At 47.4% G+C, this 63,441-nt stretch overlaps 3 protein-coding genes across 3 annotated transcripts; all 3 read left to right on the forward strand.

Annotated features, from left to right (window-relative positions):
* Positions 1-30,021: 30,021 nt before the first annotated feature.
* Positions 30,022-31,470, forward strand: LOC127310627 (uncharacterized). The gene has a single exon (XM_051341284.1). The coding sequence runs from the start codon at positions 30,022-30,024 to the stop codon at positions 31,468-31,470; it is 1,449 nt and encodes a 482-aa protein (XP_051197244.1).
* Positions 31,471-44,858: 13,388 nt separating this feature from the next.
* On the forward strand, positions 44,859-49,502 carry LOC127308431 (guanine nucleotide-binding protein subunit gamma 2). The gene is made up of 4 exons (XM_051339254.2): positions 44,859-45,303; positions 48,795-48,847; positions 48,928-48,972; positions 49,071-49,502. Exons 1-4 carry the CDS (start codon positions 45,088-45,090, stop codon positions 49,171-49,173), a joined length of 417 nt encoding a protein of 138 aa, XP_051195214.1. The 5' UTR covers positions 44,859-45,087; the 3' UTR covers positions 49,174-49,502.
* Positions 49,503-49,656: 154 nt separating this feature from the next.
* LOC127308430 (delta-aminolevulinic acid dehydratase, chloroplastic) lies at positions 49,657-54,150 on the forward strand. The gene is made up of 12 exons (XM_051339253.2): positions 49,657-49,959; positions 50,069-50,180; positions 50,282-50,355; positions 50,634-50,702; positions 50,787-50,870; positions 50,965-51,034; positions 51,686-51,741; positions 51,826-51,947; positions 52,063-52,134; positions 52,236-52,317; positions 52,414-52,491; positions 53,746-54,150. Exons 1-12 carry the CDS (start codon positions 49,702-49,704, stop codon positions 53,917-53,919), a joined length of 1,251 nt encoding a protein of 416 aa, XP_051195213.1. The 5' UTR covers positions 49,657-49,701; the 3' UTR covers positions 53,920-54,150.
* Positions 54,151-63,441: the final 9,291 nt, after the last annotated feature.

Genomic DNA, 63,441 nt, shown 5'->3' on the forward strand with positions numbered 1-63,441 from the left:
TGCGAGCCTGTAGAGGCTGCACTCTAATCCTAAGGAAGTAGGCTGTGATCTGGATACCCGACAATTCCTTGCCTCGGGTATTCTGAAGCTCGTGAATACGGGACATGAGGGCCTCTGTCGCCGTTTTTTCTTCTTCGGTAGCTTTAGCATCCCAGGAACGGCGGCGAAGAATCTTGGCGCTTCCGTCAAAAGGAATTATGTTGTGCTCGATAGAATTGGCACTTTCTTCGTGTATATAGAGTCATCTTTTGCGCCACCCTTGGACAGAATCAGGGAATTTGACGTCGAAGTATTCGACGTCAGAGCGGACGCAGATAACAACGCCGTCTATGTTGTAGGTGGCATTGTGGGAGCCATTGCGGCGGAGGCAGAAGATGCGCTTCCACAGAGCCCAGTTAGGAGGGACTCCGAGGAAGCACTCGCAAAGTGTGATGAAAATGGCGACATGGAGGATAGAGTTGGGGGTTAGCTGGTGCAGTTGAATCCCATAGACAATGAGAAGGCCGCGGAGGAAATCGTGGATTGGGGTGGAGAGACCGCGGATGAGATGGTCGACAAAACTAACCCGATATTGGATTGGCGGAGTAGGGTAGCTTTCTTCGCTGGGGAAGCGGATGGCGTCCTCCTTCTTCATCAAACCCAATCTCTTCAGCATGTTCACGTCTTGATTGGAGATTTTGGATCTCTCCCACTCAAGATCTTCAGCGGCCATCCTGGACTCGGGCGTGCTGTGGCGGGTAAGTCGTGCGCGCGGTGGCATCAATGGCAACGAAGGAGTGAAGTTGGTGCGCGGGTGAGCTCAGAGGAAGTTGGGCGCAATGGAAGTTTTTGCAGAGAGGAGCAGAGCTGCGGCGAAAGCGAAGGTGTGAACGGAGGTAGAAGAAGGGCTTATATAAGAATTTGGAGAAACAATTCACCGTTGGATGGAGAAATCGTGCGGTGGAAAATGAACTCCTAACGGAAGGGTAAAAAAGTATTTTTACTGGGATGGAATAGAACAGGCGCTACAGTACGTGCGCCAGAAAAAGCGGAGGACGTGTGTCCCCCACTTGCACGACGTGTCAATATGGTGTGAATATTGGACCCACAAGGCAGAGAGAGAATAGTACTCAAGATTTCCGGATGCAAAGATCGTGGCTATCGTCAGTTATGAGGTCACTTTGACCAAGGAAGGAAATCTCGATGGTAAAAATAAAAGAGGATTGGCGATAGGGAAAAATTATTGAATACTTCGGGAACCTTTGATCAAATACAAATTTTTGCCCAAATGCTCGGGGGCTACTTTGAAAAAAGTAAAATTCGAGTATGACAATATAGAAATTGCGGGAGCCTATGATCAAACGCAAGCATTTGTTCATAGCCTCGGGGGCTACTCCCATCGGGAGCGCTGTTCGCGCACCCGATAGATAAAAAAGCTCGAGAAAGAATGACAATATAGCGACACGATGCAATAAAGTGTTGAGCCTACAACCAAGCACTAGTCCTTGGCTGTAGCCTCGGGGGCTACTCCCATCGGGAACGCTGTTCGCGTGCCCGATGAAATTATAAAAAAGAGAGAGAAAAAAAGAAGAAACAGGGAGCATATTTCGAGTTATAAAAATAACTCGACATATACTCCCATCGGGAGAGCAATATAAAGTCATCCGTTGACTCAATAAAATGTGCTATTCCAACAGCCGAATAAGCACTCGACAATATATTCTCAGAACGCCAAAGTTGCGAACAATTTCTGAATGCCGCAAAACTTTGCGGAGGTAAGACCCCAGATCTGTTCTGTGCGGCGTGGCGCCATCTCTGACGTCGGTTTGCTACTTTTTTCCGTATCAACAGATACGAAGAAAAATCCTAACGGATGCGTTAGGTACCCGATAAATATGACTAGGACTCGACAGAATGGTAAGACCTTAAGCGGCACCTGTCGAAGTTTACACCAGTATCACGAGATCATGTCCAGGGACGTGATCTTGAAGTAGGTTTTTGCGGATTGCCACTAGAGCAGTTAACTAGTACCTGATCCGTCAGATGAACTAGCCCCAACTACCATTATCCCTGTACAATATAGAAATTCATATGCAAAGACATATGATAAAGTTCAGAGTTGTCGAATAAATATAAAAGTCGAGATTTTCCTTGACTCTACGATTCAAACAAAATCTCGGGGGCTACTGACATAGGCATCCCCAATGGGCCTGCCGAAGACGGTACCCGGGATTTATTCAAGACCCAAGATTCGAAGGATAAGAAGATTCGGAAGCCCAAGATGTTATTATGGAAAGATGGAGTTGTAATAGGAAGTGTAATTTGTAATCTTGCGGGACGGGTCAGAAACCCTCCCGGACTCTGTAAACTTGTACATCACGAATCCCTCGGCTCCGTCTCCTATATAAGGGGGAGTCGAGGGACAAAGAAAGAATCGAATAATTGTCTCTCAAACCCTAGCTTTTACATTGTCGAGTACTTTTCGGCTGAAACCTTCGAGATCTACTTGCCCTCTACATCCAAAGAAACCCTAGTCTACTACTTGTAGGCATTGACAAGTTAATCCCTTGTCAGCCACAGGCGTAACTTTTGCATCAATTTTATCAACACCCGCTTTGCGTCGCTTCAGTTTATCATGAACTTTCTCTACAACCTTGGTCATGTCAAGTTTCGAGTGGCAAATCAGAAGCATGATAAGAGCAAACCTGGCGCCAGCTATTAGCTGAGCTTTCACAAAACCATGGATTTTGTGTGAATCCTGAAATTTTTCCATCAGCTCAGGAAGGGTCTTAGGCTGAACATTTCGAGGAAACATGGAGTTGTAAATCATGGACAAGGTCTTGGTACAGAAGTCAAGGAATTCACGAACTTGGCAGGCTCGATCTTGAAATCTGACGATTTGTCGGGTGCGTTCAGGGGTAGCCCAAAAAAGAACGCCATGGTCAAGTGCAAGGTTAATAAGATAATTGGATCTTGTGTCAACCCATTGATCTTCAGCATCAGCGTCTAAAAAGGGACCTACTTGGTGGCAGCATACGAGTCAAAAATAGGAAACAGGAAAAGGAAAAGGGGAAGGACAGGATTGAGAAACATCCCCGCTATATCTTGACTTGCCTCAATCATGAAATCAAGCATGCAGTTCTCTCGAGAGGCAGCTTGCGCAGCCTCAGCAACTGCAGTTTCTTTCAGTACCATGGCTTCTTGAGCTTGTTGAATAGCAAGTTTTTCTTTTTCAGAAGACTTTCGAGATTGCTCCATTATTATGATATCATTGTTCTTCATCGACTGCAACTGTTGACGAAGTTCGTTCAAATCTTCGGTATGGGTAGTACTCGAAGAATTTTTGATAAACTCGCCAGCAGAGGATTTTTTCGAGCAAGGTACAGAAGGCAAGACAGTTGGCGGGGGCACCACGGTATAGTTGTCAAAAATCAACTGGAAAAGGAAAAAACTTCGGTATCAATAACTTCGGCAAGATAGTTTTTCATTAATAAATCTAGATATTTACAATAGCCATTACAAGGAGAGTTCCTAGTGAACAAGTGGTAAAGTTGTCGCCAAAACTATCATGGCGACAACATCAAAAGAAGGACAGCAAAACAAAAAAGAAGTGGTCTACTTGACCTCCGGCTTCGATGAACTTGGAGCTGGAGTTGGTTTGAATCCAAGGAAAGCAAGGATTTTCTTTGAGTTCGGCTTGGCAGCCTTGATCAAAGACACCCATGTCTTCGTCTCCATCTTTGGCACGTCGCCAACCTTGGCCCAGTCGACGTTTGGTTGACTGCTTGCAACCAAGGCAATGGTGCCTTCAACACCAACCTTCAAGCCTTCTTGTCGAAGATTGTGTCCAAGATCTTCTTCAACGTTGAAGCACTTGGCCAGTTCACCAAAAGTCTTGGGTTCTTCTTTCTTTGAGAAGAAATATGGAAACAGCTTCGCCAGGCCTGAGTCAGCATCCTCCATGCCTTGGCGTGCTTCATCTCCATGAATCTCGAGGAGGGAGAGCGCGTCGAGAAGGGGGTCACCTTCAGGAAATTCGAGTACGTAATCTTGACGCGTCCTCCCTGCTGGTGGCAAACATAGCTTGTCAAAAAAGGAACACCAAGAAAAGCACGGTACCCGAAGAACAAAGAGATAGTTAGAGTACTTACTAACAAAACGTCGAATCTGCGACTCTAAGCGAGAGACAATTTCTTTCTCTCGAGCAGTTTGCTGAGTGATGTGGTTACTCAGAGAGGTTTCCGCGTTGTGAAGTCTTTTTCGAAGATCTTCAACAACGGCGGCGCTGGATTCAGCCTTCTTGCGAGCCTTTTCTCTTTGCTCCAATTTTAGAGCAAGAGCGTCAGCACATTTGTTGGCTTCTGCAAGGTCGACTGGAAAAACAATCGACAGTAATAATTGTCATGACAAAAATTATGAGAAAGACCAGTCAATCAAGAGAAGAATAGCAAGATAGTACCTTTCAGCTTGTTCGAAAGATCACGGTACCCGACAAATTGGGTACCGAGACGGAAAAATTCCTTCATCAAAGGCTGAAGAAAGAGCCAAAGAAAGAAAATTCAAATACAGTGCGGAAAAAGTTCGAAAGCTGCAAGCAAAATAGAGGTACATAGAAGAACAAGGGGAAAACTTACGTCATTCAATGAAGGAGTCGTGAAACCACCAGTTAATTGGGTGGATTCTTCAACTGGCTCAACCCTGGCTCTCTTCGGTGAAGGGGCTCGGGGGCTTACAGCTGGAGCAGTAAGCTCAACACCTCGTTGAGGAGTCGAGGTTTCGTCTCCATCATGTTGAGCTTCCGACATAACCAAAGTACGAGACGTGCTCGTTCGAGCAGTCACGTCAATGGGGGGATTGTTCTCCTCTTCATCACTGCAAAAAATAGGTTACAGTATAAGAAGACAATATAGACAAAATTTCGGGAGCAAAAAAGTAACAGAAATTTCGTCAGGTTCAGTACCAACAAAAACTTCCCTTGAGCGAGAGGAAGTAGGCAAAATATCGGAAGGAGCAGGAGTTGGAGTATAGTTATCAAATATCAACTGAAATTAAAAAGAGGCGACATCAATCATCAAGCAAGATAGAATTCCATTGATTTTTCAGAATAATTACAAGACATTACAGTGGAGCTAGTGGGATAAGTGTCGCCAAAAGCTAATTTGGTGACAGCATCAAAAGGAATAAAGAAAAAGAAAAAAAAAAGGGGAAGAAAGACAAGGTGGTCTACTTGACCTCCGGCTTAGATGAACTTGGAGCTGGAGTCGGTTTGAATCCAAGAAAGGCAAGGATCTTCTTCGAGTTGGCCTTGGCGGCCTTGATCAAAGACACCCATGTCTTCGTCTCCATTTTCGGCACATTGCCAACCTTGGCCCAGTCAACGTTTTGCTGGCTGCTAGCAACCAAAGCAATAGTACCTTCGACACCAACCTTCAAGCCTTCTTGTCGAACATTGTGCCCAAGATCCTCTTCAACATTGAAGCACTTGGCCAGCTCGCCGAATGTCTTTGGCTCCTCTTTCTTCGAGAAGAAGTACGGGAATAGCTTCGCCAGGCCTGAGTCAGCATCTTCCATGCCTTGGCGTGCTTCATCTCCGTGAATCTCGAGGAGGGAGAGCGCGTCGAGAAGGGGGTCATTTTCAGGAAGCTCAAGTTCATAAGGCTGACGCGTCCTCCCTGTTGGTGGAAAAGATAGCTTGTCAAAAAAGGAACTCCAAGAAAAGCGTGACACCCAATGAACAAAGAGAGGTCAAAGTACTTACTAACAAAACGGCGACTCTGCGACGATAAGCGAGAGATAATTTCTTTTTCTCGAGCAGTTTGTTGGGTGATGTGGTCACTCAGAGAGGTTTCCGCGTGGTGAAGTCTTTTTCGAAGATCTTCAACAACAGCGGCGCTGGATTCAGCCTTCTTGCGAGCCTTTTCGCTCTGCTCTAATTTTAGAGCAAGAGCATCAGCACGTTTGTTGGCTTCTGCAAGGTCAGCTGGAAAACAGTCGACAATAACAAGTGTCGTGTTAATAATCATGATACAGAAGATACAATCAGGAGAAAAATAGCAAGATAGTAACTTTCAGCGAGTTCGAAAGATCACAGTACCCGATGAATTGGGTACCAAGGCGGAAAAATTCTTTCATCAAAGGCTGAGGAGAGAACTAGATAAAGAAAAATCAAATATAGTGCAAACAAAAAAAAAGGGGTCGGAAAGCTGCAAGCCAAAATAGAGGTGCGTAGAAAAAAAAAGGAAAAAAAACTTACGTCATTTAATGAAGAAGTCGTGAAACCACCACTTAATTGGGTGGGTTCTTCGACTGGCTCAACCCTTGCTCTCTTCGACGAAGGGGCTCGGGGGCTTGCAGCTGGAGCAGTAAGCTCGATACCTTGTTGAGGTGTCGAAGTTTCATCTCCATCAGGTTGAGCTTCCGAGACAACCAAAGTGCGAGACGTGCTCGTTCGAGCAGTCACGTCAATGGCGGGATTATCTTCCTCTTCATCACTGCAATAAGCAAGTTACAGTATAAAGAGACAATATAGTAAAAACTTCGAGATTGAATAGTAAAAGGAAACTTACGAGCTGATAAGGGCAGCTTCATAAGGATTTAAAGTTGTCCCTTCTTCAGGGGGAGCAACTTCTTCAGCAGCTTTGGAGGTGCCAGTGTCGATAACTTCAAGCCTTTTTCTTTTGTTTCGCGGGGAAGCAGCAGAAGGAAGGGATTGTGTTGACTCGCTGGCGTCAGATTCAACTTTTTCAGAGGAAACTGCAGATTTACGAGAACCTGCAGCTTCACTCTCAGGGAGAGAAGTACCCTGGTTGTCTTCAGTGACAACAGTCTGTTCTTCGACTTCTCCATCTTCAGGAAGAGGAGGAAGGGAAGCTAGAATTGGATGGTTGTACAGAAAAATAGCGACAACAAAATTTACAGAGGTGTCAATAAAAATTCAGCAGTCGACAAAAACAGGAAAAGTTCAGGGAAAGACAAAAAGTCGAGAAGACAATATACCTGGGGGAGAGGATTGTTGGCGCTGTATGGTTCCACGCGGCAAGAGGATGGAATAGGATCCTTCTTACTGAGCGAGGAAATTCTTCGAATAAGCTTCTCCAAGTCCTTCACAGAGAGATCCTTGGAGAGCCTATTGGCATCGTTTGCACCAGCGTAAGTCCAAAGGGGATTTTTGCGAGCCTGTAGAGGCTGCACTCTAATCCTAAGGAAGTAGGCTGTGATCTGGATACCTGACAATTCCTTGCCTCGGGTATTCTGAAGCTCGTGAATACGGGACATGAGGGCCTCTGTCGCCGTTTTTTCTTCTTCGGTAGCTTCAGCATCCCAGGAACGGCGGCGAAGAATCTTGGCGCTTCCGTCAAAGGGAATTATGTTGTGCTCGATAGAATTGGCACTTTCTTCGTGTATATAGAGCCATCTTTTGCGCCACCCTTGGACAGAATCAGGGAATTTGACGTCGAAGTATTCGACGTCAGAGCGGACGCAGATAACAACGCCACCTATGTTGTAGGTGGCATTGTGGGAGCCATTGCGGCGGAGGCAGAAGATGCGCTTCCACAGAGCCCAGTTAGGAGGTACTCCGAGGAAGCACTCGCAAAGTGTGATGAAAATGGCGACATGGAGGATAGATTTGGGGGTTAGCTGGTGCAGTTGAATCCCATAGACAATGAGAAGGCCGCGGAGGAAATCGTGGATTGGGGTGGAGAGACCGCGGATGAGATGGTCGACAAAACTAACCCGATATTGGATTGGCGGAGTAGGGTAGCTTTCTTCGCTGGGGAAGCGGATGGCGTCCTCCTTCTTCATCAAACCCAATCTCTTCAGCATGTTCACGTCTTGATTGGAGATTTTGGATCTCTCCCACTCAAGATCTTCAGCGGCCATCCTGGACTCGGGCGTGCTGTGGCGGGTAAGTCGTGCGCGCGGTGGCATCAATGGCAACGAAGGAGTGAAGTTGGTGCGCGGGTGAGCTCAGAGGAAGTTGGGCGCAATGGAAGTTTTTGCAGAGAGGAGCAGAGCTGCGGCGAAAGCGAAGGTGTGAACGGAGGTAGAAGAAGGGCTTATATAAGAATTTGGAGAAACAATTCACCGTTGGATGGAGAAACCGTGCGGTGGAAAATGAACTCCTAACGGAAGGGTAAAAAAGTATTTTTACTGGGATGGAATAGAACAGGCGCTACAAGATGCGTGCGCTTTAAAAGCGGAGGACGTGTGTCCCCCACTTGCACGACGTGTCAATATGGTGTGAATATTGGACCCACAAGGCAGAGAGAGAATAGTACTCAAGATTTCCGGATGCAAAGATCGTGGCTATCGTCAGTTATGAGGTCACTTTGACCAAGGAAGGAAATCTCGACGGTAAAAATAAAAGAGGATTGGCAACAGGGAAAAATTATTGAATACTTCGGGAACCTTTGATCAAATACAAGTTTTTATCCAAATGCTCGGGGGCTACTTTGAAAAAAGTAAAATTCGAGTATGACAATATAGAAATTGCGGGAGCCTATGATCAAACGCAAGCATTTGTTCATAGCCTCGGGGGCTACTCCCATCGGGAGCGCTGTTCGCGCACCCGATAGATAAAAAAGCTCGAGAAAGAAAGAGAATATAGCGACACGATGCAATAAAGTGTTGAGCCTACAACCAAGCACTAGTCCTTGGCTGTAGCCTCGGGGGCTACTCCCATCGGGAACGCTGTTCGCGTGCCCGATGAAATTATAAAAAAGAGAGAGAGAAAAAGAAGAAACAGGGAGCATATTTCGAGTTATAAAAATAACTCGACATATACTCCCATCGGGAGAGCAATATAAAGTCATCCGTTGACTCAATAAAATGTGCTATTCCAACAGCCGAATAAGCACTCGACAATATATTCTCAGAACGCCAAAGTTGCGAACAATTTCTGAATGCCGCAAAACTTTGCGGAGGTAAGACCCCAGATCCGTTCTGTGCGGCGTGGCGCCGTCTCTGACGTCGGTTTGCTACTTTTTTTCGTATCAACAGATACGAAGAAAAATCCTAACGGATGCGTTAGGTACCCGATAAATATGACTGGGACTCGACAGAATGGTAAGACCTTAAGCGGCACCTGTCGAAGTTTACACCAGCATCACGAGATCATGTCCAGGGACGTGATCTTGAAGTAGGTTTTTGCGGATTGCCACTAGAGCAGTTAACTAGTACCTGATCCGTCAGATGAACTAGCCCCAACTACCATTATCCCTGTACAATATAGAAATTCATATGCAAAGACATATGATAAAGTTCAGAGTTGTCGAATAAATATAAAAGTCGAGATTTTCCTTGACTCTACGATTCAAACAAAATCTCGGGGGCTACTGACATAGGCATCCCCAATGGGCCTGCCGAAGACGGTACCCGGGATTTATTCAAGGCCCAAGATTCGAAGGATAAGAAGATTCGGAAGCCCAAGATGTTATTATGGAAAGATAGAGTTGTAATAGGAAGTGTAATTTGTAATCTTGCGGGACGGGTCAGAAACCCTCCCGGACTCTGTAAACTTGTACATCACGAATCCCTCGGCTCCATCTCCTATATAAGGGGGAGTCGAGGGACAAAGAAAGAATCGAATAATTGTCTCTCAAACCCTAGCTTTTACATTGTCGAGTACTTTTCGGCTGAAACCTTCGAGATCTACTTGCCCTCTACATCCAACGAAACCCTAGTCTACTACTTGTAGGCATTGACAAGTTAATCCCTTGTCAGCCAAAGGCGTAACTTTTGGATCAATTTTATCAACACCCGCTTTGCGTCGCTTCAGTTTATCATGAACTTTCTCTACAACCTTGGTCATGTCAAGTTTCGAGTGGCAAATCTGAAGCATGATAAGAGCAAACCTGGCGCCAGCTATTAGCTGAGCTTTCACAAAACCATGGATTTTGTGTGAATCCTGAAAATTTTCCATCAGCTCGGGAAGGGTCTTAGGCTGAACATTTCGAGGAAACATGGAGTTGTAAATCATGGACAAGGTCTTGGTACAGAAGTCAAGGAATTCACGAACTTGGCAGGCTCGATCTTGAAATCTGACGATTTGTCGGGTGCGTTCAGGGGTAGCCCAAAAAAGAACGCCATGGTCAAGTGCAAGGTTAATAAGATAATTGGATCTTGTGTCAACCCGTTGATCTTTAGCATCAGCGTCTAAAAAGGGACCTACTTGGTGGCAGCATACGAGTCAAAAATAGGAAACAGGAAAAGGAAAAGGGGAAGGACAGGATTGAGAAACATCCCCGCTATATCTTGACTTGCCTCAATCATCAAATCAAGCATGCAGTTCTCTCGAGAGGCAGCTTGCGCAGCCTCAGCAACTGCAGTTTCTTTCAGTACCATGGCTTCTTGAGCTTGTTGAATAGCAAGTTTTTCTTTTTCAGAAGACTTTCGAGATTGCTCCATTATTATGATATCCTGTTTCTTCATCGACTGCAACTGTTGACGAAGTTCGTTCAAATCTTCGGTATGGGTAGTACTCGAAGAATTTTTGATAAACTCGCCAGCAGAGGATTTTTTCGAGCAAGGTACAGAAGGCAAGACAGTTGGCGGGGGCACCACGGTATAGTTGTCAAAAATCAACTGGAAAAGGAAAAAACTTCGGTATCAATAACTTCGGCAAGATAGTTTTTCATTAATAAATCTAGATATTTACAATAGCCATTACAAGGAGAGTTCCTAGTGAACAAGTGGTAAAGTTGTCGCCAAAACTATCATGGCGACAACATCAAAAGAAGGACAGCAAAACAAAAAAGAAGTGGTCTACTTGACCTCCGGCTTCGACGAACTTGGAGCTGGAGTTGGTTTGAATCCAAGGAAAGCAAGGATTTTCTTTGAGTTCGGCTTGGCAGCCTTGATCAAAGACACCCATGTCTTCGTCTCCATCTTCGGCACGTCGCCAACCTTGGCCCAGTCGACGTTTTGTTGACTGCTAGCAACCAAGGCAATGGTGCCTTCAACACCAACCTTCAAGCCTTCTTGTCGAAGATTGTGTCCAAGATCTTCTTCAACGTTGAAGCACTTGGCCAGTTCACCAAAAGTCTTGGGTTCTTCTTTCTTTGAGAAGAAATATGGAAACAGCTTCGCCAGGCCTGAGTCAGCATCCTCCATGCCTTGGCGTGCTTCATCTCCATGAATCTCGAGGAGGGAGAGCGCGTCGAGAAGGGGGTCACCTTCAGGAAATTCGAGTACGTAATCTTGACGCGTCCTCCCTGCTGGTGGCAAACATAGCTTGTCAAAAAAGGAACACCAAGAAAAGCACGGTACCCGAAGAACAAAGATATAGTTAGAGTACTTACTAACAAAACGTCGAATCTGCGACTCTAAGCGAGAGACAATTTCTTTCTCTCGAGCAGTTTGCTGAGTGATGTGGTTACTCAGAGAGGTTTCCGCGTTGTGAAGTCTTTTTCGAAGATCTTCAACAACGGCGGCGCTGGATTCAGCCTTCTTGCGAGCCTTTTCTCTTTGCTCCAATTTTAGAGCAAGAGCGTCAGCACATTTGTTGGCTTCTGCAAGGTCGACTGGAAAAACAATCGACAGTAATAATTGTCATGACAAAAATTATGAGAAAGACCAGTCAATCAAGAGAAGAATAGCAAGATAGTACCTTTCAGCTTGTTCGAAAGATCACGGTACCCGACAAATTGGGTACCGAGACGGAAAAATTCCTTCATCAAAGGCTGAAGAAAGAGCCAAAGAAAGAAAATTCAAATACAGTGCGGAAAAAGTTCGAAAGCTGCAAGCAAAATAGAGGTACATAGAAGAACAAGGGGAAAACTTACGTCATTCAATGAAGGAGTCGTGAAACCACCAGTTAATTGGGTGGATTCTTCAACTGGCTCAACCCTGGCTCTCTTCGGTGAAGGGGCTCGGGGGCTTACAGCTGGAGCAGTAAGCTCAACACCTCGTTGAGGAGTCGAGGTTTCGTCTCCATCATGTTGAGCTTCCGACATAACCAAAGTACGAGACGTGCTCGTTCGAGCAGTCACGTCAATGGGGGGATTGTTCTCCTCTTCATCACTGCAAAAAATAGGTTACAGTATAAGAAGACAATATAGACAAAATTTCGGGAGCAAAAAAGTAACAGAAATACTTACGAGCTGGTAAGGGCAGCTTCATAAGGGTTTAAAGTTGTCCTTTCTTCAGTAGGAGCAACTTCTTTGGCATGCGATGTGCCGGCTTTGGACGTGCTAGTATCGACAACCTCAAGCCTCTTTCTTTTGTTTCCTGGGGAAACAACAGAAGGAAGGGATTGTGTCGACTCGCTGGCGTCAGATTCAACTTCTTTTTCAGAAGAAGCCGCGGATTTGCGAGAACCTGCGACTTCACTCTCAGGGAGAGAAGTACCCTGGTTGTCGTCAGTGACAACAGCCTGTTCTTCAACTTCTCCGTCTTCGGGAAGAGGAGGAAGAGAAGCTAGGATCGGATGGTCCTACAGGAAAATAGCGACAAGGAAATATGCAGGGATGTCAGTAAAAAAAGCAGCAGTCGATAAAATAGCAAAAGTTCGGGAAGACAAAAAAGTCGAAAGGACAAAGTACAAGAAAAATACCTGGGGGAGAGGATTGGTGGCACTGTATGGCTCCACGCGGCAAGAGGATGGAATAGGATCCTTCTTGCTGAGCGATAAAATTCTTCGAATAAGCTTCTCCAAGTCCTTTACAGAAAGATCTTTGGAGAGCCTATTAGCATCTTTTTCGCCAGCGTAAGTCCAAAGGGGATTTTTGCGAGCCTGCAGAGGCTGCACTCTAATCCTAAGGAAATAGGCTGTGATCTGGATACCCGACAGTTCCTTGCCTCGGGTATTCTGAAGCTCACGGATACGGGACATGAGGGCCTCTGTCGCTGTTTTCTCTTCTTCGGTAGCTTCAGCATCCCAGGAACGGCGGCGAAGAATCTTGGCGCTTCCATCAAAAGGAGCTATGTTGTGCTCAACGGAGTTGGCACTTTCTTCGTGCACATAGAGCCATCTTTTGCGCCACCCTTGGACGGAGTCAGGGAATTTGACGTCAAAATACTCGACGTCGGAGCGGACACAGATAACAACGCCGCCTATGTTGTAAGCGGCGTTGTGGGAGCCATTGCGGCGGAGGCAGAAGATGCGCTTCCACAGAGCCCAGTTAGGAGGGACTCCGAGGAAGCACTCGCAGAGGGTGATGAAAATGGCGACATGGAGGATGGAGTTGGGGGTCAGCTGGTGCAGCTGAACCCCATAGACAAAGAGAAGGCTGCGGAGGAAATCATGGATAGGGGTGGAGAGACCGCGGATGAGGTGGTCGACAAAACTAACCCGATACTCGATTGGCGGAGTGGGGTAGCTTTCTTCGCTGGGGAAGCGGATGTCGCTCTCCTTCTTCATCAATCCCAGCTTCTTCAGCATGTTCACGTCCTGGTTGGAGATTTTGGATCTCTCCCACTCAAGATCTTCAGCGGCCATCTTGGATTCGGGCGTGCTGTGGCGAGTAAGTCGCGCGCGTGGTGGCATCAATGGCGATGAAGGAGCGAAGCTTGTGCATGGGCGAGCTCAGAAAGCACTGGGCGCAATGGAGGTTTTTTTGCAGAGGGGAGCAGAGGTGCGGCGTGAGCGAAGGTGTGAACGGAGGTAGAAGAAGGACTTATATAGGGATTTGGCGAAGCAATGCACCGTTGGATGGAGAAATCGTACGATGGAAAGTGAACTCGTAACTGAAGGGTAAAAAGGTATTTTTACTGGGATGGAACAGAACTGGCGGTACAGTACGTCGCCAGGAAAAGCGGAGGACGTGTGTCCCCCAGTTGCACGATGTGTCAACATGACAGGAAATTTGGACCCACAAGACAGAGAGAGAGTAGCACTCGTGCTTTCCGGATGCAAAGATCGTGGCTATCGTCAGTAATGAGGTCACTTTGACCAAGGAGAAAATATCGACAGTAAAAAAAGAGAAGATTGGCGGCAGGAAAAATTATTTCGGGAGCCTTTGATCAAATACAAGTTTTTGCCCAAATGCTCGGGGGCTACTTTAGAAAAAAGTAAAATTCGAGTATGACAATATAGAAATTGCGGGAGCCTATGATCAAACGCAAGCATTTGTTCATAGCCTCGGGGGCTACTCCCATCGGGACCGCTGTTCGCGCACCCGATAGAGATATGAAAAGCTCGAGAAAAAATGACAATATAGCGGCATAAAGTGTGGAGCCTACAACCAATTCCAAGTCCTTGGATGTAGCCTCGGGGGCTACTCCCATCGGGAACGCTGTTCGCGTGCCCGATGAAATAATACAAGAAGTGAGCATATTTCGAGCTACCCAAATAACTCGACATATACTCCCATCGGGAAGTCAATATAAGTCATCCGTGACTCAATAAAATGTGCTATTCCAACAGCCGAAAAAGCACTCGACAATATATTCTCAGAGCGCTAAAAGTCGCGAATAATCTCTGAATGCCGTAAAACTTTAGGAAGGTAAGACCCCAGATCCATTCTGAGCGGCGTGGCACCGTCTCTGACGTCGGACTGCTACTTTTTTCCATATCAACAGATACGAAGAAAAATCCTAACGGACGCGTTAGGTACCCGATAAAATATGACTGGGACTCGACAGAATGGTAAGACCTTAAGCGGCACCTGTCGAAGTTTACACCAGTATCCCGAGATCATGTCCAGGGACGTGATCTTAAAGTAGGTTTTTCCGGATTGCCACTAGAGCAGTTAACTAGTACCTAATCCGTCAGATGAACTAGCCCCAACTACCAATATCCCTGTGCAATATAGAATTGCGTATCTAAAGATATGTGATGAGCTTGGCAAAAATATAAATTTGGAGATTTTCCCTGATTCTTCGATTCAAGCAAAATCTCAGGGGCTACTGACATAGGCATCCCCAATGGGCCTGCCGAAGATAGTACCCGGGGTTTACTGAAGGCCCATGTATCGAAGAATATGAAGTTCGGAAGCCCAAAATAGTGTTAAGGAATGATAGAGTTGTATTAGGAAGCATAGACTTGTAATCTTGCGGGACGGGTCAGAAACCCTCCCGGACTCTGTAAACTTGTGTATCACGAATTCCTCGGCTCCGCCTCCTATATAAGGGGGAGTCGAGGGACAAAGAGGGAATTGATTCATTGTCACACGAAACCCTAGTTTTCATAATCGTCGAGTACTTTTCGGCTGAAACCTTCGAGATCTACTTGCCCTCTACTTCCAACTAAACCCTAGTCTACAATCTGTAGGCATTGATAAGTTAATCCCTTGTCACCTGCCGAGTCTTGACATTCTCTTCCTCCTGGTCGCTGTCGACGTCGCTGCCAGACATCTGATCCATATCAAACGGAAAGTATGAGTGACAAAGCTAGGAAAAACAGAGGCATCCTCAGTTAGATTGAACACAATTATATATCTACAGGGACGGAGTAAGCGAACCAAAGCTCATGCACAATAGATTTTGTACATAGCAATGGTTTGCTGAACCCGCTTTGTACAAATTTGTGCCCAACGATTCATCATAGGCAGAGAAAAAAAATTCCAGATCTGAATAAATTAACCGAACGGCCGAACCCCAAATCTTAACTGATTGAGATCACATGATTACTTGCATAAATTAACCGAACGGCCGAACCTCAAATCTTAACCCCAAATCTTAACTGATTGAGATCCCATGATTACTTGCATAAATCAAGAAGGGATCGAATCAAAATGGAATAAAATCGGCGCAAATATTAATCCAATACTCATCCTACCGACAGATCGGCAAGTAATCATGGAACCAGCAAAAATAGGGTTGAAAAAGCAAGGGAAGGGGAACAACAAAGGAGCAAACCGTAGTTACCTCGTTCCAAGGGTCTTCCATGCAGGTGTCATAGGGGTTCGGCAGACAGTCGTACGGCACCACCTCGTAGGGGTCCCATCCCGGCGAGATCTGACCTCCACCGGCGGCAGCCTCCGATGCACCGGCGGGAGCCGCCAATGCACCGGCGGCGGAGATGGCCGTAGAGGGGATGGCACCGAAGACGGAGGCACCGTGGTTAGCAGGGACGGCGTCGAGGACGGAGGACAGATTCACATTCTCCTTGTCCATCGCCGACAGAGGAGAGGGAGCGTGGAGAGGGAGAGAGTTTTTTTCTTTGGAGAAGATGATGAGACGTGAGAGGCGGCATTGCGTGAGGGAGTGAGAGTGACAGTGAGATAGTGGGAGGAGGCGAACAGGGAGAGGCGTCTATAAAGGCTAGGGGTCGTAAATGCCACCCGTGTCCTACGCGTGCACGGTTGCACGTCTGCACGTCTTCGACTTCTGCACCACGACAAGCGTCCACGATTGCACGTTGCACCACGACCCGCACCCTACGCGTCAACAATTGCACGTCTTCCACCTGCACCGCAACACGCGTCCTCGATTTTAACCCTCGAAATTTAGATATACTCGGGTATACCCTCGAGTCTTATACTAGCATTTTTTGTGTGCTCAGATTTCCCTTGAGTACTAATATTGGCTAGTGCAATATACTAAGTTTTACCCCCAAGTGGCTGGTCAACAGAGAGTCAAAAAATGGGATTAAGCTAACTAAGTGAGTCATTTCATGCGCAAAAAATCCAAAAAAGATTAAACCATATTGGCACTTACTCATGGAGTCTTTTTACGCGACTTGCCACGTTGGGAACCATACCAATCATACATAAATCAAGTTTACCACAAATTTCAACTTCTCAAATTGCCTAGTAGCTATGAAGGTGCATGGCTTTCCACAATAAGCCCTTCCCAAAACCGTTTTTCCCAAAACATACTTTGTCTGAATGAGGCCATAATTTTCACACTCATGTATATTTGTATTGCAAATAGTTTGAGCTAGGTCAAGATGGGTTTCATTGTACAAAACACGCATTTCCGTTTTTTAAATCTCATATTTGAATCCCTTAGTCTGTTTAGTACTCATGTGCCCTTGGTTTCTTGATACTACTCAGTTTTGCCCTCTCCCTTCACAAATTCTCACAGGGGATGGCCAACCTTGCCCTGATTGGTCTAGCCCTTGTCACGCAGATCGTGCCTGTCGACCGTTGATCGTATAATCTAACGGGCAGGATAACCCCTTTCTCTCTCTGATCGGGGCCACCACCCTCTCTCTCTGTCTGCGGCTAGCGGACCGTTGATTGGTTCGTTGCATGGAAAACAAAAAATTTCCTACCGCAAAGATGAATAAATCCAAGATCTAATCTATGGAAAAGCCAAGATCTAATCTACAAGATCGGAGCAACGAGATGGAGATGAGACTAACCCTCGAAGATTCCAAAGCCTACGAGATTAATCTCGTTGTTGGTGTAGACGATCGTCCCCGGTGCTGCAATCCGGCAGCACTTCCGTACTCGGTCGCGCGTACGGTGTTGATGAAGCCCTTCCTCTCCCCGTTCCAGCGGGCAGCGGAGGTTGTGGTAGATGTCCTCCAAAATCCAGCAGCACGACGGCGTGGTGGTGATGATGGAGGAAGAAAAGTTGCAGGGCTTCGCCTAAGCCGGAGCAGCGTATGGTGGAGGAGAGAGGCGGCCAGAGGAGGAGGCAATGGGGTGTGGTGGCCGGCCACCCCCTCCCCTCTTTATATAGGGGGCCAGGTCGGTGGGGTGGCCCCCCATCCCATCTAGGGTTAGGGGGGCGGCGGCCAAAGGGGGGAAGAGGGCTTTCCCCTCCCCCAAGTTGATCCCCCCCCTAGGGAAACCCTAGGGGTTGGCCGGCCTGGGCCTTGGGGCATGGTGCGCCTGGCCCATTAGGTCTGGGCAACACCCCCTCGGCCCATGTTGGCCTCCCTAGGTCGTGGGCCCCATGGTGGACCCCTCCGGAACCTTCTAGAACCTTCCGGTCTATCACCGGAAAAATTCCGAACATTTCCGAAACCTTGAAAATCAACTTCCCTTGTATGAATCTTATTCTCCGGACCATTCCGGACCTCCTCGTGATGTCCTGGATCCCATCCGAGACTCCGAACAAACTTCGGTCTCAATCTCACATTTCAAATCTACTTATGCGACATTGAACCTTAAGCGCGTCACCCTACGGTTCGCGAACTATGCAGACATGGTTGAGACTCCTCTCCGAGCAATAACCAATAGCGGGATCTGGAGATCCATAATGGCTCCCACATATTCAAAGATAACTTAGTGATCGATTGAACCATTTACATACGATGCCGATTCCCTTTGTCACGTGATACTTTACTTGTCCGAGGTTCGATCATCGATATCTCCATACCTTGTTCAACCTCGTTACCGACAAGTACTCTTTAGTCGTACCGTGGTATGTCATCTCTTGTGATCTTAATCACATGCTTGCAAGCTATTCAGATGATGTGCCACCGAGAGGGCCCAGAGTGTATCTATCCGTCATCAGGATGGACAAATCCCACTATTGATCCATATGCCTCAACTCACACTTTCCGAATACTTAATCCCATCTTTATGACCACCCATTTACGCAATGGCGTTTGATGTAATCAAAGTACCCTTCCGATGTAAGTGATTTACATGATCTCATGGTCGAAGGACTTAGGTAACTATGTATCGAAAGCTTATAGCAAATGAACTTAATGACTTGATCTTATGCTACGCTTATTTGGGTGTGTGTCCATTATATCATTCAACTAATGACATAACCTTGTTATTAATAACATCCAATGTTCACGATCACGAAACCATGATCATCCATTAATCAACAAGCTAGTTATACAAGAGGCTTACTAGGGACTTCTTGTTGTTTACATAACACACATGTATCAATGTTTTGGTTAATACAATTATAGCATGGTATGCAAACATTTATCATAAACACAAAGATATTATAATAACCACTTTATTATTGTCTCTTGGGCATATCTCCAACAGTCTCCCACTTGCACTAGAGTCAATAATCTAGATTACATTGTAAGGTACCTAACACCCATGGCATTCTGGTGTTGGTCATGCTTTGCCCTAGGGAGAGCTTTAGTCAACGGATCTGCCACATTCAGATCTGTGTGCACTTTGCAAATCTCTACTTCACCATCTTCGATGTACTCGCGAATCGAATGGAAACGCAGCTTGATATGCTTCAGCTTCTTGTGTGACCTTGGTTCCATTGCATTGGCGATGGCACCCGTGTTGTCACAATAGATGACTAACGGGTCCAATGCACTAGGAACCACACCAAGCTCAACAATGAACCTCTTCATCCATACCGCTTCCGATGAAGCCTCCGAAGCCGCGATGTATTCAGATTCAGTTGAAGACTTCGCCACCGTGCACTGCTTGGAACTCATCCAGCTTACTGCAGCTCCATTCAGTATAAACACGTACCCCTGCATCGAGACTTAGAGTCATCAGGATCAGTGTTCCAACTTGCATCGGTGTAACTGGTTACAACGAGCTCTTGGTCACCGCCATAACAAAGAAACATATCCTTAGTCCTTTTCAAGTACTTCAGGATATTCTTGACTGCTGTCCAGTGTTCCATTCCTGGATCACTCTAATATCTGCTGGTCAAGCTAACAGCATGTGCGATATCCGGTCTAGTACACATCATGGCATACATGATAGAGCCTACTGATGAGGCATAGGGGATCTTGCTCATCCTCTCTCTATCTTCTGCCGTAGCCGGACCTTGAGTCTTACTCAAGACTTTACCTGGCAACATAGGCAAGAACCCTTTCTTGCTTTCATCCATTCTAAACTTCTTTAGAATCTTGTCCAGGTATGTACTCTGCGAAAGCCCTATTAGGCGTCTTGATCTATCTCTATAAATCTTGATGCCTAAAATGTATGCTGCTTCACCAAGGTCTTTCATTGAAAAACTCTTATTCAAATAACCTTTAACACTGCTTAATAATTCTATATCATTCCCAATCAATAATATGTCATCTACATATAATATCAGGAACGCTACAGAGCTCCCACTCACTTTCTTGTAAATACAGGCCTCACCATGAGTCCGTATAAAACCGAAGTCTTTGATCACCCTATCAAAGCGTAGGTTCCAACTCCGGGATGCTTGCTTCAGTCCATAAATGGAAAGCTGAAGTTTGCATACCTTGTCAGCATTTTTAGGATCGACAAAACCTTTGGGTTGTACCATATACAACTCTTCCTCAATATCACCATTAAGGAACGCCGTTTTGACATCCATCTGCCAAATTTCATAATCGAAAAATGCAGCTATTGCTAACAAAATCCTCACAGACTTTAGCTTCGCTACAGGTGAGAAAGTCTCATCGTAGTCAACTCCTTGAATTTGTCGGAAACCCTTTGCGACAAGTCGAGCTTTATAGACGATAATATTACCATCAGCATCTGTTTTTCTCTTGAAGATCCATTTATTCTCAACAGCCTTGCGGCTATCAGGCTAGTCTACCAAAGTCCATACTTTGTTATCATACATGGATCCCATTTAGGATTTCATGGCTTCTTGCCATTTGTTGGAATCTGGGTCACCATTGCTTCTTCATACGTCGCAGGGTCCTCGTCATTGTTGTCCACAATCATGACATTTAGACAGGGATCATACCAATCAGGAGTGGTACGCTCCCTCGTCGATCTGCGAGGTTCAGTAGCTTCCTCGTTCGAAGTTTCATGATCATCATCATTTGATTCCTCTCCTATCGGCGCAGGCTGTACAGGAACATCTTCCGGTACTGCGCTACTTTGATCAACGAGAGAAGGTTCATTAACCTCGTCGAGTTCTACTTTCCTTCCAGTCACTTCTTTCGTGAGAAACTCCTTCTCAAGAAAGGATCCGTTCTTGGCAACAAAGATTTTGCCTTCGGATCTGTGATAGAAAGTGTACCCAATTGTTTCATTAGGGTATCCTATGAAGACGCATTTCTCCTCTTTGGGTTCTAGCTTGTCAGGTTGTAACTTCTTTACATAAGCTTCGCAACCCCAAACTTTAAGGAACGACAGCTTAGGTTTCTTCCCAAACCATAATTCATACGGTGTCGATTCAACGGATTTAGATGGTGTCCTATTTAAAGTGAATGCGGCTGTCTCTAATGCATAACCCCAAAATGATAATGGCAAATCGGTAAGAGACATCATAGAACGAACCATATCTAAGAGAGTTTGATTACGACGTTCAGACACACCATTGCGCTGTGGTGTTCCCGGCGGTGTCAACTGTGAAAGTATTCCGCATTTCTTTAAATGCATGCCAAACTCATAACTCAGATATTCGCCTCCGCGATCAGAACGCAGAAACTTAATCTTCTTGTTACGTTGATTTTCTACTTCACTTTGGAATTCTTAAACTTCTCAAAAGTTTCAGACTTATGTTTCATAAAGTAAATATACCCATATCTACTCAGATCATCCGTGAAGGTTAGAACATAACGATAACCACCGCGCGATGCTACACTCATTGGTCCACACACATCGGTATGTATGATTTCCAATAAGTCCGTTTCTCGCTCCATTGTACCAGAAAATGGAGTCTTAGTCATTTTTCCCATTAGACATGCTTCGCATCTATCAAGTGACTCAAAGTCAAGTGACTCAAGAAGTCCATCGGAATGGAGTTTCTTCATGCGCTTCACTCCAATATGACCAAGACGACAGTGCCACATATAAGTAGAATTATCATTCAATTTAATTCGCTTAGCATCAATGTTATGAACATGTGTATCACTACTATCGAGATTCAACAAGAATAAACCATTCATCTTAGGTGCATGGCCATAAAAGACATTACTCATATAAATCGAACAACCATTATTCTCTGACTTAAACGAATAACCGTCTTGCATTAAACAAGATCCAGATATAATGTTCATGCTCAACGCATGTACCAAATAACAATTATTGAGGTTTAAAACTAATCCCGAAGGTAGATGTAGAGGGAGCGTGCCGACGGCGATCACATCGACCTTGGATCCATTTCCAACGCGCATCGTCACCTCGTCCCTCGCCAGGCTTCGTCTATTCCGCAGTTCTGTTTCGAGTTACAAATGTGAGCAACCGAACCAATATCAAATACCTAGGCACTGGTACGAGAACCAGTAAGATAGACATCTATAACATGTATATCAAATATACCTTTCTTTTTGATGAGTCCACTCTTCAGATCAGCCAAGTATTTGGAGCAATTACGCTTCCAGTGCCCCTTCTCCTTGCAGTAATAGCACACAGTATCAGGCTTAGGGCCAGCCTTAGGCTTCTCCGGAGGCGCAACAACTTTCTTGCTGCCCTTCTTGAAGTTGCCCTTGTTGTTAGGCTTGCCCTGCTTCTTGAAACTGGTGGTCTTGTTGACCATCAACACTTGGTTCTCTTTCTTTATTTCAACCTCAGCAGATTTCAGCATGGAGAAGAGTTCATGTAACTCCTTGTTCATGTTCTGCATGTTGTAGTTCATCACGAAGTTCTTGTAACTAGGTGGCAGTGATTGGAGGACACGATTAATCCCCAGCTTGTTAGGAATCACTATCCCCAAGTCACTGAGTTTCTTCGCATGCCCGGACATAGCGAGCATGTGCTCACTGACGGAGCTGCCCTCTTCCATCATGCAACTGAAGAAGTGTTTTGATGCTTCATAGCATTCCACGGCCGCATGAGTTTCAAAAATAGTTTTCAACTCTTTCATCAGCTCATACGGGTCGTGGTGCTCAAAACGCTTTTGAAGATCGGCTTCCAGACTGCACAGGATGGCACACTGAACTTGAGAGTACCGAATTTTCCGAGTCTGGTAAACATTCTTTACTTCATCGGATTCAGTTTCTGCAGGTGGGGCACCTAGCGGTGCATCGAGCACAAATTGCAGGTTTCCACCAGCGAGGAAAATCCTCACATGACGGAACCAGTCAGTGAAGTTGCTACCGTTGCTCTTAAGCTTTTTTTTCTCTAGGAACTGGTTAAAACTGATGGAGGGGGACACCATGATCTACAACATATTTGCAAAGAGTTTAGACTATGTTTATGATAAAATGAGTTCAATTTTAATTCTTAAATTAACTAGGTGAACTCCCACTCAAAACAACATCCCTCGCATTGTCTTAGTGATCACACGAACCAAATCCACTACACCAAATCCGATCTTCACGATAAAAGATGTAGCTTCAAAGGCGAACACTCAAAGTGTTCATCATATCATTCATATGACTCAAGCTCTACCTTTTGGTATCCCGTGTTCCGAGACCATGTCTGTACATGCTAGGCTCGTCAAGGCAACCTTAGTATCCGCGTGTGCAAAAACTGGCTTGCACCCGTTGTATGCACATGTAGAATCTATCACACCCGATCATCACGTGGTGCTTCGAAACGACAAGTCTTAGCAACGGTGCATACTAAGGATGAACACTTTATTATCTTGATATTTTAGTGAGAGGGATCATCTTATAATGCTACCGTCGCGATCTAAGCAAAACAAGATGCATAAAGGATTAACATCACATGCAATTCATAATGTGTGATATGATATGGCCTTTCTTCTTGTGCTTTTGATCACCATCTCCAAAGCACGGACATGATCTCCATCATCACCAGCATGGCGTCAAGGTCAGTGGCGCCGCTTCATGGTTGTCCATCACTTATAGCTACTATAACAACTACTTGAAATGAAGCTATTACATGATGAATAGACACGCAGGTCTTTAACAAAAATTAAAGACAACCATTAGGCTCCTGCCGGTTGCCATAATACAATAGTGAACATCTCATACATCAAATATAATCATCATCACATGGCCATATCACATCACCAAAACCCTGCAAAAACAAGTTAGACGCCTCTAATTTGGTTTGCATATTTTACGTGGTTTAGGGTTTTCGAGTGAGATCCAATCTACCTACGAACATGAACCACAATGGTGATACTAGTGTTGTCAATAGAAAGAGAAAATTAGATCTTCACTATGGTGGGAGAGACAGACACCCGCAAAGCCACTTATGCAATACAAGTTGCATGTCAAGCGTGGAGCAAGTCTCATGAGAAGCGGTCATGTAAAGTTAGCCTGGGCCGCTTCATCCCACCATCCCGCAAAATGCAAAGTGCACTAACTAAAAACAACAAAAGCATCAACGCCCACAAAACCATTGTGTTCTACTCGTGCAACAGATCTATGCATAGACTAGGCTCTGATACCACTGATTGGTTCGTTGCATGGAAAACAAAAAATTTCCTACCGCAAAGACGAATAAATCCAAGATCTAATCTATGGAAAAGCCAAGATCTAATCTACAAGATCGTAGCAACGAGATGGAGATGAGACTAACCCTCGAAGATTCCAAAGCCTACGAGATTAATCTCGTTGTTGGTGTAGACGATCGTCCCCGGTGCTGCAATCCGGCAGCACTTCCGTACTCGGTCGCGTGTACGGTGTCGATGAAGCCCTTCCTCTCCCCGTTCCAGCGGGCAGCGGAGGTTGTGGTAGATCTCCTCCAAAATCCAGCAGCACGACGGCGTGGTGGTGATGATGGAGGAAGAAAAGCTGCAGGGCTTCGCCTAAGCCGGAGCAGCGTATGGTGGAGGAGAGAGGCGGCCAGAGGAGGAGGCAATGGGGTGTGGTGGCCGGCCACCCCCTCCCCTCTTTATATAGGGGGCCAGGTCGGTGGGGTGGCCCCCCATCCCATCTAGGGTTAGGGGGCGGCGGCCAAAGGGGGGAAGAGGGCTTTCCCCTCCCCCAAGTTGATCCCCCCTAGGGAAACCCTAGGGGTTGGCCGGCCTGGGCCTTGGGGCATGGTGCGCCTGGCCCATTAGGGCTGGGCAGCACCCCCTCGGCCCATGTTGGCCTCCCTAGGTCGTGGGCCCCATGGTGGACCCCTCCGGAACCTTCTAGAACCTTCCGGTCTATCACCGGAAAAATTCCGAACTTTTCCGAAACCTAGAAAATCAACTTCCCTTATATGAATCTTATTCTCCGGACCATTCCGGACCTCCTCGTGATGTCCTGGATCCCATCCGAGACTCCGAACAAACTTCGGTCTCAATCTCACATTTCAAATCTACTTATGCGACATCGAACCTTAAGCGCGTCACCCTACGGTTCGCGAACTATGCAGACATGGTCGAGACTCCTCTCCGAACAATAACCAATAGCGGGATCTGGAGATCCATAATGGCTCCCACATATTCAAAGATAACTTAGTGATCGATTGAACCATTTACATACGATACCGATTCCCTTTGTCACACGATACTTTACTTGTCCGAGGTTCGATCATCGGTATCTCCATACCTTGTTCAACCTCGTTACCGACAAGTACTCTTTACTCGTACCGTGGTATGTCATCTCTTGTGATCTTAATCACATGCTTGCAAGCTATTCAGATGATGTGCCACCGAGAGGGCCCAGAGTGTATCTATCCGTCATCAGGATGGACAAATCCCACTATTGATCCATATGCCTCAACTCACACTTTCCGAATACGTAATCCCATCTTTATGACCACCCATTTACGCAATGGCGTTTGATGTAATCAAAGTACCCTTCCGATGTAAGTGATTTACATGATCTCATGGTCGAAGGACTTAGGTAACTATGTATCGAAAGCTTATAGCAAATGAACTTAGTGACTTGATCTTATGCTACGCTTATTTGGGTGTGTGTCCATTATATCATTCAACTAATGACATAACCTTGTTATTAATAACATCCAATGTTCATGATCACGAAACCATGATCATCCATTAATCAACAAGCTAGTTATACAAGAGGCTTACTAGGGACTTCTTGTTGTTTACATAACACACATGTATCAATGTTTCGGTTAATACAATTATAGCATGGTATGCAAACATTTATCATAAACACAAAGATATTATAATAACCACTTTATTATTGCCTCTTGGGCATATCTCCAACATTTTGCCCTCTCCCTTCACAAATTCTCACAGGGGACGGCCAACCTTGCCCTGATTGGTCTAGCCCTTGTCACGCAGATCGTGCCTGTCGACCGTTGATCGTATAATCTAACGGGCAGGATAACCCCTTTCTCTCTCTGATCGGGGCCACCACCCTCTCTCTCTGTCGGCGGCTAGCTTCCACCCTCTATCTATATTATTTTTTACGCACTAAAAGTTATAAACTCTTGTAGGCATTCCTTTTCTTTTAGGGAATATATTTTTGGTAATTTGAAACGGCCCAAAAGTGGTATAATTTTGGTATAAACATGAGACATACATATTTGTGGGATTTCGGTGAATGCATTATTAGTCACCCCTCTAACAATTATCAACTATCTTTAGCATTCCTATATGCCCTAACACGTTTTTTTGTGTGGTAATTTCGGTGAATGCACACAGTAAACTTTGAAAACAACTACAAGTACATGTAACTGAATAATGGATTTGTAACAAGGGATCCCTTGTAACAACTTCTACCGCCTGATGAGCAATGATAAGAATACGATCGCAATTATACAACAAATAAACAACCAGCCATCAGATTAGCTTGCTTCTTCAACTCGATCAGCTGCCTTAACTGGTTGTTCATTTTCTTCAGTTCTCCCTTCACTTTCACCAGTTCTGCATTGGGAGCATTAGGCATAGTCGGAAGGGCCCTAATCGGAACGGCTCCTCTCTCTGCCGCATTCTCTACAGCATGTCCCCCTCCCAAATTGCGCTCCCCAATAGCGTCAATTGATTCCTGCAATTGAAGCCTTTGAACGTACACATCGATCCACTCGAAATGCCTGCATTTCTTCAGGATCTCAAAACAACAACGTGGACCCTAAATCCCAAATTCGAGGGAATAATAAGAAAATCGAGAGAAAATAGAGCAATTGGAGCGAGATCTAACCTTATCCCCATCTCTATATGGCAAGCTCTCTCATGCAAGGTACTCACGTCCACGGTTGGCGTTGTCGTCCGTCTTACAGATCGACCGCTTCAGAGGCTCCTTACGTGGGCATTCAGGGCATCTTGTCAAAGGCACGGGTCCATACTGCAGCCATGAAGAACGGGAGGTCAAAGAGAAACTAGACATCACCCGTCTGCTGGAGAAGGGCTGCCGCTGGCGGAGAAGAAGAACAATGGGGCGCGGGGAAAGAAAGTGGAAGCAATGTCACGGGCACGGGCGCGGGGCTGGCCCAGGCTCCCATTTTGCAACGGTCACCTGGGTAAGCTGTGGGTCCGGCGCGCTAGCGTGGACAAGTTGTGGGTCCCACGATAATCTGGATAAGTGGAGACGTGTCCACGGCGGGGCACCAACAGCGGCCCCACTAACGGTCAACTTAACGGGATTCCTCCCATCCGAGCTCCTTCTGCGGGTTTCAGACAAGGCCTGGGGAAAACTGAGGAAAAAACTAAGGAGTTGGGGAAAACTGAGCACAACTAAGGACCCGAGGGCACAGAAATAGAAATCCCCAAAAAAATGCATTGGCCGATGTATCATTTTCTTTGTGAAATTTTGAAGTCTCATGTGAAGTAATTATTTGTCAAATGTAGATATATAATGGAGAGATTTTAATTTGGAGAGTTTAATTTTTTTGGCTAAATATCCTCAAGATTTTGATTTTGGAGAACTGAGCGACCATGATAAGGATCCACGCCTCTATATTGCTGATATACAAACAAATGATAGCTTTTTCAACATAGCAACAATAATCACTAAGCTTTCTTAAAAAAAAATGGTTGAGACAAGGAGGCATGCTATGTATCCTTTGTTTTATCACTCGTACGTTGAAACTAGTTATTGTATTGTCCGCTGCCACTGCTATAGTTGAGCGGTGCTTTTTAGCTATGAAACTGGTGACACAATAGCTCGAATGATGATATCTTGGGTGATGATGTTATTTGTTATGCGAAGAAGGAAGATTTATAAGAAAGTCACCAATGGTCAAGTGGTTAATTATTTCATGGCTTTGAAGAATTTGATATACTAAAATAGTAAATGGTAGGAAATTTCAGCTACTTTGAGTACTATAATGTAGGAAATTTTACTATGTTTCACTTTTTTTAATCTTGTAGGTTCTTGAGCCTTGGCGTTTGTGATATATTTTGGAATTTGAAATTACAAGTCACATTTTCCAAGTAATTAAGCTTTTTTCCTTCGTTTCGTCAATATAGTGTGCAATTTTTAATACCGCTGCTTTATATATATATATATGTTTTATTTTATTATGTCATATTATCTATGTTAGAAGTTATCAACTATGGATTTGCATAGTAGTTTCTAGCTCAAAAAATTTAGCCTATTGTAATGTATTGCATCAGGGTGATTTGAGCTCCAACTCCACCCCTTATACATATGTCTATAAATTTTTGAATTATGTATTCATCCATGACCTATAAAAGAAGACAAACTTGAAAAGAAAAATAAAAAAATTCAATCTACTTAGAGCCACATTTTTTTAAAGAAGTGAACCTAGCTCAATTGGTTAGGAAAGTGGATGTACAACCCAGTCACCTAGGTTAAGTTTCAAGGGACCTAGATTTAGATTCTTATTATAAAAAAATATCACTGTAGGGGCTTCCCCTACCGTACTCCTTTAAAAAGGCCACTTTTTTTCAAGAATACACCACGAAAGTTGTATTAATCACATAGAAGAGAGGCCACGATGGTCGATACAATGCCACAAATGGCTACAACTCCACTCAATGCCACGGAAGGTTACAACTCTACACAACACCACACGATACACGTCTTACAACGCTAACCCCAACACACATGACAACGAAGGCTTGCCTTGCATCGTCACCCACCAAGAATGGCGAGGGACGGGGCATAGAGCCCCAGAACCACGTCACGCCCGAAGATGAGACCTCGATAGGACAACACCAGGGTTGCCCGAATCAACGTAATGTACACTCATAAGCGCCTACAGGAAGTCAGCGAGTGAACGGCAGGACCTGGTCAGTCCAGAGGAAGTCGTCAAAGAAGAAGCACCATCCACTATGTACATTCGGGCCCGAAGGTCCATGCTCCAAGCAGCTGCCAACACCAACACCACCCACAGTTACAGGGAATGCACAGCAACCAAGGTGACGCCTTCAAGAAGGAAGCGACACTATGGTGCTGTTGTCACCCAATCTGACAAACGGATCTAGGGTTTTCCCCTATTCTCGAGGTGAGGAAGACAAATCAGGGCCGCGACGATGCCTCCAAGGAGGAAGATGGCACCCGCGGGTGTCACCGTCGTCCGCAAAAAAAGGATTTCTCCCGGCCCGACCGTTGACCCCAATGTCCTGCTGAACCGCGCAGATGTGCACAACATATGGACACACCATCGTAGAGAGCCAAGCCGGAGACATCGCCGGAGAAGGGAAAGGCACTGAATACCGCCCACCAAGACCACCAACAGACGGGACTGGATGGTGGGATACAGCCTGCCGCTACCAGCCTCCACCGCGCCTCCCTACAACCACTAGCACAGAACCATCGGCCCGCATAGGCCCAGATGGGCTGAGCGTGCCTGAAGCTCCAGGCAGCAACTGCATGGGCACCGCCGCCGCCGCCATGGGCCGCTGTAGACGAGGCTGCCATCCACTGCCGCCTCCACATGCGAGAGGATGCCCCTGGCGCAGCACGCCATCCACCGCCACGACATGCCCCACCGACCTTCCCCAAGATGCACGGTTGCCAAGGAGGACCGCCGCCCCGAAAGACCCGCCTCACGTCGGGTAAGGGAAGACCCACCGCCGCCGTCACCGGGCAGGCTTTGCCCGGCGACGCACGCCGCCGACAGCAGAAGGGGGGCATGCAGGGAAGGGAGGGAAAAGGCGGAGAGGGAGGTTGGGGCGCTAGGGTTTCGCCCATGGGTCGCTGCGGGGGACTACCCAAGCCACACTTTTTTTATGTATCCCAAAATGGAATGTACTTCCAAGAAAAAGACACACCATAGATTTGTTTTTCACGTATCTATGTAAAAATGATTGCAGCATTTAAATATATCAATTTTCAACTTTTGAAAAATAGCTACGGGCTCCATAAATATATTTAAAAAAAGTGACAAAAACTCTCCTCATCCAAAACCCTATAGCGCTTTTTTTTTTTGAACAACCTACTCCGGCTAGCTTTTAGTTCATCACAACTTGGAAGAACAGATTGCGTACGAGACAGGCTAGCTGCGTTGTTTACGAGACAGATTGCGTACGAGACACCATGTTACTTAATTACGACATGCCATGGACGCCAATGACCTAGGCAGGACGGTGCCGCGGCTGCGCGAGGACTCTCCAGGCCGGCAGATGGCGTCGTTGCCGGCGCAGCTCCCGAAGGTTCTGATCTACTGCGGCATCCTCGTCCGGCTCCCTTTCCGCCTGTTCATCCGCCTCGCGGTTAAGGCATGGCGCCATCACATCCTCGGCGGCGGGACGGTGCGGCGGCTCCGGGAAGATTCTCCCGGCCTGCAGATCGTGTCTCCGGCGGTGCAGCTCCCAGACGATCTGATCTACCTTAGCATCCTCCCCCGCCTCCCCTTCTGCCAGCTCCTCCGCGCCGCCGCCGTCTGCAAGGCGTGGCGCCAGCTCATCCTCGGCGACCCCGCCTTTGCCCGCATGCAGGCGCAGTGCCCCTCGCCGGCCTCCGCTGTTCTCGCTCGCTACCACGGGGGACGCCTCGAGGCCCTCAGGCCCGGCGCCGTCGGCGCCGCCGTTGGCCCGCCAGACGCATCGCTCTCCTTCCTCCCCGTTGTCGTTGCCGACGCGAAGGCGAAGCTCCGGTTCTGCTCCGTCACGAGAGGCCTCTTGTGCTTAATGGCCAACGCGATCGGTGGCCGTGACAGCGCCACCATCTTCGTCGTCAACCCGGCGACCCGCGCGTTCCGCGCCGTCCCGTACGCCGGAGACGGCCGCTTCATGCCCTGCCTCGCGTACGACCCGTCCATGGTGCACCATAACGGATACCACATCGTCCTCCCCGCTCAGGTAACATCGGAGTTGTGGAGGTTCTGGAGTTTCTCGTCGGCAGCGTCGAGCGGCGGTGGTTGGCGTGTGTCAGGCGCGGAGGTGCGCCTGACACCGTCTGACTTCGTCGTATCGAAGCCGTTGTACTTGGGCGGGCGCGCGCACTGGCTCTGCGAACGGGGCGGCGTGGTGTGGCACGACGCCATGGCTGATGCGGCGGGCGCTCTGCCGCAGCCGACGTTGATCCCGGGAGGACAAGGACTGTGCCTGGAGGGCAGAAAAGTACTGGTGGCGTGGCACGGGCGAATCGGGATAGTGTCTGCGGGCCTCGCCAGCGGGCTGGCCGTATGGGCGCTATCATCCTCATCGGCGCCGGCGCAGTGGGAGATGGTGCACAGGAGAAGCTGGGACGAGATCCCCGGCGTGGCTCCCCCAGCGTCGTGCTTCATGTGGTCATTGTCGGTGGTGCCGGCTGGCATGGAGGGCGGCGGGGAGAAGGCGCTGGGCCTGGCGGTGCGGATGGCACACGGGCCGCGGTGTTACACGCAGCAGCACGGCGTCGACGGCGCCGGTGGTGGTGAGGAGGAGGTGGTGTGGCGTCGGGAGTTGCTGCGCTACGACATAAGCACGGGAGCCACCGCGGTGGTGGCGGAGCTGGTCGGGAGGGACAAACACGACGACTTTGGCGCCGTCTTCTGCTACCACTCCAGCATGGCGCCGCTGGACTAGCTGATTTAAGCTCCCCATCGTGTCTTCTGACCGGATCCATCAAGTAGAGCTCAAATTTAGATTAGACATGTTTCTTAGTCGATCACTAGAGGTTATGGTTTAGAGTGTACGCACTACGCAAACATTATTTGTTATTAGAGAAAGAGAGATGAACTTTTCCACTTCTGATCCGGTGCTCCCCTAACAAAACTCTGGCCGCGCTAAAAACAAAGACGGTGGACATCTTTTCATACCCCTCGTAAGCGGCAGGGGTATCCTTAAATTAAAATATCTGACATGTACGTACAATTCTGTAGTGGCCCGTGTTGTTTTGTACGAGGTACCCTTCATCGATGGAATGGCGGATCTAGAGTGGCCACGATATCACGGCGATGGCGGAGACAACCATCGCGCGTAGCGCCCTTAATTAGCAGGATTCCGGCGTAGCGATACATCGTACGGCGGCACGTCGTCGTATCCCAGCAGACGGGTACATAGCCAACAGGTTTCAAAACCATGCATGCACAACGTGGAGCGGTAGTTAGGCAATTGGGATGGTTACTTGGTCACATGACCTCTTCTTTTTTCTAGCGTGTGTCCGTATGTATACAAATGGGACAGATATACATGGGCTAGATATAAGTTTCGGCGGGCCTAAGGTGGGGAAAACCCCAAATATAACCCCTCAACTTCCTTTGGGGAGGAGCCTTTGGGGAGGAGCACCGGAGCAGGGCTCAAACTTTTCATATATAGCCTGATTCGTTGGTTAGATATCGTGGATGATTGCAGAGAAATTTGTCTTCTCCACTCCCCCTCCCCATCTCCGCCCCTAGGGTGCCGCCGGGCGAAGCTCCAGGGGCATCGACGATAGAGCCCCCCCTCGCGCGGTGGTGGTGGTGCAGGTTGTTGCGGCGGCGGGGCATAGATGCGTGGTCGCTTGGCGGTGGCGTGGCGGCTACGTGTGTTAGGTGTGCTCCCTCTCGTTTGAAGCTCCAGCGATGAGGCGACCTAGATCTAGATGGCTGGCTCGGCGACCTCCAGGGGTTGCAGCCTTGCATGGATGTAGCTCGGGAAGCTCTTGAGCGGGGAGCTGTGGGTCGGAGGACGACATAGGGGTGTTTTGATCCCTCTTGGGACTTGGTAGAGAGGGCTCTTCCACTCCCCCCCATTTCTATGCTTGCGTGGTGATCTTGGATCTACACCCGACGGGCGGGGTGCTCGTGGGTGGTGCAGCTCCTTAGGTTTTGGCTGGTCCAAGGATTTGGGGTTAATAGTTTGTTTCAAGGTGACGGCACGGGGGAGCTTGGAAGATGGGGCGGCGGCCCTGGGGTGGTGGGCGGCGCCGACCTTACCGACGGGTAACGGCTATTGGCGGTGTTCCTGCTCTCCATGGCTACTTGGGTGGCGCGGAGGTGATTATGGCGGTTGGCGATTCCAGTGGCTAGCGTCTGATCTGAAGACCATGTCCTCCGGTTGCGACAAAAACTCCTCTTCTCCGATTTCTGTTTGAAGATTTTTTTCCCCCAAATCACCAGCTATACACACAAATATTAGTTATTGCCGTTGTGAACAGCAGTCCGGACATGCGAAAAAGATGACTAGAGTAGCAGCCCCTAAGAGCATCTCCAGCCACGTCCCATGAAGCGTCCCTCAAAGGGATTTGGGGTGCGTCGAACAAAAAATCGTTCCCAGCCGCGCGGCCCAAAGGCCCTTTTTGTCCGGCGCGGCCCAATATGGTGTCCGGCGCCCCGAGCTCGTCCCCGCTACACAAGGGACGCTCCGGGCACGCCGGACACAACGAAATGAGAGGCGAGGAGGCGCGGGCACGACGCGTCAGCGGCTCGAACACTCAACCGCCGCCTACGTAGCGACGGTGCAGCTGCCGGGAAGGGGAACCGTCCATTGGCAACCGCGTCGATCGACGCGCGAACCACCGGAATGGAGCGCGAACTCCACGGAAGAGCAACCGCTGCTCTCTTCGATTTCTGCGCAGCCGTTCATCCGCGCTCAATAAGACCCCTACGTAGGCGCTTTCGGATCTACAACCGGCCGCCATTCATCCAAACCTCTCACGATGAGCGACCTCTCTCAGCTTCCATCAAACACCGACAGCGAGGGAAAGCCTCCAGGATGGTGCCATTGGTGGGACAGCGTCGTGACGCCTAGCAGCGGCGATGATTCCCCGTCGCCGCTGGACAACACAGAGGAATGGGAGGCCCTGAAGGAGGAAGGGTCTGAGAAGGCGACGGCGGCGGCGGTGGCCCGGGGCGAAGGCTAAGGCGAAGGTGCAGCCGGCGAGCACCGTCGATGACGAGGATGACACTAGTTCCTCCGACGCATCGACCGACACCGCCTCTTTGGAAGAGGTGACGACCAGGAAGCGCCACCGGGAGGACAACGAGGCGGGGCCATCAAAGAAGTAGTAGTTTAAAGAAATTATATGTAATTTATTTTATGTTTTTCGAAGTTTTTATATGTAATTTGTTTATGTTGCAACGCTTTGAATATTAGTACAGCAATATAAAAATACAATGTTTTATAGTTTTGGGGGCACGTTTGGGGGACGCGGCTGGGGAGCGACGTCCCCAAGCGCGACACAAAGGAAACACATCCCCAAACGATAAATCCGACGTCTTTGGTGGCCGCTTTGGAGGACGCGTTTGGAGATGCTCTAAGGACTTGCGACCCAGGCGGGAATGGAAGCAAATCGAACGGCTAACGACAAGCAAATCATGAAATCAAACGGCTACTGATGCTAGTGGCCGGAGAGAGCTCCTAAAATGCCCAGTTATAATTTCCTAAATATAGAATATATTTTTCTTTTCCAAATAGATTCAATTTGTGTTTGATAAATAGCACATCGTTCACACCCAGATAATGTGTTAACAAAATCTATAGAGAGAAAAGCTAAATAATACAAAAACACTAATGCATCATAATACTCAAAATTCTCATCCAAGCTATATTGTGAAAGTCTTCATGGATGACCGGTTGAGCCATAGCTCTTTCAACAATGCACATCCCACAAAGTACACATGGGAAGACCAAATATCGTTGAATGCAATAGTAGACAGTTGCTTAAGATGGACATTGACAATCTGGCCAAGCATATCGACAGACACCGTCTGATCTAGGCAGACACACACTCTAGCATCGCGAACGCAAAGATCTTGCTCGCAAATGATCGAAAGAAGGGCAAGATGAAGATGACTTTGTTGTGGCACCACATCAGACAACAACATGAACTAACCCGTCGTCCATGATGGCCCGCAAAGCCAAGCCAATCGTCAACAAGGAGAGATTAGAGCGCGAGGAATTTATTCTTGACAAAACAGTCAACACCGCCTCACCAAAACCTAACAAAAAAAAATCTTTCTATCATGGATGAGCGACGAGAACCCTCTCCCCTCCAGCCACGGCCCATGGCACCAAGTGGTGCTTGAAGGTGCCGGGGTGTGTAGATTGAGGTGGCAACAAAAATTTGAGGGAGGTGGTGGCAATGTAGGTATAGGGGCAAAATGATAATTCTTAGTTTTATCTCTACCATTTCATTCCATTTTAAGGTTGGATGGCTAGCAGGATGGTTGTAGCCCTAATCCACCAAAATTTATATCTCAGGTTTAACACTTTACGTCTCATAAAAATTAAAGTATTCTTTCATAGATAATAAGATATTTGTGGTGATTTCGTTAACCTTAAAATTTAACCCATCAGCTCAAGGTTTCAGAAGTGTTCATAGAAATAGGGTGTGTTACAGTTCAGGCTGAACCTATGAGCGTAGGCATGCACTGTGTATAAAAAAGAAGTTATCTTGCAAACAAAGCTTGGCTCTGGTTAGGTTCCTTGTAGTGGAACCAGTCCACCCAGGTACATGGCATAGGTGTTTGCATTTACCTAGATTTATTCCAGTATTTAACCGGCGCTATACTTTTAGTGGTAGGTGACGTGCCCGTCAACAGCGAGGCGCTAGCGATGACTTCGTCAACCTCAAGATATGCCGGCTCAGTCCTTGAGAGGTGTTTATAGGGGTAGGATGTGCGTGCGTGCGTTGGTACGTGCGTGTTTGTGAGCGTCTGCGTTGTACTGTTTTCTCGAAAAAAAAAGTTATCTTAACATGGCACATGCTTTTTCTCTCACTGTGAGTGGGCCCCTGGTCCTGGGTTCCTGACCTTGAGGCAGTAAGGTGTTATCACTGGTATTTGACCAAGTCAGAGGTGGGCCGCGATCAAGATGGACTTGAAGATTATATATTGAAGAATATACGTGAATCGGCCTTGAATAGCAAGTTTGGGCTCGTTTGCCCTTGTATCTGTAACATAGTAGGATACGTATCGATTTAGTTAGAGTTGGGCCCGTGCCCGGTTGGGACTTTTCCCACGTTAGAAAGTCTACGGACTATAAATATGTATCTAGGGTTTATGGAAAAAACAACAACCAACGTTCAACCAACACAAATCAATCTCGGCGCATCGCCAACTCCTTCGTCTCGAGGGTTTCTACCGGTAAGCGACATGCTGCCTAGATCGCATCTTGCGATCTAGGCAGCACAAGCTCCATGTTGTTCATGCGTTGCTCGTACTGAAGCCTTTTTGATGGCGAGCAACGTAGTTATCATAGATGTGTTAGGGTTAGCATAGTTCTTCGTATCGTATGCTTGCGTAGTGCAACCCCTGCATGTCTAGCCGCCCTTACACCTATCTTAGGTGTAGGGGCGGCACCCCGCTTGATCATAGTATAGTAGATTCGATCCGTTACGGTTGCTCCTTGATTCTTCAAGGATTAGTTTAATATCTGCAATAGTTAGGCCTTATAAGGGGCTGGAGGATCCAGCGGCACGTAGGGTATCGTTCGCAAGTCCTAGACAGGATGTTCCGGGGATCAACCTCGTGTTGGTTTTTAGGCCTTGTCTAGGATCGGCTTACGATCACCGTGCGTGGCCGCGAGGCCCAATCCTGAGTAGGATGTTCCGATTATGCGGTGAAAACCCCAAATCGTCGTAGATCTTATCAGCTGTATCTTGATCAAGCAGGACCACCATATATTCGTGCACCTCGTACGAATCATGGGTGGATCGGCTCCCATGAGCCGATTCACAGGATAACCTGAGAGCCGATCGAGGCTCGTATTTAATGTTTACGTGTATGCCATGCAGGAAACTAAGCGAGGCATCCCCATCACCTTCCTGACCAGGTATAGGTCAGGTGGCACGCCCTAGCATCAGCATCGGACGTGTGACCAGAAAGCTTTGCGGGCCGTCGCTCGGAGGGACCAGGGCCAACCGAAGCCCTAAGTTGTTCCCGGCTCTACCGTGTTGCCTGTCGCTACCCGCCGGTGGGTTTCTGACGCGCAACACATTCTGGCACGCCCGGTGGGACAAACTTCTACATCAACCACATCGCCATCTACATCTGAGATGGCGGACGGCACGCCAGTCACATACGATGACCTTACCGAGGAGCTCAAGAAGAAACATGACGAGATCAAAGCACTCCTCGAAGCCGACCTCATCGGCTCTTTCCACAGGACCCGTTCCCATGGCATCAGATGGAAGGGGTTCTCGCCTAATGGTGCGCTAGATGGGATAGACCTCTCTGCCCCGTCGGAGGAACGCACCAGGTCCCTGCGGCAGGAGATCAACTACTTGGTGGGGCACTCGATGCACCGCCACTCTGAAAACCTGGTAAACACGTTGGAGCGTATCGCTCTTCGCGTGATCCAGGAGATCATGAGGCACCAATACTCGCCGTCAGGACCAGCTCTCGGGACACATCAAGGGGAGTTGCCACTCCAGTCCCGTCCGCCGCTGCCATTTGCGTTGGCAGCACCAGAGGTGCCGGCTTCACCGGCATTCGTCGTGTACAAGATCGGCGGCGACCCTAGCGATCGCGCTTCTTGCAGTGAGGCACCCAAGGAGATCCCTCACGGGTACATGTGCACGTATGTGCCAGATTGCGGTAACTGGGCTCTCACAAACCAGGCCGCGACATCAGGGGCCTCCGGGAAGACAGGAGGAACGTCAGCAACAGAGCTTGAAAAGCAGACGTGGCTAACAAAAGACGCCACCCCGACGAACCTCCAGAGCGCAGCTCCTGCAGTTGGCTCAGAGTTGGAAAAACAAGCGTGGCTGGCTAAGTACGCCACCCCGGCAAATCTTCAGAGTTCTACTCCTACAGCCAGCACCGTGGATCAGATCAGCACGATCCTGAGGGACCAGTTCCGCATGGTGCCGAAAAGCAGGACGAGCGGCAAGTCCAAGCCGTATCCCGACGACTACGAATAGGTCCCACTACCACCTAACTATCGGCTCCCTGATTTCTCCAAATTCAGTGGATCGGATGTCTCTCGCTCCATCGAGCATGTAAGCCGATACTTGGCGCAGCTTGGAACGGCTTCGTTGTCGGATCCACTACTCGTGACGTACTTCTCACAGTCCCTCACGGGAACTGCTTTCGTGACGTACACAACGTTGCCAACGAACTCGATCCGAGACTTGGAAGCGCTTGGAAGAACAGCCCACATGCAGTATCACTCAGACGCTGCCGAGTCTGGCCTAGCCGATCTAGCACAAGTACGTCAGAAGCGTGGAGAAACCGTGGCAGAGTACATCCAGCGCTTCAGAAATCTGAGGAACCGATGTTATTCGGTTCGCGTGACTGAAAAAGAAGCAGTCGAGTTGGCAGCAGCGGGCCTTGCCTCACAAATCAAGGACATGGCCTCCCAAGCAGACTATCCTTCGCTGGCGCACATGGTTCAGAAACTGTCAGCATATGAACAGTGCCACCCGGACCTATACCAAGACAAGTTCAAGCGTGCAGTAGTCCTGGTTGATGCAGAGGAAGACGCAGTTTCTGCGGGAGATCAAGAGGTAGCAGTGGCTGAATGGACTCGGGGGGCAACCCCCGTGTCCTGCAAATGGGTAAAGCCACCGGGCCCGCCCAGGGGGTTTGATTTCGACGTGACCAAGACTGAACAAATCTTCGACCTGTTACTCAAGGAGAAGCAGTTGAAGATACCTGAAGGTCTCAAATTCCCCACGGTACAGGAGCTGAATGGAAAGCCATACTGCAAATGGCATAATTCGCTCTCCCATGCCACCAACGACTGCAGGGTGTGGCGTCAGCAGATCCAAATGGCGATAGAACAAGGACGGCTGATTTTCAACCAGTACGCCATGAAGGTCGACACTCACCCCTTCCCCGCCATCAACATGGTGGGATGCACTTAACCTGAAGATTGCCAGCCGGGACCCTCATTCAGCATCAACATGGTAGGGCCTGGGAACCACTCTGGCAAAGATGGAGATGAGGGCAGCAGCTCTCATAGCAAGGACACAGAGGAGGCCGCTCCACGCGATCGGCTCCGTCATGATGGCAAGCGCTACGTTACAGAGGGAGAAGTGAAGAACATAAGATATCAACGACCCCTCTCTGATCACCTCCTCAACAAATATGTAAGTCAGTACGACCAACGCCAACGGTCCAGCTATAATAATGAAGGAGATCGTCTGGCTAGAGAAGCCAGAAGATATCATCGGCATGATCGCGATGAGGAGGAGCACGAGCGCCGTGCCATGGAAAAATCAAGGGAGCGAGACGACAACGACAGGCACTGGGACTGCCCCTTCTTCAGACACTGCTGGGATTCAGGAATGAGCCGATTGCCCACAATCGGCAATTGCCCAGAATGCAACCAGAAGAAGGAGGAGGCAGCCAACGTGTCTGTGTTCAAACGCCTAGGGCCTCTCCCGCCACAAAGCAAACGCGCTGAGTCACCTCGTTGGGCAGATCTTGAGGATTCGGAAGACGAGGTAGAAGAAGAGGACAGGTACCACCGTCCAAGGTGGTGCCCTGACGGACTCAGCCATTCCCAGAAGCGTAGGGTTCAGCGGTTGTGCGGCTTGGAGGAAGCCGAAAGGTTATACTTGCATACGCTAAGGAAGGCGCGACTTGATCTAGCTGCAAAAGTTCAGCGAACCCTGGATGAAGAAGGTCGTCCACAAAGAATGGAGTGGCGTCCCAAGCAAAGGAAAGCCGACGGAGAAGCATCGGCTGGTACAAACATGGTGCTCGTCCTTCCAACGGAGCTTAGTGCTCCACGATTCTACGATGCACTCAAGGTGGACGACAGCAGGCGCATCAAGTCAGAGGTTGGGCTGGTTCTATCCACCAGCCTGACCGAGTAACAAGGACAAACCAATGAGCAAACTAGGCGAGGCTGATCCTTGGGATCGGCCCCAAAAATCTATGAAGGGACATTACAGAACCTTCACTGAGCGCTTCAATCAATGTGGAGGCCGATTCCAGCAATCGGCCAAAAAATTATCCTCACCACATGTTCTGAGTGTGTTCGTCCTTGGTCCTATCAGGAGCTGACGTACAAGTTACAGAGCCGATATCTGCCGTTCCCTGACAGATTCGGCTCGGGGGGCACCTAATCAGGAGAACATGTCCAGATGAAACATATACGATACATGCTTCAGTGAGATATTGGGGACCGATAGAAAATCGGCCCATAAAAAAAAATCAATTACAATCAATTACAGCCGATGCATGGCCATCGACTCAGGAGGTACAGCTGATAAGCAGAAGCTTGATGGAGCGGTCTTTGAGTTGCGAGGAGATGCTCTACTGATGAATTCCTTCTCAAGACTTCCAACTCCTTCTGCAAATCTCCAAGTTCAGCAGTACCGGTGTAAGCGTGCAGATCAGGTTAAGGGTGAGTCCAACAAAGGGAGCATACCTGTCCTAGGAGCATGAGCACAGCCGACGACGAATCAAGCGGCTATGGGGTTTTTCCTGGCATGGGCCAAGGTGGTGGCTTAATTATTGTCACTTTCAGAGGTTGTTACTTCCGGAGTCTTGGAGGGCATCAGAAGAGTGGCATTAGTCTGCCAAAGATGATGAGCCGATCTGATCAGCAAGGCGCAAAGGGTTGAGCTAGGAGGAGTTGGAAAGCTATTATATTTGAGGCTTCTTAGTTCAAGGAGCAGATTTGCTGATATTCTTTCGAAGCTTTTCAGTGCGTCGGCTCTCAATCAAGAGGCTCGGGGGGCAGCTTGCCCTGAAATATCTATGCTCTGGAGAGCCGATTTTGTTGGAATCGGCCAGCTTTGCATTACGACTTGAAAGCCGATGGCAACACGCTTGGCTAATTCATGACTATTCTCGCCTTGGACGAGGCTCGGGGGGCAGCTCGCCCAAAAGGTTCTTGAAACCGATTCTGGTGGAATCAGCTGGCTCTACATTGCAACTATTCTGAAGAGTGGTGCTTTTGTTACAGAGTTATCAGTTTCAGCATCCAAGCTGATTCAGCAACAGTTCCAGGGCTCTCTTGAAGGCGCCCGCTCAAGACCAAACCGCCGGCCTGCTGCGATTAACTGTACCAAATGCTATCGTCATCGGCGGAGCTGGCTGACTTGGAGGGATGAATGAATTGGCCTGCATTGCAAAATGTCGTGAGAGACTAATACGTTGCCACCTGATATTCAGCATTGGTTAGGCCAATAATCGACAAAGTCAGATGAGGAAAAGTCGACTAAATCAGCATAGAGGACATCGGCAGAATCAAAGGAGGTTTTCATTGATAATAAGATTTCTTACAAAGAGGAGCCGATTGTTCGACAAAAGGGAACAGATTACTACTGCTAATCCTATGCTAGTAGATCCCTACTCTAAGGGCTGTTGCTGTCTTCGCCGTCGCTGGGGTAGCTGCCGTCATTGCTGCTGTCGACGAGTTCTTCGTTGCTGCTACTGTGACCTTCAGCGGGGGTTTCTTCCTCGTCATCATCGTCGTCTTCGTCTGACCAAGCCCAGCCTCGGATGCGCTTTGGCCGCGGTTCGTTGGAGGAGGTGTCGTTCTCCTGTTCTTGCTTCATGTTGGAGGAGATGGCTTCGTCTTCATCATCCTCTTCTTCTTCTTTGGTGACGGAGGTGAATTTACCCCAGAAGGGAGGGTCGTCGTTGTTGCTCTCCGCCTCCAGTTCTCCATCGATCAGGAAACGGAGGTCATCTTCCCCGTCAGTTAGGGGCATGTCCCCATCTGACCAGACGAGGTCCTCGCCCTCTGGCACGAAATCGAAGTCCCACTCCTGCTTGTCCCAATGTTTGGGAGCGCGCCGGTTGTACACCTCAATCTGGTTGGGCTCTGGAATCGACTCGTCTGAGGAAGAGGATTGGAGGGAAACGGAAGAGGAAGAAGAGGACGACATGGCTATGGAAGGAGAGGGTTTTCTGGCTGACGACTGATATGGAGCAGGGGGACGAAGAGGTGACAGAATAGAGATTTAATGCTGTGGTGATTTCCGAGGGGGTGGTGCCAGGACTGTCGAATCGTGCAGAGAAGTTGAGAAGGCAAGGTGTCATGATGAAAGCTGCTGCGACGGTTTTGCTCTGCCACGACATGACCCGACGAAAGGAAAGCGTAATGATTTTGGAAATGTCATTTCCAAAACCAGGGGGGCATGTGTTATCACTGGTATTTGACCAAGTCAGAGGTGGGCCGCGATCAAGATGGACTTGAAGATTATATATTGAAGAATATACGTGAATCGGCCTTGAATAGCAAGTTTGGGCTCGTTTGCCCTTGTATCTGTAACATAGTAGGATACGTATCGATTTAGTTAGAGTTGGGCCCGTGCCCGGTTGGGACTTTTCCCACGTTAGAAAGTCTACGGACTATAAATATGTATCTAGGGTTTATGGAAAAAACAACAACCAACGTTCAACCAACACAAATCAATCTCGGCGCATCGCCAACTCCTTCGTCTCGAGGGTTTCTACCGGTAAGCGACATGCTGCCTAGATCGCATCTTGCGATCTAGGCAGCACAAGCTCCATGTTGTTCATGCGTTGCTCGTACTGAAGCCTTTTTGATGGCGAGCAACGTAGTTATCATAGATGTGTTAGGGTTAGCATAGTTCTTCGTATCGTATGCTTGCGTAGTGCAACCCCTGCATGTCTAGCCGCCCTTACACCTATCTTAGGTGTAGGGGCGGCACCCCGCTTGATCATAGTATAGTAGATTCGATCCGTTACGGTTGCTCCTTGATTCTTCAAGGATTAGTTTAATATCTGCAATAGTTAGGCCTTATAAGGGGCTGGAGGATCCAGCGGCACGTAGGGTGTCGTTCGCAAGTCCTAGACAGGATGTTCCGGGGATCAACCTCGTGTTGGTTTTTAGGCCTTGTCTAGGATCGGCTTACGATCACCGTGCGTGGCCGCGAGGCCCAATCCTGAGTAGGATGTTCCGATTATGCGGTGAAAACCCCAAATCGTCGTAGATCTTATCAGCTGTATCTTGATCAAGCAGGACCACCATATATTCGTGCACCTCGTACGAATCATGGGTGGATCGGCTCCCATGAGCCGATTCACAGGATAACCTGAGAGCCGATCGAGGCTCGTATTTCATGTTTACGTGTATGCCATGCAGAAACTAAGCGAGGCATCCCCATCACCTTCCCGACTGTATAGGTCAGTGGCACGCCCTAGCATCAGCATCGGACGTGTGACCAGAAAGCTTTGCGGGCCGTCGCTCGGAGGGACCAGGGCCAACCGAAGCCCTAAGTTGTTCCCGGCTCTACCGTGTTGCCTGTCGCTACCCGCCGGTGGGTTTCTGACGCGCAACATAAGGGCATCTCCAACCGGGCGACCCATCCTGCGCCCGCGCGTCCGGATGGGTCAAAACAGACAAAAACGCGGCCCAACGCGGGGACGCACCGCAAAAGCGGACGGCCGCGGCGTCCGGAACGATGCAAACCCGGCCCAAATCTGGGCCGGGTTTGCGTGGCCGCGGATGGCACGCGGCGTCCTCGCGTGTCCGCCCTGTCCGCTCGGCTGGCCCACTGTCGGTGCCCCGGCCCTATTAAATGTGGATCGGGAAGGGACTGTCCCTATCCGGGCCCCCACTTTCCACTCCGTCCGCCCGCGCGAGCTCGAAGCTTCCGCGCCGCCCTGGCCCCGAAGCGCGAGTTCGAGCCGTCCTCCCACGACCACCAGGCCGGCGGCCAGCCGGCAAGTCGCGCCGCCGGCGTTCGCAATGGGGCCGCCGGCGCTCCCGAGACGCGATCGGATCTAACGTCACCGTAGCGGTGGCGCGGATGTTCTGGGACGCCGGCGTCCCAATGCCGTGTGGGGACGTGCACCTCCCCACGGCCGGCACCCGAGCCCAGATCGGGTTCCGGTGCCGCCCATCCCGGCTCCGGCCGCGCCCGCTACGCCGAGATCCGGAGGCGCCGCGCCGGTGCCGGCGGACCTCGGCGAGACCCCGCGTACGGCGACGCAAGTCCCAACCGGGACATGTGGTTCGAGGTGGAGCACGATGCGCGCCGCGCACATGCTTCACATCCGCGACGGCGCGGCCTCGCGCGCAGCCCGCCCACACCCGCTAGGCGGGCTGGCCGCGCCCCGGCGGCCTCTACATCAACGAGCCCGCGCCTGCCCCGCCCGCAGCCCCAGGAGGAGGAGAACGACCCGGAGCCGCAGCGGCGCCGTGGCGTCCCGCGAGCGACAGACCTCGACGAGCCGGCCAAATGGCCGCACCTCGCCGAGGCGCTGCGCACCTCCGCGCCGGGAGGAGGCGGCCAGAAGGCCCAGGAGGACGCCTGTGCGGAGGCGTGGGCCTTCCCGGAGCCGGCGCGCCGTCGGGAGGAGGCTACGCGTCGGGCGGCGCTCCGGGAGGAGGAGCGCGGCCGCGCGCCCGGCGGAGGAGGAGCGCTCGGCGGAGGAGGAGCGCCGAGCCACGCGCACAGCGGAGGAGTAGCTCCGGCAGGGCCCGCGCGCAGGGCACGGCCGCGCAGCGGCGAGCCCGCCGAACCCGCACCGCCCGGGAAAGGGCGCAGTGGGAGCCCCGGCCGAGTCCCCGGTGCCCTCCGGCGTGTCGAGCCGAACAGCCGCGTCGCCGCCGGGCGTCGTCGTCATCGACGCCGACGATGACGAGTACTACTGGGGGTAGTACTGCCGGCGGCCACCGTGCTCGCAAACCTGTGTAGGGTTTCTTTTTTTTTAGTTTAAAGCCCATATAGGGCTTTCTTTTGTGTAAAAATTGCCCAAAATAGGGCTAAGTTTAATTAACCACTAGTTTAATGTTTTTTTTGGCTGTTTTCCTTTTTTATTTTTATTTTTGTTATTTTAATTACATATGCGGTGCGTCCGCGCGTTGGGCGCAGCGTGCGACCCAAACGGACACGCGGACGCGGGGCGCTGTCCGCGCATCCGCTCGGGTATGCAAACGGCTCAAAACGGACGGCCGCGTCCGTTTGGATCGCCCGGTTGGAGATGCCCTAAGTCCCATCCTTTGACTGGCGTATTGCGAAGACCAGTCAAATTGGCTGCCTTCCCACTTCGTTTTTACCCCGTCGTCGTCTTCTCCCACGTCCTCTTATCCCCGGCCGTCCTCTTCCCACTCTGTCGCCGCCCACCTGCCGCCCCGCCCTGGTCCCGACGGCGACGACGCGAGGAAGCCGAGAGGAAGGCGAGCTTGCGAAGCCCACAGCGCCTCCCGCTCTGATCGACGCATCCTCCGCCGCTTCCCCCTTGGTTCCTACTCCGCGCAAGCGCACACACGGAGGTTGGTAGGTGGTGTGCTGGTAGAGGCAAGAAGCAGAGGCAGATCTGCGGTGCGGGTATACGGCGGGCAGAGATGAGGGGCGAAGCCAACGGAGGGGACCGGCGGCTGCGGGGCGAGGAGGAGGAGCCGCCGCAGCAGCAAGGGCAGGCGGAGGAGCAGGCGGCCAGGCCTTCCTCGGGGCGGCCGCAGCAGCCGGAGGCGGTGGCGCCGAGGAACGTCGGGTACGTCGGGAAGCACCGCCTCTCCGCCGCCATCCAGCGCCTCGACCAGGAGCTGCAATCTCTCCAGGTACCACCACCAACCCTGCTACGCTCTCCTCCCGGTCATCTCTCGTTCCAACAACGGATGCGTCGATTGGTAGCTATAGATTCGTCGCGTCTCGAACCTGGTTCTGGATGGTGGTATTTCGTAGTACAGCAGCTCGGCAGTTGAAGAACACACGATCTGGATCTTGTCTCCGCCTATAGCCATGGGTTTCCTCCTTCACGCGCCAGTTGCCACCCCAAGTCGGGAAAGAAATGCTCGTTCTTTTTTACCTGTCGGTTGTGTGTTCTTTGATTGGAGCTTGAACTAAGGTGCTCACATCGTCTGTCGTTGATTAGTACTACTAGAGTACAAGTAATGCTCCAGACCAATGTTTGCTGTCCATTCTTAGCCAGACATAGTTTACCATCACTGTTTTAGCAAAAAAAAGCGGTTTGGAAACTTTTGCGTTGTGTTAGGGAGAACAGAAGTAGCAAGGATGTGATGTTTTAGGAGAATGTTTGTTAAATATATATAGCACCGTGCACTGTCTTGTGTTCCCTGATCTGTCAGGATTGACAATTTGTGCTGTCTGCACAATAGGGTTTTGCATAATTATCTGAAGTACTTCACAGATGTTTTGTCCTTAGTGATACATTAATGCGTAGTACAAAAAGGTTTTTATTACTACATATTGCATCGCTTAGCTCACTAGGCCTTTTCAATGATTTTAGTGTTGTGCCCCCCCCCCTCTCCCCCCAAGTAACACGCAATACTTTGTGCCAGTGGCACTGACGTGTACGTGAGCGCGTTTGCCTCGCCACAATGGTCAACGCGATTCACTGTCTTGACGAGAAGCTGGAAGATATATCGGTCGTCCGCCGTTTCCTACTCCATCGTATTTCATGGGGCTTGTGACCATAGTCAAGCAATGCTTTGATCTCAATACTCATGTTGGTGCGAAACAGCGAAGATGCATGAGCAGATCTAAATCGCTAACAGCGAAGGGAAATGTTGGAAAAACGTTGCATTTCTTCTTATTTTGGGTTGTAACTTATTCTCCGTTTATGACAAAGAAAAAACAGAGTATCTGCTTAGTGCTTTCTCCCTCTGTCCTAAAAGGATGTCTCAATTTTATCTAGATAGCTATGTATCTAAATGAGTTTTAATATGTAGATACATACTACCTATCTAGATAACGTTGACACATCTTTTTTTAGGATGAAGAGTACTACAAATCTTGTTTCACAAAGGTAAAAAAATTCTTGACTCATTGACCGGCTGTGGACACCGCACTTGCCATCATGAGCCACTCATTCTCAGCTGGTTCCTCCAGCTTGCCTTCATTTTCGTCCTCTGACACAGAAACATGGAAAACAAATCTAGTGGATGAAGGATTATCTGGAATTTGTTACTGATGCTTTTCCAAGAAAGATGCTAGTGAGACTTCTAAGAGACTGATAGGATAGACATGGGGCGGACGCAGCGCCCCTGTGCCCCGGGCACGTGCCCGGGCTTGGTCCGCGATCGCTTCAGGCGGAAGTGCATATCCATGAAGGAAACCGGTGCTGGTCAATGGGCACACATCATACGTACACAATTCCTTTGTGCTTTTTGAGATAGCCTTCTTTTGTGAAGTATTGCCCGCAAACAAGCAGCCCATAAGGCCATAACGATCAGTCCATGAGCAACAGTCCAGGAACAGAAGGGCACTACTCAATCAGTTCAGAAATCCATTTTAGCTCATACTAGGTGTAGTCGTGTAGACACACTTGCACAAAAAACATATTTAAAATGTTAAAAAATCTAGAGAAAATTCTATATGTACATCTGGATATTCTATGTCCACACACAAAGTCTCGCGAAAAATGACATTTATTATGACTTGTGCAAAAAAAGACAATTTTGGTGCACAAAAATAGCTTCTCCGAAGATTTTTTTTGTCTTTTTACACAACCAATAAAATTGTCTTTATCCCACAAATTTTTTTGTTTGAACATAAGCATATCCAGGTGTACATCCATATTTTTTGTATTTTGTATTGTATTTCCTAGTTTTGATATTGCTCGGTTTTAGTCAAGTTTTGATTAGTGTACTCAATTTAGGAAATGAATTTCTCAACCTGAGTTGAATTGTATTTCCTTTTAAGTTTTTAAATAGTTAACTCTAATGGCTTGGAGTGTCGATTAATCATTGATGAAAGAAATTGAAGATTTTTGGTTGATACAAGAAGCGCACAACAACCGCCGCTACAAACAAATGTGGCAAATGAAAAGGAGAGAATCATGAGGCGGATGATATATTTATTCTTGATGAAATATTGTATGATTTCGCTCTTAGAAAACAAATCAACGAATAACATTCAAATGTGTTGTGAATTTTTGAACATTGAAATGTGTAGTGAACATGGGATGTATTGTATCTGTGTTTTCGCATTACAAATATTGTGAAAAACACGATTTTCTCCATTCAATGGGTATATTTGTCTGAGAAAAAAATTAGTTACCTTACGACGCGCCCAGGCTTCGAAAAATTCTTGGGTTGTCTACAAGTGTTTTCTACGATTTCCCTCTCTGTTATCTGATCTCTCAGTTTCTATATCTAGTATAGAGGGAATCTATTTGTTTCCTTGTCTTGTATATACTCTCCCTTGTTATGAAAAAGATAATAAATGTCTGGCCAGAAAGTTATTTCCTCTCTTTACTGGCATTATCACGAAGATGAATCTTAATGGTTAGGACAAGTAACTGCATCATGCATTTGATATTTCTGATCTAAGGATATTAGGGGATGTTTCAAAGTAGTAAATTATTAATGTGAATTTAATTTGCCACATCTTTTTCATTCTTATGCAGTAAAGATAATTGAAAATAGGGGTTGTCGAGGGAGTGCTAGATATACAAGTATATAGTTCATTCAGCTCCTCTAGATATATCATAGGTATATTGTGGGAAAACTTACCAGTTTTCTCTTCAGTCCTGGACTATTCTAGGAATTATGCCATGCTGTGGTGTGTCATATCAATGGTTGGCTATAGAAATCTCTTTAAGCGAACTGGTGCTATGATTCCCACATTTTAGTGATCTAGTAACCAGAATGGCTTTGTAACAACATCCAACACATTGTGATCAATCAGGTCTGTTTTTCACATTGTCCTTAGCATGTTTCATAACAATGTATATCAATTGAAAAGAAAAGCACACAGGTCCCGCATGACAGTGAGAGAGGGCTCATGCACACTCTTTCCGTTCGTTTCCTTTTTGCTGGTTCCTGCCAGTTTACTTGAGATATTAGACTAAAATTACTAACCATGCTAACTGGCTCTAGCATTCTGACCATGTTCTTTTAGGAATTTGATCAATACAACATACTATGCCACAAGTTTCAATAAATAATTATTTTTAGAGGGGAAGTGCCCCACCCAGGTTCCGTTACCAGCATGAAACCACGTTATTAACACATCGTATAAATTACGTACATGGGGAAAAATGTTGAAATAAATTATGTCTGATGTATGTTGTGTTGTATTGATGCAGGATGAACTGGATGAGCTTGAAACCATGGAATCTGCATCTGCGGCGTGCAAGGAGTAAGTAACTTTGAGTATATCATATGTGTTTCTAGTATGTTTTCCAGTTCATGATTGTGTTTCCCTCTTGAGTAAGCCAGGGTGATCACAAGCACTGAAGGAAAACCTGACCCACTTCTTCCAATGTAAGTGCAACAGTGTTTTGTTCTTGCTATACATCACTCTGCGAATCATGTTGCTGGTAAGCACACCTGTAAACATGATGCCATCACGTTTTTCGCAGCACAAGTAGCCCCGAGGACTCCTCCTGGGACAGATGGTTTCAGCGTGTGCGAAGCTCTCGCAGCAACAAATGGTGGCAATCCAAAGGCTCCGATTTTGCCTAGCTTTCATGCAGCCAAGACAAGATGTGTGCAGATTAAATCGCTCCAAACCGTGCAGTCCATCGATGGCACTTGCAAGTTGCAACAGGATATGGCCTGGTTTTCGTCAGCATTGTTGTGTATGTAAGCCCTAACAAGAGCACGAATGAAGCTGTAACCTCCTGATCAGCATTGATTGTTGTTCAGAAAATAGTCCTGGAAATCATCTTCATGGCTAGCTACGTTTGATTCTTACTATCCTGTAAAAATTGTAACAACCTTGTTGACCTTGGAGCAAAACTTGCTACACGACATCAATTTTTTGTCGAAAAGTTCGCGTGGATTTCATGTGATGTGGCGAGAAAATTGAATCTATTTACTCATATATGCTGTTTCCAAATATAGATGTCTAAAAATCTGAAATGTTTATGTGCCTGATCCCTATCTCACTGCCGTGTGGGGTGGGGCCCGTCTGCAGGAGTCTACTTGGATCATGTACACCATCCACAATTCCACATCCTGTTCGTCAGTTGTCACAGCTCTCAGCCCGCCATGGCCTCCGCCGTCGCCTTCTCACCAGCCGTCGCCGTCGGAGCCAATGTGCAGCGCTCTCGGAGGTCGTCTTTGCTGCGGCTCGTCCAGAGAGCCAGGCCCGTGGCCGCGAGGTCCAGCTCAGAGCAGGCCGTCCAGGCGAGGTCGGGGAGGACCATCGAGGAGTGCGAGGCGGACGCCGTCGCCGGGAAGTTCCCCGCGGCGCCGCCGCCGAACAGGCCGCAGGCGCCCAGCGGCACCCCGGAGATCAGGCCCCTCGTACGTGACATCCCCTTGCACCGGCAGCTGAGCAGCTATTTCAAATTCCAGTTGCAGACTTGCAGTGCTGAATTGTGGCGTTGTGGTTGTTTGATTGTTCTGTGTGCAGGACATGGCGAAGCGCCCTCGCCGGAACCGAAGGTCGCCGGCGCTCCGGGCAGCGTTCCAGGAGACCAGCATTACCCCCGCGAACCTTGTCCTCCCGCTATTCATCCACGAAGGTTGGTGATAGGCTACTGGAAAATGGGTGATGCAATCAAATAACTCAGATTGGTGTGTACATTTTGGTTAACAGTGAGTTTGGTACTGTACTGATGTGCAGGTGAGGAAGACACTCCAATTGGAGCTATGCCTGGGTGCTTCAGGCTTGGGTGGAGACACGGGCTTCTGGAAGAGGTACCAAGCTTACCGCAATTTACATGATTCAGTGCCATGGATGATGATAAGTTAGGTGATTTTCTGGGTTAATGTCATTTTTGTCCATATGGTTGATACTTCAGCATGAACCAGCTAGGTACTGTTAGGTGCATCTGTGTCATATTACTACAAAGACAATTAATTGTGTGCTGAAATTTTTGAAACTACTGTCATATCCCTGGTTGTAGTCTTTATTTGCTCCATTTATCTTTAGGTGTGAGTGAAGAAGATTTTTGTTGAACTGCTATTATTTACAGGTGTACAAGTCACGTGATGTTGGTGTTAACAGCTTCGTGCTATTCCCAAAAGTTCCTGATGGATTGAAGGTCTTGTAGATAACAATAAGATCTTTCTAAGTTAAAAACATTGCACCGACCTTATGGAATAACATAATTCCTTTGTCATTTTAGACACAAACCGGAGACGAGTCATACAATGATAATGGTTTAGTGCCCAGAACAATTCGTCTACTCAAGGATAAGTACCCTGACATTGTGAGTCGTATGTTCCATTAGTAATCCACTGTTGCATTCAACAATTTCTGCTAAATGCTAACATGTTTACTTCTCATGAAACTACTTATTTTAGGTTATTTACACTGATGTTGCTTTGGATCCTTATTCTTCTGACGGTCATGATGGCATTGTGAGAGAAGATGGTTAGGATTTATTGCTTGCCTTTTCTCTGTGGGAGATAATATGTGATGTTCACTTTCATTCATATATTGCATGTTGTTATCCTGAGAAAATTGCATTGCGTACATGAAAATGTCCAGTCATATATACATTAATGTAAATTTCAGGGTCTAATACTGTTACTGCATACTGATCAAACTAACTTTATTATCACATCATGCAGTTTTCTATTTGTTCAATCAATAACCATACGCTAAATCAGAAGAATGATGGAAAAAGATGTTATCTAGCATTGCAGACATATTGGTTCCCTACATAGTTAGATCATGTGTGAATTGCACTAATTAGAGTAATATCCCTGTTCACAACCTGTTGCAACCGAGCTTGCATTTGGATGAGGTTATTGGAGAGAGGAGATTTCGACTGTAGTTTGAGGAATGACTAATGATTTGTATTTTCTGGAATCATAAATTAGAATACCCATTGAAATCAAATCTTCATCAATATTGGTTTCCTACCCATTCATATTTGACATTAAATTCTAGAACGAATATTGTTGCACGCCAAGGCACTTGGATGTGCATTCCATTTCAGTAGTTCCTGCAAAACGTACATTGGCAGAGATGTTTTTCATAGATATTTTCATCTAATTGTTAACTTGTTATCCATGCCAGGAGTTATTTTGAACGATGAAACAGTTCATCAGCTTTGCAAGCAAGCAGTTTCGCAGGTATATTTTATTGAATCTTCCTTTTAGTCGTGGCTTAATGCCCTTAAAAGCATACTTACAAGAAATATTGCTGCATCTAAATAGGCCCGAGCTGGCGCTGACGTTGTTAGTCCTAGTGACATGATGGATGGTCGTGTTGGAGCAATCCGGTCTGCTCTCGATGCGGAGGGTTTCCATGATGTTTCCATCATGTCCTACACTGCAAAGTACATACCTGTTCTAAAATAGAAACCACTGATGAATACATTATACTGTCTGCTATCCTTGTTTCTATATGCTAACATGAATGGCATGTATGATGGGTGTGATACGTTTTTGCAGGTATGCTAGTTCATTTTATGGTCCATTCCGTGAAGCTTTGGATTCAAATCCACGATTCGGAGACAAGAAGACGTATGTACCTAACACTCGAACGTGTTGTTTCATGATTTCATTTAGTGTATAATTCCAAATCTTCAAATCCAAATGACTAGTGTACACTTTCAATTCTGAAGCTACCAGATGAACCCAGCCAATTACAGAGAAGCCCTAATAGAAACTGCATCAGATGAGGCAGAAGGAGCAGACATCCTTCTGGTAATTTGGCTCTATGAACACAAAGTGCCACATTACATTCTCAAAGGCCTTTGTTTGCTCATGTCATGTATTAAAAACTATGTTAATCTTTGTCAGGTGAAACCTGGATTACCATACTTGGATATTATCCGACTTCTACGGGACAATTCAGCCTTGCCGATTGCTGCATACCAGGTTAGATTGCAAGCTTTTGCGCGCAACTGTTTCTTTTTTTTCGAGAATACACCCTGAGAGGTGTATTGATCACATAGAAGAAGGGGCCACAAGGCCCACACCACTTAGTACATGCTGTCAACAAGGGTGACAGCTCCCAAAGCGAAGCCTAATCTCCATCCCTCCACGAAAAAGGAAAAGGCTCAGGAAAACCGAAGGTCTCCGAGCAAAAAAGCCTAGCTAGACGCCAACTATGGAACTCATCCTTGATCCTACCCCTAATAGCTCGAGCCTCCGGTGCAGCGCCATTAAACACCACATCATTTCGATGCCTCCAGATGCACGAGAAGATTAGGATAACTACCGTCCAAAGATCCCTCCTAGCCCTCGGCGGCAGGTTAAGGAGGACCACCACTATAGGAGCTTGGTGTCGACTGACGGCATCCACTCCATCTTACCCCACCTTGCCAAGGCCCAAGCCCAAATCTCACGAGCGACCACACAACCGAGCAAAAAGTGCTGGATGGACTCAGGCTCCTGGTCGCACAAGGGGCAGGCCGCTGGATGGGGCAGACCACGGCGCTGGAGCCTATCCACCGTCCAGCACCTGTTCCGCGAGGCAAGCCAAGCAAAGAACTTGCAGCTTTAGGGTGCGTGCAACTGTTTCTTTTCTTCCATATTTTGTTAGCTTTAAACACAATGGTTTTAATCAAGTCTTATGTATCAGGATCAAAATTTTACCACATAACAGAATCTTCCAACTGCCACACACAGCCATACATCTTGTTTTTCTCCCTTTAGCCAAAATCAGATTTACGTTTAGTTTAACAAATAAAATAGCAGCCAAATTATCTTCAGCAACACTATATTTTGGCTTCCAATGGGCATTGGTTTGCGTACAAACATACACCGCGTTCTTTTCTCTATAAGAAGAAGCATATACATGTTGATGTTGAACGAAAGCACTAGCAGCCGGATAATTTCAGCAATAAGCAAAGCAGGCATTTTCGATGCGGTTTACTCAGAAATAGCTTGGCCTTCCTTTGAACCCTGTCCATGTCGTACGCCAACCCTGTATCTGATCTCGAATACGAAGCTCTGGAGAAATCCTCTCGAATTCGTTAATTCGCACAGTCGCCAGGTGCCAGCCTGGACACTCCAGAGTCCAGACGACCATGATCATTTGAGATGTGGTACTCTGTTAAAGAGATCAATGCCACTTATTACAAGTTTACAGCACCTTGCTCGTAACCCCATGAATCATGCTGCCTTCAGGTTTCCGGCGAGTACTCGATGATCAAGGCCGGCGGCGTGCTGAAGATGGTGGACGAGGAGAAGGTGATGATGGAGTCGCTGCTGTGCCTGCGGCGCGCCGGCGCCGACATCATCCTCACCTACTTCGCCCGCCAGGCCGCCAACGTCCTCTGCGGCACCAGGCCTCGGACGTAGCTGATAAGAAGTCCTGCTCCATCCAACCATGGCCGTGGCGTTTCGGTGCAGTAGCACTGTAGTGCGTGGAAGAAGCTTCTGCAGGTACGTGGTGCAGCAGTCACGGCCATTGTTCTCACTCCCAGACATAGAGTTTTACAAGCTTTGCTTTGGTGTAATTAATTAGCAATATTAATTAGTAACTGAATTTTAGATTAAATTAGTTAATTGATGATGAGAGGTTTGCAATAAGGCGATGCTCATTGCCTCTGGCTTGTGTGCCCGTCAGGGCTGCGAGGGCTGCACGCACGGGTCAGCTTGACGTCCTGGTGACGCCACCGGATTTTTGAATTGCACGCGACCGGGAGCACCGTCCATCTGCTCCCACTGATGATCTGCTTTCATAATTTTCCGGGGGTTCAGACACACGCACACCCCTGCACCTGCACAACAGCACATCCAGGCCATCACCGGCACCGCCACCTGTATTAGAGCACCCCACCTGTGCCCTCCAAATAGACGCCGACAAGAGCGCCGCGTTTTGGGGGCCATCTCCAGTTCTCCACCCCCACACCAGCGGCCCCCATTTTGACCCCTCATTGATCAGAAGAGATAGTACAAAAAGTTTAGGAAACCAAATCATAGTTCAAATGCAAGGTCTCAAATTTATATTTACCGGCCACAGGCCGGCTACACCAAGTCTATTGAATCATATTACAAACTAGGGAGAGAGAATCAAATGGAGGAGGCCGACGGGTCGTCGATGATAGACGGTGATGGCTACTCATGCATCGGAGGGGGAAGCTGTGTCGCCGGTGGTGGCTGCATGGACGGCATGGAGTGCTCTGCCGCCGATGCTGCCATCATCTCCTTCATGATGCGGGACTGGCCCATCTTCTACCACGCCTTAGCATCGTCATCCAAGGTGGAAGTGTCGGCCGTCAAGATATTCACATTTTCCTTCATCTTGGTCACCATGGCTTGAGACGACTCGTTCATGGCATGGATGAGGGCGGCTTGTGCGGCTACTTTGGTGGCTTCAACCTTGGCCTCATCGAGCTTGATCTTGTGTTTGTGGACAAGGCCTTCCACCTTTGACCATTCTTCTCATCTCGCTCATCATCTCTATCCTTTTAACTTGAAACCACCTCGGCAATGAGCATGTCAATGGATGCTCCCATGGTGGCCCACGGTGCGGTACCATTTAGGAATGGCAACGGGTCTGCCCCCGCGCGGGGATTGCCTTTTCTTCTCCGTCCCCGCGTTTGTGAAATTCCCCCATCCCCATCCCCATTCCCCACCTTGGGGACTATTTTTTCCCATCCTCATCACCCACCGGGTATAGCAGACCCACGGGTTCCCCACCCCATCACAAACAGTAGACAAATCATGAAAATATCTTAGAAATTCAAGCTCAAAAATAACTTAATACATGCAGACTGCAGAGTCACAGAACCACACACTGACACACATAAGACATAACAAGTACTTATGTTTGACTCACATAGTTCACACGACGACACCACCGAATCACGTGATTACCAGAAGGTAAGCAAGCATTAGTGACGGGCGTAAATGCGTGCTTAGTTGAAATTAAGCATGACAAGCTAAATTTGTGGGATATTACTGATACATGGGGGGCTCCGCGGGGTTCGGGTATGGGGACTGCTAGAACGCCCCCCCGCCCCGCTTTCCCCATCGGGGAGCATGTCTTGCCGTTAATACCCCCATGGGGATAAATTAGATACCACACCCGGCCCCTAATAGAGGAAAACCCCGTCGGGTTTCGGGTAAACGGTCCCCGTTGCCATCCCTAGCACCATTCCTCTTGGCCTTGGCTTTCTTATTACCAATTGGGCACCCAACCGAGCCAACCGTGGGTGCCCCCCCCCCCCCCCCCCCTCTACATCAATGACCTCTGTGAGCCGGGTCTTCTCCCACTTGGGGCATTTCTCAAGCTTGGTCAAGACATGCATACGAGGAAATTCTTTGCCTTTGCTCCACTTCCTATACATGAACAAAGCATCCTTCAACTACAAAATAGAAACAACGCTAGACAATGTAAACAACCATTCATGACATCTAGATGAAAAGACACGAGCTTACATAATTTTCATTGTTTGTTCCACTCTCTTTCCTCTTTTCAATCGTCGCCAAGAAACCATGAAAACTGTTGACCAATGGTTGTATGGCTCTCCACCTATGTGACATTGCGCTCGCGTTGCGGTTCATGACCACGTTCTTGTAGTCACCGAAAAGTTTGCGTTCGTTGAATTGATGGTAGATCCTTGACCAATATGTTCCCCATGCATACTGCGCGCTGGTGATAGGGTCGAGGCTGACGGCCCTCTATGTGTCCGTGAGGCAAAGATCCCCGAGTGTGCTCCATTGAATGCCTCGACTCCCCTTCTTCTTGGCCATGACCGTGGTGCCTGATACGTCCCAAACGTATCTATAATTTCTTATGTTCCATGCTACTTTTATGATGATACTCACATGTTTTATACACATTATATGTCATATTTATGCATTTTCCGGCACTAACCTATTGACGAGATGCCGAAGAGCCAGTTGCTGTTTTCTGCTGTTTTTGGTTTCAGAAATCCTAGTAAGGAAATATTCTCGGAATTGGACGAAATCAACGCCCAGTGGCCTATTTTTGCACGAAGCTTCCAGAAGTCCGAGGGAGAGACGAAGTGGGGCCACGAGGCGCCGCCACAACAGGGCGGCGCGGCCCAGGTGCTGGCCGCGCGGCCCTGGCGTGTGGGGCCCTCGTGTGGCCTCCTGACCTGCCCTTCCGCCTACATATAGTCTTCGTCGCGAAACCCCCAGTACCGAGAGCCACGATACGGAAAACCTTCCAGAGACCCCGCCGCCGCCAATCCCATCTCGGGGGATTCAGGAGATCGCCTCCGGCACCCTGCCGGAGAGGGAATCATCTCCCGGAGGTCTCTTCATCGCCATGATCGCCTCCGGATCGATGTGTGAGTAGTTCACCCCTGGACTATGGGTCCATAGCAGTAGCTAGATGGTCGTCTTCTCCTCATTGTGCTATCATGTTCGATCTTGTGAGCTGCCTATCATGATCAAGATCGTCTATTTGTAATCCTACATGTTGTGTTTGTTGGGATCCGATGAATATTGAATAGTATGTCAAGTTGATTATCAATCTATCATATATGTTATTTATGTTCTTGCATGCTCTCCGTTGCTAGTAGAGGCTCTGGGCAAGTTGATACTTGTGACTCCAAGAGGGAGTATTTATGCTCGATAGTGGGTTCATGCCTCCATTAAATGCAGGACAAGGATGAAAGTTCTAAGGTTGTGGATGTGTTGTTGCCACTAGGGATAAAACATCGATGCTTTGTCTAAGGATATTTGTGTTGATTACATTACGCACCATACTTAATGCAATTGTCTGTTGTTTACAACTTAATACTGGAGGGGGTTCGGATGATAACATGAAGGTGGACTTTTTAGGCATAGATGCATGCTGGATGGCGGTCTATGTACTTTGTCGTAATGCCCTGATTAAATCTCATAGTACTCATCATGATATATGTATGTGCATTGTTATGCCTTCTTTATTTGTCAATTGCCCAACTGTAATTTGTTCACCCAACATCTGCTATCTTATGGGAGAGACACCACTAGTGAACTGTGAACCCCGGTCCTATTCTTTACATCTGAAATACAATCTACTGCAATACTTGTTCTTTACTGTTCTTCGCAAAAAATCATCTTCCACACAATACGGTTAATCCTTTGTTCACAGCAAGCCGGTGAGATTGACAACCTCACTGTTACGTTGGGGCAAAGTACTTTGGTTGTGTTGTGCAGGTTCCACGTTGGCGCCGGAATCCCTGGTGTTGCGCCGCAGTACACTCCTCCGCCATCAACCTTCAACGTGCTTCTTGACTCCTACTGGTTCGATTAAACCTTGGTTTCTTACTGAGGGAAACTTGCTACTGTGCGCATCACACCTTCCTCTTGGGGTTCCCAACGGACGTGTCAACTACACGCATCAAGCAAATTTCTGGCGTTGTTGCCGGGGAGATCAAGACACGCTGCAAGGGGAGTCTCCACTTCCAATCTCTTTACTTTGTTTTTGTCTTGCTTTATTTTATTTACTATTTTGTTTGCTGCACTTAAACAAAACACACAAAAAATTAGTTGCTAGTTTTACTTTATTTACTGTCTTGTTCTCTATATCAAAAACACAAAAAATTAGTTACTTGCATTTACTTTATTTAGTTTGCTTTATTTACTACTGCTAAAATGAGTAATCCTGAAGTTGAAGTTCGTTCGTTTAAACAACAAGGGGGAGAAAGTTTTAAAGATGCTTGGTATAGAATTAGTGATGCTCATCATAGGTGCACTAAGAAACACTCCACTATTATCCTACTTAGGAACTTTTATGTTGGTATATCTAGTTGGAATAGGTACGTTCTTGATACTCTTTCGGGGGGTAATTTCCTAGGTACTCCTGCTTTAGAAGCTAGTTGCATCATTGAGAGTCTAGTTGGAATACCACCTGTTAATGAAACTAAAATTGAAATCTCTCTTGAGGACGTCATGAAAAAGTTGGAAGCCATAGAGAAAAATCTTCCAAGTGTTGAGACTAAACTGGGGGTATTACTTGATAATACTGATAAACTTGATAAATCCCTAGGAGGAATTAATGAAAGAATTGCTATTTTAGAAACTTGTGCTATCCATGATAATCAAACCCATAGAATTGGTAAACTTGAAGAAGCTATGGGAAAATTGGGTTCAACTTTTTCTTCTCTTAAATTTAAGGAGAAAGCTTATGTGGGCAAGGAGCAAAAATTCATGTATGTCTCTAAGGTGCCTAAGCCAAAGAATTATAAGCCTAAAATTGATAAAACCCTTAGTACCACTATGGGAAATTTAGATAATGGAGCATCTAAGGTACCCTCTGCAACAAGTCTTGTTTGTGAGAATTTTTTTGATGTCAATGCTTCGTCTCTTGATAATACTTGATACACACTTTCTACGCCTAGCTGAAAGGCGTTAAAGAAAAGCGCTTATGGGAGACAACCCATGATTTTACTACAGTACTTTGTTTTATATTTGAGTCTTGGAAGTTGTTACTACTGTAGCAACCTCTCCTTATCTTTATTTTATTGCATTGTTGTGCCAAGTAAAGTCTTTGATAGTAAAGCCAATACTAGATTTGGATCACTGCGCAGGAACAGATTTCTTGCTGTCACGAATCTGGGCAGAATTCTCTGTAGGTAACTCAGAAAAATCTGCAAATTTACGTGCGTGATCCTCAGATATGTACGCAACTTTCATTCAATTTGGGCATTTTCATCTGAGCAAGTATGGTGCCACTTTAAAATTCGTCTTTACGGACTGTTCTGTTTTGACAGATTCTGCCTTTTATTTCGCATTGCCTGTTTTGCTATGTTTGATGGATTTCTTTGTTCCATTAACTTTCTGTAGCTTTGTGCAATGTCCAGAAGTATTAAGAATGATTATGTCACCTCTGAATATATGAATTATGCACTGACCCTATAATGAGTTTGTTTCGAGTTTGGTGTGGAGGAAGTTTTCAAGGGTCAAGAGAGGAGGATGATACAATATGATCAAGAAGAGTGAAAAGTCAAAGCTTGGGGATGCCCCCGTGGTTCATCCCTGCATATTTTAAGAAGACCCAAGCGTCTAAGCTTGGGGATGCCCAAGGCATCCCTTCTTCATCGACAACATTATCAGGTTCCTCTAGTGAAACTATATTTTTATTCCGTCACATCTTATGTGCTTTACTTGGAGCGTCTGTTTGTTTTTGTTTTTGTTTTTGTTTGAATAAATCGGATCCTAGCATTCTTTGTGTGGGAGAGAGACACGCTCCGCTGTTTCGTATGAACACATATGTTCTTAGCTTTATCTTTAATGTTCATTGCGAAATTTGAACTATTTCATTCATTGATATATGGTTGGAAACGGAAAATGCCGCATGTGGTAAATGGTATAATGTCTTGAATAATGTGATACTTGACAATTGTTGTGCTCATATAGATCTTGTTTAAGCTCTTGCATCATGTACCTTGTACCCATTAATGAATAACTACATAGAGCATGTTAAAATTTGGTTTGCATGATTGTTCTCTCTAAGTCTAGATATTTTCTGGTTGAGGTGTTTGAACAACAAAGAGACAATATAAAGTCTTATAATACCTACAATATGTTCATATGTGAGCTTTGCTGCACCTTTTATACTTGAGTTTGCTTCAAACAACCTTGCTAGCCTAGCCTTGTATTGAGAGGAATTCTTCTCGTGCATCCAAATCCTTGAGCCAAATACTATGTCATTTGTGTCCACCATACCTACCTACCACATGGTATTTCTCCGCCATTCCAAAGTACATTACTTGAGTGCTACCTTTAAAATTTCTATTCTTTACCTTTACAATATATAGCTCATGGGACAAAATAGCTTAAAAACTATCGTGGTGAAGAATACGTACTTATGTGTCTTATTTCTTAGTAAGTTGCTTGTTGAGCGGTAACCATGTTTTCTGGGGACGCCATCAACTCTTTTACCTTTGTTGGATATCATGTGAGTTGCTATGCATGTTCGTCTTGTCTGAAGTAAGGGCGGTTTTCACAATCAAACGGTTTGAGTATGCATACTGTTAGAGAAGAACATTGGGCCGCTAACTAAAGCCATGATTCATGGTGGAAGTTTCAGTGTGGACAGCTAATCCTCAATCTCTTATGAGAATATTATCTGTTGTTAAATGCTTAAGCATTAAAAGAGGAGTCCATTATCTGTTGTCTATGTTATCCCGGTATGGGTGTCTAAGTTGAGAATGATCAAAAACGAGAAATCCAATGCGAACCTTCTCCTTAGACCCTTGTACAGGCGGCATAGAGGTACCCCTTTGTGACACTTGGTTGAAACATATGTTATGCAATGATAATCCGTGTTAATCCAAGCTAATTAGGACAAGGTGCGAGGACTATTAGTATACTATGCATAAGGCTTGCAACTTATAGGATATCTTATACATAACACATATGCTTTATTACTACCGTTGAAAAAATTGTTTTTTGTTTTCAAAATGAAAAGCTCTAGCACAAATATAGTAATCAATGCTTCCCTCTGCGAAGGGCCTATCTTTTACTTTATTGTTGAGTTAGTTTACCTATTCTTTCTATCCTAGAAGCAAACACTTGTGTAAACTGTGTGCATTGATTCTTACATGCTTACCTATTGCACTTGTTATATTACTTTGTGTTGACAATTATCCATGAGATATACATGTTAAAGTTGAAAGCAACCGCTGAAACTTATATCTTCCTTTGTGTTGCTTCAACTCCTTTACTAAGAATTTATTGCTTTATGAGTTAACTGTTATGCAAGTCTTATTGATGCTTGTCTTGAAAGTATTATTCATGAAAAGTCTTCGCTATACGATTCATTTGTTTACTCATTATCTTTATCATTGCTTCGAATCGCTGCATTCATCTCATGTGCTTTACAATAGTATTGATCAAGATTATGATAGCATGTCACTTCAGAAATTATCTTTGTTATCGTTTACCTACTCGAGGGCAAGTAGGAACTAAGCTTGGGGATGCTTGATACGTCCCAAACGTATCTATAATTTCTTATGTTCCATGCTACTTTTATGATGATACTCACATGTTTTATACACATTATATGTCATATTTATGCATTTTCCGGCACTAACCTATTGACGAGATGCCGAAGAGCCAGTTGCTGTTTTCTGCTGTTTTTTGTTTCAGAAATCCTAGTAAGGAAATATTCTCGGAATTGGACGAAATCAACGCCCAGGGGCCTATTTTTGCACGAAGCTTCCAGAAGTCCGAGGGAGAGACGAAGTGGGGCCACGAGGCGCCGCCACAACAGGGCGGCGCGGCCCAGGTGCTAGCTGCGCGGCCCTGGCGTGTGGGGCCCTCGTGTGGCCTCCTGACCTGCCCTTCCGCCTACATATAGCTTCGTCGCGAAACCCCCCCTACCGAGAGCCACGATACGGAAAACCTTCCAGAGACGCCGTCGCCGCCAATCCCATCTCGGGGGATTCAGGAGATCGCCTCCGGCACCCTGCCGGAGAGGGGAATCATCTCCGGAGGTCTCTTCATTGCCATGATCGCATCTGGATCGATGTGTGAGTAGTTCACCCCTGGACTATGGGTCCATAGCAGTAGCTAGATGGTCGTCTTCTCCTCATTGTGCTATCATGTTCGATCTTGTGAGCTGCCTATCATGATCAAGATCGTCTATTTGTAATCCTACATGTTGTGTTTGTTGGGATCCGATGAATATTGAATACTATGTCAAGTTGATTATCAATCTATCATATATGTTATTTATGTTCTTGCATGCTCTCCGTTGCTAGTAGAGGCTCTGGCCAAGTTGATACTGGTGACTCCAAGAGGGAGTATTTATGCTCGATAGTGGGTTCATGCCTCCATTAAATGCAGGACGGTGACGAAAGTTCTAAGGTTGTGGATGTGCTGTTGCCACTAGGGATAAAACATCGATGCTTTGTCTACGGATATTTGTGTTGATTACATTACGCACCATACTTAATGCAATTGTCTGTTGTTTACAACTTAATACTGGAGGGGGTTCGGATGATAACCTGAAGGTGGACTTTTTAGGCATAGATGCATGCTGGATGTCGGTCTATGTACTTTGTCGTAATGCCCTGATTAAATCTCATAGTACTCATCATGATATATGTATGTGCATTGTTATGCCTTCTTTATTTGTCAATTGCCCAACTGTAATTTGTTCACCCAACATCTGCTATCTTATGGGAGAGACACCACTAGTGAACTGTGGACCCCGGTCCTATTCTTTACATCTGAAATACAATCTACTGCAATACTTGTTCTTTACTGTTCTTCGCAAACAATCGTCTTCCACACAATACGGTTAATCCTTTGTTCACAGCAAGCCGGTGAGATTGACAACCTCACTGTTACGTTGGGGCAAAGTACTTTGGTTGTGTTGTGCAGGTTCCACGTTGGCGCCGGAATCCCTGGTGTTGCGCCGCACTACACTCCTCCGCCATCAACCTTCAACGTGCTTCTTGACTCCTACTGGTTCGATTAAACCTTGGTTTCTTACTGAGGGAAACTTGCTACTGTGCGCATCACACCTTCCTCTTGGGGTTCCCAACGGACGTGTCAACTGCACGCATCAGTGCCCTTGTCAACGTCCATTGCTTCCACCTCTAAGCCATCGATGTCGCCCTTCTCCTCCCCCCTTAGATGGCGTCCATGTCCTAGTCTGATGGAGCCACCCGGCCTCGAATGCCGGCTAAGACGCTGGCACCCTCGGCCTACGGAAAAACAACATTTTTTCATACCCACCCACCAGCCAAGTGAACCAAATAGAAGAGAAATACTTTTCATACTTCATCGGCGGTGTACCGAGATCCGGCTATATCATCGAACACATGTTGACCATTCGAGCCTTCTTCGCCATACTAGTCGCCGCCGCCGAACAAAGCACGGCCAGCACCAGCATTGATGTTTCCCGCA

This window comes from Lolium perenne, chromosome 6 (assembly GCF_019359855.2).
Source record: "Lolium perenne isolate Kyuss_39 chromosome 6, Kyuss_2.0, whole genome shotgun sequence".
Classification (NCBI taxonomy): Eukaryota; Viridiplantae; Streptophyta; class Magnoliopsida; order Poales; family Poaceae; genus Lolium; species Lolium perenne.

Coding starts and splice junctions, on each gene's coding strand:
- LOC127310627 (XM_051341284.1), top strand. CDS start 30,022: ATGGACGCCAATGACCTAGGCAGGACGGTGCCGCGGCTGCGCGAGGAC.
- LOC127308431 (XM_051339254.2), top strand. CDS start 45,088: ATGAGGGGCGAAGCCAACGGAGGGGACCGGCGGCTGCGGGGCGAGGAG. Junction 45,304..48,794: donor AGGAGCTGCAATCTCTCCAG/GTACCACCACCA, acceptor GTATTGATGCAG/GATGAACTGGATGAGCTTGA. Junction 48,973..49,070: donor CCTGACCCACTTCTTCCAAT/GTAAGTGCAACA, acceptor CGTTTTTCGCAG/CACAAGTAGCCCCGAGGACT.
- LOC127308430 (XM_051339253.2), top strand. CDS start 49,702: ATGGCCTCCGCCGTCGCCTTCTCACCAGCCGTCGCCGTCGGAGCCAAT. Junction 51,035..51,685: donor TGGCATTGTGAGAGAAGATG/GTTAGGATTTAT, acceptor TATCCATGCCAG/GAGTTATTTTGAACGATGAA. Junction 52,135..52,235: donor CGATTCGGAGACAAGAAGAC/GTATGTACCTAA, acceptor TCAATTCTGAAG/CTACCAGATGAACCCAGCCA.